Source organism: Anarhichas minor, unplaced genomic scaffold, assembly GCF_050575085.1.
Source record: "Anarhichas minor isolate MPS153535 unplaced genomic scaffold, ASM5057508v1 ptg000086l, whole genome shotgun sequence".
Taxonomy (NCBI): domain Eukaryota; kingdom Metazoa; phylum Chordata; class Actinopteri; order Perciformes; family Anarhichadidae; genus Anarhichas; species Anarhichas minor.
Window position 1 is genome coordinate 1,532,215 of NW_027466532.1, and position 72,089 is coordinate 1,604,303.

A 72,089-nucleotide genomic window follows, 5' to 3' on the forward strand; every position below is an offset into this window, starting at 1 on the left:
TTTCATAGATTTGTTTGTGTGACTATGCAACACTAAAACATGAAACCATTTGACATTATGAGCTCCTTAAAACCTCTTGCACACGACGCCGCCAAATGTGGGGGCTCTCGGGCTTAGGGGGGCTCTCAAATATCGTCCAGAAATTGCTCATTTTGATAGCCAGAATTGTACATGTGTACATTTTATATACCGGATTAAACAGCAACATATGGGCAACACTATCATATAAGTCACTTTTTACACACTCCAAACACAACTATAGACTACTAATATAAGCAACGAGAAAATGTGGCATAAAAGCATGAATTCCTGGGCAAAAATCGCCATTATATTTACTGCACATCGATATTGCACCACGAAGCTAACGGCTATACGGCTAATCGGCACATCGCTTAGCATTAGCATTCGACACAGAACGCATAAATACCTTCGGTTTTTCTCTCCAGTAGAAAGCTGTGAGTGACCAACGGTACCATGACAGTGCCCTTCACCGAAAAAAATCGTTGGTTTTTGGTCACCTTTCATGAAGAATGATGACAATAACATCGAAAATTATCCGGTTCAAAGCTACAATCATTGTTGGCAACTGCATCCTGTCTGCTTCCGATCTGTTTCCTGTAGAAGGGGAGTCAATCCATCATGGGTGGGTGGTCAGACTTTGGACGAATGGAATTTTACGCTCGGGGATACGCGGCACTTCTTGCAACTTTCCTCGCTGAAACTTCTGTCAATGAACACCCGCTTCGACGCCCGCCTTCCTGAGACTCTGACGCGTCGAAGGCGGGCTCATTGTCTGAAATCGACTGATGATAGGCTGAGCTAGAGCCCCATACACACACATCAACTGAGAAAATCCTATGGATGAGAGCCAGAGACAGGCTCTGAGAGCACCCTAGCTCTCAAAATGATTCCAAACAGCTGTATTTGGATATATTGAATAATATGAGTGATAAAAAAAGTGAAATATATAGTTATATAGTATATAAAAGTACAATGTAAGAGCTGCAACAGCTGGTTCCAAAATGACGACCTCGCGTGACCTCTCTGTACTAAAGCCTCTTATTCTTCACTTTATCCCAGCCAAACGTTATTCTATGACTAGTGATCGGTTGTGCTATGATTTGGGAGAGTTTTTAGGCTCTCAGCTGCATTATTTCAAAAACCTTGTAGTTACAGAATTGTGGTCTCTTTAGTATGGGTATGCCATTTTCGAGCAGAGGCCTACAAATAGGGCTAGAGTTTAAAAGGTCCAGCTTTATTACCTGACCTTGTTGTCCTGAAGAAGAACCCAGCTGTATCAAAAAAGACATTATTACTTCTAAACATGGCACAAAAAGTAAGGACATTTGTGTTTGGTAGATTATTTCTTTGTTGTAACAATGCTTCTTGGCAATAAATCTTATACCGTTGGAAAGCCTGTTTATTTCCCTTTTAAATGGTGCCACATTTGTAAGGAACATGCATTGTATAAGCAGCAGAGCTGAGTATGTGGGTTGCGCCCATGAAAAATTTGCCAATCATGATTACAATCACCTGTTTCAAATCACATCATTTTTCAATTATTTTACCTCATTACTAGCCCTAAATCTCCCGTCCCAACTTCTTTTGGAATTTGTTCCAGGCCTGAATGAATGGATGTGTATTTACAAATGAAATGAAGTTGACCAGATAAAACATGAAATTATTTGTGTCTTACTGTCTGCAATACAAGTCAAAGTGAATTTAGAAATCACTGCTCTCTTCTTTCATTTGAGCTTTCCTTTTCGTCCCGTTGGGTTTGTATGTCGTTAAGTGAGTTAACTGGAGCCTCACAACCTCTCGTGTGTTGCTGACCTTCCTCGTGTGACGAATTCAACCCCAAAGTAGCAGCACTCTGCTCCCGCTGCCAACCGTCCCCAGAAGAGGAAGCGGACCTCCGTGGCTCGTCCTCCCAAACCTTCTGCTGAGACTCCAGAGGTGGTAGATTGTGTCACTCCTTAGCCCTCCATTCCAGCTGCTGACATGCCGTTGTTCTTTAATTTGTTCCCAAGGCCTCTGTCCACCATCCCACCTGCTGAGCTGCCAGTGGTCTCCAACGTGGCCCCCGGCCCCCAGCCCTCCTCTGCTCCACTGCACCACGACGGCCCTCTGATGATCCTCAACCACTCTGTGTGGAAGTGACCTACCATCAAGTGGTAGATGATATGCTGAGGTATGTTTGACTTTTTCATTCAGAATATTATTATATTATTCAATAATTTCTATTTAATATCTATCACTGATTTCTTTTTTTTAGATTTAAGCTTTTTAAGTTGGTGAATCGATTTCTGTTTCTCTCTCCTCTCAGGTACAAGAGTGGCCGGGTTCGTCCGTACAGTTTAGAGCTGGGACGTCGTATAAAGCAGAAACTGTGGGAGAGACTGGATCGTCCCTCGTTCAAGTCATCATCAAATTAAGACGGACGTGTCCACGTGGACGTCTCCTACGGGGTTGGAGTCCATCCTCCGCTTTATCATGTCGACACTTTGGGAGAACCAAAGCCGAAGATACCACCTTCAAAAAGAGCTAAGAAATAGAGTTCAAATGAAAAACATCTTATTAGTTCAATAAGAACATCCACCTTAAGTGTACAGCCTCCACCTATGGCCTTTTTCAGTAAGCCACTCACTAATCCAACCTCTCCCTCCAGCCTCCAGTAGCCATCTGCTGCCTCCACCCTCTGCCAGCAACTTTTACCATCCAACTGCTGCCCAAACTCCAACTGCAGACTCTAGAAGACAGCTACACAAACATCTCCACCTAGAGCCTCTAGTGACCGTGCCATCCTCCACCAATAGTCTGTTCTAGACACCTCCAAAACTAAACTTTGCCTTCAAACTACATCAGCCATCTGCTGTCCTAACCTCAACCTGCAGGTTTTGGCAGACAGCTGTTACCTAAATTTAGACCTACAGCCTCCTCCAGCAACCTAAAGCCATCGTCTCCAACTACGGTTCAGGTTGCAACCTTCTGCCAGAATCTGTAGCCCCGCCTCCACCTTCACATTCTGGTAGAAAGCTGCAACCAATACCTCCACCTACAGCCTCTGCCAGCAACCTGCAGTTTCCGCCTCCACCTGCAGGTTGAATTAGTACAAATTATCTCTTTAACTTTTACAGAGAATAAAGTTGTTTTAATCGTGAATGGACTTGAGAAGATGATCTGATATCACCAAGGTGGAACTGTCCTATTGCCATGAGAAGACCTAAGTGGAGGAGCAGAGGGACACACTGAGTCTGGTAAAGAGAAGCTTCTAGAGAACAAACAGATCAGTGTGTAATAACAGTCTGCTGGGCTGATGGATTAAAGCTGCTTTTATGTTGAAATGTTCTCCATCTTCTTGTTCTCACAGGTTTCATGTTGCATGAAGGAAGAGCACACAGCCATCAACATGAACCTCCATCATCTGGAAAACAGGACTTCATCTACCAGAAAGAGCTCTTCTTTCTCCCACAATGCTTTGCAGTTAATACTTGTTAGAGATGATCAAGTCTGTTGAAGTCATGAAGTGAAAACAGGATTTTTTTCTATCTTTGTGATAGAACATCTTAGAATAATATCTGAGGTGTGAACTGTTTGAAGCTCTGATTTTCTTCTGAATTCAAATATTTTAATGGAGGTTTTGTGCTGTATGATATATTCATACCAGACATTTTCTCTTTGGATTTCTCCAGGACCTGGTGGACTCCACAGAGTTCAAGATCCACCAGGAGCAGATCTAGAACCAACAGATAAATTCCTTCTACAAGATCTGAGCATCAGAGATGTGCTTCTTCCTCCTCCTCCTCCTCCTCCTCCACGTTCACCACCAACTCCTGCTCTTCTCAGTTAAGACTTAAGTTAAATAAGTCAATCAATCTCTGCCATCATCAGATCAGATTATTTGAGTCCACAACAATTAGCATCAAACAGATGCTCCATAGTGATGCTCCCACTAACTTGTAAAGTTATGTTAGGAAGTTAAGGACAATGCTGGCAAGGGGGGGTGGTCATGGGATTGGTTAGACCAAATTTTGGGGAAATGGGGGTCTGTGTTGGTAAAAACAGGCATTAGCGCATTAATAGTTTTAATTGTGGCTTTTCTATTGGCATGTTGCATCGTACCCATCCTGAGGAGACAGTGCCAGAGGAGCATGGACAAAAAGATGGGTGTCATGGCAAATCTCCAACTGGCTCAGATGATGAACATGATGACGATTGAGCGAGGGACAAAGGCCCAGTTCGCTCAAATGGTGGTTGTACGACCGGACCTGTTTCCAGACCTGTTTCCTATTCCGGACTATCTGGAGGACTCAGATGACATGGAGGAAACAGGACTAGGAGGCATCTCAGCATAAAGACGAGAGCCTGAACTTTGTTGAAAGTACATACACATCCAAGATACACCACGTCACATGTTCTATTATCTGTCCAAACTGTTTCACTATAAATAGAATGTATTATAATCAGATATTTCTACATTCACATATATTCAAAGTCATGATTCATATAGTCTGTGTACAAGTATTATAGCGTAAATACATAGTTTGATCTTAGATGTTGCATCTAATGAATACCGATATATTGTTCAATGTTTTGCAGAAACTAAAATGTGTGATGTATCAGTTAATATATGTTTGTAATCAAGAACAGGTTCACTTCATGCCAGAAAGGTGGTCGCTCGGGGGGAAGGACCGTAAGGGAGTTTTTCCTGTAATGCAACCTGCGGGTTTTTTCGCCCTTATGTGAAAGTGAACCTTAGTATTGAGTGATATTATTTGTATTATCTTACTAGCTCAAATGTTCTGTATTGGTATGTAATCAATCACTTGTGTTGTTGCAATGCTGTGAGGGATCAAAACTTTAGGTTACAGTTCCACCTATTTCACAAAAGTTATATGAAGTTATGTTGGGGGTCAAGTGACCCCCAAAGGGGGGATATGTTGAAGAAAATCATCATATAACTTAGGATTGAACTGAACACATTTGGATTCACAAGTAAACAGTTTATATAATTTGTTATGTTGAACACACTGAGTTTCATAAGAACATTCTTAGGAAGAGATTAAAGCACCAGACACATTGTAATCGATCACCCCTATTTGTATCCAAACATTTCCCGTAAAAGGTTGTGTTCTGCCAAAAGGTTATCCTGACTCAAACGAAGTCAGGAGAGCATGACATAGTGAAGAAATCAGATGTGCTCTGTTTGTGGTTCAACCCACTTGTTTGATTGGTGGAAAGTGATGTAAGGGGGGTAAAGTTTGACTATAACAGTAATCTGTGAAAAGTAATACGGGGGATTTTATTGGAATTGTATGAGGATTTGTTGAACTTGTTGATGTTGGCTTGTTCGAATTAAAAGACTCCCTGCTGGTTGCAACGTCAATTCAGGCCGTCTCTTCTCGTCATTTTGCCACAACATAGAATACATACAAAGTCTATGCACAGACGCGATGAGACTGGAGTGACGCGAATTCAATTCGCGTCACTCCAGAAGGTGTTCGATTCAAAATCAAGCCGAAGTATACTGATGATGGAAAGCCAATTAGTCTGCAGTGTGAGGGGGTTAGGCACACGCCAAACGGTGTAGACAGCTGGTACTGTCAGAGTTTGACACAGCTCTACAGGGAGAGCTGGATTCTGCTTGGAGAGACGCTTTCTATCAAATGGAGGAGGCAGAACTTGTTGGAAAAGTATCTACAGCCCGGGTGGCAGGAAAACAGAAAGTGCATATACCTGCTTCAGCCATTGCCACAGTTTATGCAAGGGGACTCAGGAGATCGTCGGGTGGTGACACCAGCATGCTGCTCGAGCCAGGGCCTATGCCACTGCCTGGCGGGTTGATTGTTTTCCCAATGGTGGTGTCAGCCAACAGTCAGGTGTTCCCAGTCCAAGTTGTCAACCTCTCACCGGAGGATGTGTGGTTGTCCCCAAAGACTAGGTTAGGTATCCTCAGCCAGAGTCAGTGTGTTGAGGGTGACCCCTACGAGGTGAAGTTTCAGTGTATCATCGCTGACCATGAGGAAGTGACGATTAACCAGAAGGATGATCATGGATGTGATGTACAGAGCCTACTAGAGCAACTACATCTAGGAGGTAACAGCAGGTGGAACTAGGAGAGCTTCTGATGAAGTACGCAGATGTGTTTGCAGTTCATGATGAGGATCTGGGATACACTGATAAGGTGAAACATGAAATCCCTGTGGTGGACGAGATACCACTTTCCCAACCTTACTGGCGCATCCCACCTAATCAGTACAAGGAGGTCAGGGAACATATTTCTGAACTGCTGAGAAAAGGAGTGATTCAAGAGAGTTCACACCATTCAAACTTTATGAGTCCCCAAGGATGCCCTTTGGGCTCTGTAACGCACCCGCAACCTTTCAACGTCTGATGCAGGCTACAATGAGTGATCTAGTTTTGCAGATGGTATTGATCTATTTGGACAACTTGATAGTGTTTTCATCAACATTCCAAGACCACTTAGTGAGGTTAGAGACAGTCTTCAAGAGGTTGAGAGCGACAGGGCTAAAAGTCAAAATGAAGAAGTGCCATTTTCTTCAACCCGAGGTCAGATTTCTTGGCCATCAAGTTTCAGCTCAAGGTATTGGCACAGACCCTGACAAGATAAGTACAGTGAAGAAGTGGCCCATCCCCAGTACTGTGAAAGAGCTAAGGTAATTTTTGGGCTTTTGCAGTTACTATAGAAGGTTCATTGAGGGTTTCTCCCAAATTGCAGGGCCCCTCCACGATGTTGTAAATGCTTGTATCAAAGAGCAGCAAGGTCAGGAGTAATGAGTTGTTCAGGTCAGCCTGGAAGCCACAGTGTCTATAGGCTTTTGAACTCCTAAAGGAGAAGCTGACCAGCGCCCCCACACTTGGCTACGCAGACTTTAACCACCCTTTTATTCTTGAGACAGATACTAGCAGTCAAGATCTAGGTACAGTCCTATGCCAGGAACAGGGGGGGAAGCAAAAAGTCATTGCTTATGCAAGTAGGAGGCTATGAGGAGCTGAGAAAAATGACCAAAATTATAGCAGTATGAAGTTGGAGGTCCTCGCTCTAAAGTCGGCAGTCACTGAAAAGTTTAGGAGTTATCTTCTCGGGTCCAAATTCACCATCATTACGGATAATAACCCCCTATGTCATCTTTCTACTGCCAACTTAGGGGCTATTCAACAGCGGTGGGTCGCTCAGCTGGCCGTATTTGATTTTGATGTGAAGTATCGCCCTGGTAGGTGCAATTCTGCAGCTGATGCACTCTCCTGGCAACCAGCAGCTGATGAACCAGAACCTGAAAGTGAGGATGCAGAGTATGATGGGTATGTGGCCATATGCAACTCACTAAGGACAGGTACAGCTACAGGTACAGCTCTGGGCCTGGATTTAGTTGCAGTAGGGATTGAGTGTGGTAGGGTCAGGCAGCTATGTGCATCTGAGGCGAGTGAGACAGCAACGAGTGAGGTAGCTCAGGATAACACACCAACCTTGCCAGGATATTCTAAAACAGAACTTCAGAAATTTCAAGCATCAGATCCGACACTTTAGTGTAGTGAGAGAGTTTTGGAGCAGACAGAGGAAACCTACCTTCCAAGAGAGAAAAGGTTTATCTAAGGCAGTTTGCTCCTGGCTGAAACAGTGGCCACGGATCAGAGAAAAGGATGGACTCCTGTACCGTGTGATTGAGGATGTTCATACTGGAAAGTGTGAACAGCTGTTGTTGCCTACCTCCCTCAAAGAGCAAGTCCTTAAAAGTGTGCATGACCAGATGGGGCATCAAGGCATTGAGCGGACATTGGGTCTGCTGAGGCAGAGATGTTTTTGGGTGGGTATGCATGGCGATGTAGAGCAGTGGGTGAAGAGATGTCAGAGGTGTGTGTTGACAAAAATGCCACAGCCCAAGATCCAAGCACCCCAAACTCCATTCTTGGCTACTCGCCCTCTCGAGGTTGTTGCTGTGGACTACACCACGCTTGAATGCGCCACAGATGGTCGTGAGAATGTACTTGTGATGACTGATGTATTCACCAAGTTCAGCCAGGCTTTTGCTACACGAGACCAGAAAGCAGATACCACTGTTAAGGTCAATCTGAAAGAATGGTTCATGAAGTATGGTGTGCCAGAGCGTCTACACTCCCCGATCAGGGAAGGAATTTTGAAAGTGCAGTGATTGCTGAACTGTGCAAGTTGTACGGGGTGAAGAAAACACAAACAACGCCCCACCACCCACTAGGCAATCCACAGTGTGAGAGGTTTAATAGGACCCTGCACGACCTCCTGCGCACACTCCCCCCTGAAAAGACGTGGCGTTGACCTGAACACCTGTCCAAGCTTGTGTATGCATATAATGTCACGCCACACTCGACCACAGGGTATCCACCCTACTTTTTGCTGTTTGTCCGCACCTTCCAATCGATGCACTGTTAGGCCAGGAACAAGTGAAACATGACAAAACTGACTGGTTAGCTGTACACCAGGAGCGTCTCCAAGATGCACATGCAAGAGCGAGGGAGTGTGCTGAGCGAAAGGCTGCAGAGAGGGTAGCCCACCAACAGGAGAAGGTGTACTGCCTGCCGGTTGAGGCGGGACAACTTGTGTATCTCCGTCACTGACCACCGGAAGGAATAAGATCCAGGATGCCTGGGGGGCTACTGTGTACAAAGTTGTGGATATCCAAGGGGCCACATATGCGGTGGAGACACTGGAGGGAGGACCGGTGAAGAGGGTGCATAGGTCCAATTTGCGACCATGTGTGGGGCCCATACCAGCACCGAGACAACGTCACCAGGCAGTTGCTCCTGTGGATGAACTTACTTTGAGTCCAGAGTCTGAAACTGAGTCCCCTGATCCAGAGTTTGTATTGGTGGAGGAAGTGTATTATCTAGCAACTAAAGGTGTCGCAACTCAGGAATGTGAGAATCTGGACCTGACTGAGGGATTGGAGAGCTACCTGGATAATGTGGCTGATGGTGGGGATCTACTTGGGCTGGAGGGATGTGACCCACCTGATGATGACCTGGAGGAGAAATCAGTACCCTCTCCTCAGCCCATGTCAGAGAGACCCAGCTCACATGCTGAGGATTTGGAGGTGAGGCCTGTGCCTACTCCAAGGAAGAGAAAGGAGGGAAATGTTGACACACCCATTCCCCCTCTATGCAGGAGTCAGAGAAAAACAGCAGGGATACACCAAAACCCATTTAACTTGCCTAGCTCCTCTTGCAATGTGGTGTCTTTTAGTCCTGATATACTCTCCCAGCTGTTAGCTGGCATGGTTCTCTATACTTCAAAGCTTCAGGGAAACATAGACAGGCAGGAAGTCACCGAGGACGTTGGCTGGTAGCAGGGGAGAATGTAGCCAGGCGAAGTGGGGGTAGAAATGTTTTTGTACTGTCTCTGATAGATATGACTTACATGCAGGGTTAGTGACAGTGATAGATGCTGCTTTTATTTTAGGCGTACTGTCACTTTAAGAACAGTGAAGCGTGAGGTATGCGAGAGCACGGAGTTCACGTGAGATGTTGAAATACAGAGCGGGAATCAGAGGCTGCTGAGGACCGAGCATTAGCATTTAGCATCTAGACTGAACTAAAGGGAAAGACCTGAACGACGGGTCAGCGTAAGTAGCGGGAGAAGTTACTAATAAATGCTGAGAAGTTACTAATAAATGCTGAATCACCTTGTAATTGGGCTTGTTAACTGTTTAGAGACATGGTGTTAAGTTATATGCATCTGCCTCATTTAGAGGGGAGACAGAAGCTGCCCTGAGTTCCACGTGTGTGGGTCCGAGCACACAGGCCGAGTACTGGTATGGGAGTGAGTTCATTATTTTATTTGAAAATAATTGTGTTCCTGTTAAAATAAATGCTATTTACATATCTCAGAGAGTTGAACAGCATGAGACAGATGCAGAGGTTCTTTGTTTCTGCTTAACAGGAGGAAGCCACTACTGTTGTTTTCTATGTAGCTTTCGAATATAGTGTTTCCAATTGTCAGTCCTGTTATATTGTAATCCTAAATTGAGTAAAAAGCAATTGTTTAATTTTGCTGTCAATTGTTCTGTACCTTTAAAATTTGACTAATTAACGCTGTACTCCAAGAGTGCAGTCGGGGGAAATAAAAGACCCACATAAAATATAAATATATCTTAGTGTCTGGTCTCATCCTTTTAATTAGGCCACATATGTGCATGCAGTGGGTGTGTGTGTAGGGGAAAGGCGGGACAACAGCTCAGACAACGTGTGACGTAATCTGAAACGTGGCGACGTCTCTCGCGAGACCACAAGATGCGCGAGACTCAAAATGGCGGTAGACAATAAAAGTCTCATTGTCTCCACGTGCCTGTAGCCGTTAGCTCAACGCCAGAGCTAACATTAGCTTAAAGCTATATGTGTGTGTGGGTTAGTAAAAGAAGAGAGAAAGCAAACAAAACAAAATAAATCCTCCAAAAAGATTAAGATCCTCCTCGCCACGCTGGAGTTTGGAAGATTGCTCTCTCTGCCAGAGGAGAAGAGCCGGCGACTCTTTGTCACAGCCGCGGTTCTGACCTCTGAACCAATGAGAAACAACCTCCGAACTCACTAGCGGCGACTATCTCAACACGAATTGCGGCATGAAATACACAGTAACTTCTACACAACACCAGCGATCTTAGCGATCGTTAGTGTCGGCGATTATTGAGCATACACCACGTTATAAAAATGACAGTAACTTAAGCAACACAAAATAAGATAATAAAACACAATCACCCTAACATCTAAATCTGCCCAGAATCTGTTCTCTCACGGTGAGTTGCAATCGTGGTGATTGAGGCGGTCCTTCTGAGTTGTCGGTGGAACTCAGGCAGCGCGGCTCCGTGCGGCGCGATGGATTTGGGTGGAGAGGAGAAATGCGCTTCTCTCTCTGAAGAAGCAAAGCTTCTTCACTTCTGCAGGAAAAATGGTTCGCTTCCTCCAGGACGTGAACCAAAACAAAATAAACAAACAGTCCGGTAGATTCGTCCAGCGAATATAAAACTGTTAGACCTCGGATTTATTTTAAGAAGGGGAGCAAACGTTGCGTGTGTGCTTTCATGTACCGACCGATGTGGTCGAGGAAGAGCGATGTGTTCAGATACCCTCAGGGTTTTATAGTTTTGGGGGTATCCGGTTGTAAAACCGGAAGTCCTGCCTCGGCATCCCTGGTCTCGTCCAATGAGAGCAGTGGTGCGTTTGAGGGGAAGAAATTAACACTGTAATGTGAAATTCTTCAGAGTGGGGGTTTGGTCTTTCTCAAACTCGAATCAGGATGAACTCTGTGCTCGGCAAAAGGGAAGGCCTGATTCTCTTTGTTTCAGAGCCCATGTCGAAGCCACATGGTCAGATCCCAACAGTTATAATGGAGGGTTGTGACATTGTAAACAGTTGAGCTAAAATCTTCGTCCACTGATCCAGATGTGGATGTGACTGTACAGGAGAAGTCCAGTCTAGTGACTGTGTAGTGTACATATCAAAAAAATACAATACAAATCAAAGTGGCACAAATGTTTTGGAGAGAGTTTTTTGTCCTTTCAACATATTGTAACGGACTGAAGACATATAATGTTAACCTGTTATGTTAGGTGTTATGGTGTTTACAGAAAGTGTTCTAAGATGTTATATAAGATTGGTTCTTGCATTTACGGAGGTCAGTGAAGGCCTCATGCCTGGTGGGATGTTGTGTTTTGTGTACCTGGACGACAAGAGTTAGTCTATGACCGGGAGCAGATGATTAAAGATGTTACAGAACGTTAACAGTGTTGACTGTTTGTTGGCGTAGGCTACGGCCCACAGTAGCCTGTGTACTGTCCGCAAATAAAGGACCACAAGAAAATAACGTCTCGTAGCTTTCCTGAGTAAGGGTCGCTACATTTGGTGTCAGAAGTAAAACTTTCGGCATTCATCGACATCGCCACGCCGGCTAGCAGCAGAGAAGCTAAGTGGCTAACGTTCATCAGCGGTGAGAAACATGTGGTCGGGGAGCCGTCTCGAGATTAAGCGGGAAGAAGACAGTGACAGACAAGGACGGGACGGCACAGCCGAGGCCTGGCGGATAACGGAGCACAGAGAGCGGGTCAAGGAAATGACCGCGAGGATGGCTGCCGAGGCTGGCTCGGGCCGCGCGGACCGCGCCGGTGGTGAATGTAGCGGCCGTAAAGGAATGACTACGGCCGTAGGAATGGACATGGCCAAGCACCCTGAGCCACACGGAGAAGCTGTTCCGGCCACAATAAAGACCCCCAGATATGACGGTAAATCTAACTGGGAAGCTTTTCAAGCACAATTTGAACTGTTAGCTCAGGCCAGTAAATGGTCCACTTCAGTAAAAGCTCTCCAGCTGGCGATGTGCCTCACGGGTGATGCTTTATCAAGCCTGCTGCTGCTAAGTCATGATGATAGGAGGGATTATGATGCACTAATTGGGGCTCTAAAGCGACGATTTGGACAATGCTCTGCCACTAGCCTGCTCCGCTCTGAACTGTGCAGCAGACAACGACGGCCAGAGGAGCCGCTGAGGGAGCTCGCTAATGACATTGAGGGGCTTGTTCACCGCACCTATGCCCACATGCCCCCTCCCATCCAGAGCGAGCTAGCAAGGGACCATTTCCTCCAGGCCCTGCTTCCAGCTGACCTGCGCATCCAGACACTACTGGCTCACCCTGGGTCGCTCCAGGAGGCTTTGGAGTCAGCTACAGAGAGAGAGATGCTGTGTGCTGGCGCCTGGAGTAAAGTGGTTGAAAAATCATCAAAGATGAGAGCTGCTGGTGAGACTGAGATGGACTTGGCGCAACCTGCCTGGGTGGGGGAGCTAACCCAGCTGGTGAGGGCTGCCACTCTGAGAGATGAGAGGCAGGACAAGCCACGACCAAGAGTCTGCTGGGGATGTGGGCAGCCTGGCCACCTGGTCCGACACTGCCCCCGTACCACCACGAACAAGGGAAACGAGCCGGGGACCGCATAATCGGGACGATGCGGACCCCTGGCACTCTGTCCCGACCCCCTTTAAATAACGAAGCTACGCAACTCTCTGACCAAGTAGGAGCACCCCGACCACCGGAGGATTTTGATGGTCAGCTGGAGCGACTAGTGGTGCTGGGTCGAACCTGGATAGGAGACTGTTGGTATGCACCGCTGACTATTGGAGGGACATGCTGCTCTGCACTGGTAGACACGGGTTCGTCAGCAACCCTGGTGAGGCCCGATGTGGTGAAAAATAGAACTGTTATTTTCCCCACAATAGTGAAACTGCAGTCAGTCACTGGAGAGCGAGCCCCCATGGTTGGGGAAGCAATAGTGACTCTGGGGCTGGGAAGGAAATCTGTCCGCTGCCCGGTGTGGGTTGCTAACCTGGAGGATTGTATACTGGGACTGGATATTCTCGGGGCTTTGGACTGTGTCATAAACACAAAGAGAGGAACTCTCACTTTTCCCGACGGCCATGTCATCCAGATGTGGCGACAGCCACCCCGGCCTGGCTGTGTCACAACCCACACCATTATCACACTAACAGCTGAGACAACAAACTCTGCTGCTACCAGCAGCATGCCTTCAAACGAGCCACCTACGCCGCCCTCTACCCTGCCAACTGTCGAGCTGCACCCACCTCCAACCACTGTCTGGCCAGCTGCAGGTTCACACACACAGGTGACAAACACCTCCCCACCTGACGACAGCGAAAGGGTCTTTGCAGTGAAGGAGGTCTGGCAGAAAAACTGTGATGGTCTGACTCCGAGTGAACAAAGTCTGCTGTGGCAACTTCTACTTGAGTTCAAGGACTGCTTTTCACTGTCGGAGGACGATGTGGGCGGCACAGATCTCATCCAGCATAACATCGAAACGGGAGATGCACAGCCAATCAGGATGAGACCTCGACGCCTCCCACTGGCCAGGCAGGCTGCGGCAGACAAAGCCCTGCAAGAGATGCGGCGAGCTGGGATCATTGAGCCTTCCACCAGCCCCTGGGCCGCCCCGGTCGTCATGGTCCCCAAAAAGCAGAAGGAGAAGTGGCGTTTCTGTGTGGACTTCAGACCCCTCAACAAAGTGACCAAAAAGGACTCCTACCCCCTGCCACGCATCGACGAGGCCCTTGAAACAGTGGCAGGGTCATCCTGGTACTCCTCTTTGGACCTGCGGAGCGGGTATTGGCAGGTCCCCCTAGGCCCTGAAGCTCGGGCCAAAACTGCCTTCATCACTAATGGGGGTTTGTGGCAGTTTAAAGTCCTTCCGTTTGGCCTCTGCAATGCCCCTGCCACGTTTGAGAGACTAATGGACAGGGTACTCGCTGGTATCCCTCGGCAGGAGTGTGTTGTGTACCTGGACGACATACTGGTGCATGGTGAATCATTCCAGGCGTCTCTCAAGGCCCTGAGGCGGGTGCTGGAGAGGGTGGCAGCAGCAGGTCTAAAACTGCACCCACAGAAATGCTCCTTCATGCAACGAGAGGTCACATTTCTGGGGCACAAGCTTGGGGGCGGTGGTGTCAGCACCATGGATGAGAAAGTGCAGACTGTGAAGGATTGGCCTACCCCCAGCACTGTGCAGGACCTGAAAAGCTTCCTGGGCCTGGCCTCCTACTACAGGAAGTTTGTGAGAGGGTTTTCCTGCACAGCTGCACCTCTGTTCCGCCTGCTACAAAAAGGGGTGGTGTTTGATTGGACAGAGGAGTGCCATGCAGCTTTCACTTCACTGCAGAAAGCCCTTGTGGAAGCCCCAATCCTCTCACCGCCTGACCCCACCCTGCCTTTTATCCTCGACACAGACGCCAGTAATGCAGGCGCAGGGGCTGTGCTGGCCCAAGTGACTCCCGAAGGAGAGAGAGTGGTGGCTTATCACAGCAGACAGTTCAACAAGGCTGAACGTCGCTACTGTGTCACAAGGCGGGAGCTGCTTGCTGTGGTCAGTGCCATTCGACATTTCAAATATTACCTTTGGGGCCTCCATTTCACAGTCAGGACCGACCACTCTGCCTTAGTGTGGCTCATGTCTTTCAGAGAGCCAGAAGGCCAGCTGGCACGCTGGATTGAGGAGCTGCAGGCGTATGATTTCACTGTGGTCCACAGACCAGGGGCACGCCACGGAAACGCAGACGCACTTTCACACCGTCCCTGCAGCACTGATGGCTGCAGCTACTGTGAGAAAAGAGAGGCGCAGGAAGAAGAGAGGCTGCAACCTGATGTGAAATGTGCTGCAGTGGGACCGGAGGGCACGCCAGCAGGCCACGGACTGACAGCTGTGGACGCAACAGAGTGGGGGTGCAGACAGGAAGAGGATGTCGACATAAGGCCAGTGCTCACTTGGGTGGGAGCCCGGCAGCGACCAGCTTGGGGAGAGGTTGCCTTGTGTTCTCGAGCCACAAAAGGACTCTGGTCAATTTTTCAAGCCCTGCGCCTGCAGGATGGTGTGTTGCAGAGGGGGTGGAAAGTGCCAGCGACGGGAGAGACACAGTGGCAGGTGGTGGTGCCCAGGGCTCTGAGAGAGACAGTGCTCCAGGCGATGCATGGAGCTCCAGGATCTGGTCATTTCGGGGTTACTAAGACCCTCCGCCGCCTCCGCCAGGGGTTTTACTGGGGCCAACATAGGCGGGATGTGGAGGACTACTGCCGCTGCTGTGACAGCTGCACTGCACGGAAAGGCCCTGCGGACAGATCTCATGCCCAGCTCCAACAGTTTCCAGCTGGGTGTCCCATGGAGAGGGTGGGGATTGATGTTCTCGGACCTTTTCCCCACTCAGAGAGAGGTAACCGTTACATCCTCACTGCCATGGACTATTTTACTAAGTGGCCTGAAGCTTACTGCCTGCCAAACCAGGAGGCGGAGACTATAGTTGATGCTCTGGTGGGGGGGATGTTCAGCAGATTCGGGGCCCCTGAAGTCATCCACACAGACCAGGGCAGAAACTTTGAGTCCCGTGTCTTTGCTGCCATGTGTGACAAACTGGGCTCCCACAAGACCCGCACCACACCCCTTCATCCACAAAGCGATGGACTGGTCGAGAGATTTAACCGCACTCTGGCGCAGCAGCTGGCCATAGTGACAGCTAAACACCAACGTGACTGGGACGACCATGTACCTCTGGTGCTGATGGCTTACAGGTCTGCTGTACAGGACTCCACTTCCTGCTCTCCTGCCCTTCTCATGCTAGGCAGAGAAATTCGGACACCAGCTGAGATGATGGTGGGGAAACCCCCTGACGCACCTGCAGGTCCCCCGGGGCTCGACTATGCTAGGAAACTCCAGGACCGCTTGGAGTCTGCCCACGAGTTTGCGAGGAACCAGCTGCGCAGTGCAGGTGCAAGGCAAAAGAGGAACTACGACGTGCACATCAGAGGACGACATTTCGAAGTCGAGGAGCTGGTCTGGGTGTATAGCCCACAAAGGAAGAAGGGCAGGTGCCCAAAGCTAGATAGTGAGTGGGTGGGACCCTGCCGAGTCCTGGAGAGACTTGGTGAGGTAGTGTACAGGGTCCAGCTGCCACCACGAGGAAGGAAAGTCGCCCTGCACAGAGACAGGCTGGCCCCCTACCGGGGCACAGCCATCCCACCAGGACAAGAGCTTGGGACACGGGGAACCCTGGACTCTGCCCGGACTACCCCCCAAACCCTTTCCAATAACCCCAGTGTCTCCCCCGGCCCTTCACAGACTGGACTTGGTGTCCTTGGCCCAGCCCTTTCTTCCCTGTCCCCTGCCCATGGGCCCAGCGTCCCCTCGACCCCTTCCCCTTCTCCCCAAGGCCAACGGCGGCCTCAGAGGAACCGAAGGCCCCCTGGCCACCTGAGAGACTTTGTTTGCCCCCTCGGGGGCGAGGGACTTTGTGGGGGGAGGGTAGTGTAACGGACTGAAGACATATAATGTTAACCTGTTATGTTAGGTGTTATGGTGTTTACAGAAAGTGTTCTAAGATGTTATATAAGATTGGTTCTTGCATTTACGGAGGTCAGTGAAGGCCTCATGCCTGGTGGGATGTTGTGTTTTGTGTACCTGGACGACGAGAGTTAGTCTATGACCGGGAGCAGATGATTAAAGATGTTACAGAACGTTAACAGTGTTGACTGTTTGTTGGCGTAGGCTACGGCCCACAGTAGCCTGTGTACTGTCCGCAAATAAAGGACCACAAGAAAATAACGTCTCGTAGCTTTCCTGAGTAAGGGTCGCTACAATATGATGATGGACAATGTTCCCCGATGTCTTAAACCCTATGGCAAAGGAATACAAGCCTGTTTTAGGAACATTTACACAACAAACGTCTTGACAAAATGGTCATTACCACCCGATAAACCACTATCAATAGATATGCAAACAAACGAAACTGAGCAATGGTGAAGAACTGCCTCAAAACTTCAAAGCAGCCCCAATGAGCAACAACAGGAAAACATTATATTGGTAACTTCACTCAACACATGTTTGACCAGTTGGCAGAGGCGAAGCTCACAGTAAATGCATGCCCAAGTCTTGGCAGTTTAGCAGTTTCCACGGCCTGCCACTAAAAAAGAGCTCATGAGATTCCTTGGATTGGTAGGGTATTGACGTTATTTCTGTAAGATTTTTTCTTCTGTTGTGGCGCCTCTTACTGACTTGCTGAAGGCCAGGGCTCAATTTGTGTGGTCAACCGAGTGCTTGGAAGCTTTTGGTAATGTTAAGTCTCTTTTGTGTTCAGCACTAGTGCTGGCTGCTCCCCGTTTTGACCATCCTTTTATGTTGCAGGAGGATGCTAGCCATGTAGGTGTTGATTCAGGAAGATGAGCAGGGAGATGACAGAGCAGTCAGTTTCTTTTCTAAGAAATTCAACTGGCATCAATTAAATGACTCTGTTGTTGAGAAGGAAGCCCTTGTCTTGATCTGGGCCCTGCAGCATTTCGCAATCTATGTGGGGTCTGGGTGGCCCTGCGATGCCCTAACCAGAGGTTGTTTAGATGGTCTCTGTTCCTGCAATCTCACGATCTGGACATTCAACACATTAAAGGCTGTGACAATGTGGTTGCAGATGCACTCACGCAAGCTCCACTTTGAGTAGTTGAAACATATCCTGTTATTTCCTCTCTCAATGCATTCCTTTAAAAATTGCTCTAGGCTGAGTGGCTGCTGTGGGAATGGCAGGTTGTGAGGGTGGTAAGTTTTGATATAACATTTATTTTGCTGGTTAGTTTTTTTAGTTTTGTTGTGGTGATGGAGATCCTGTGGGAGCTACGTCTTTTGGGGCGGTTGTATGTTGTTGTATGATGATGCAATGTTGTGTCACCATACAATAATGCATACACACTTTCCACTCGTGCACTCACCTACACTGCTGAAATGACTGACTCCACACACCATTGTTAGTAGCTTTCCTCTTATGTTGCCTTTAAGTTAATACATCATTTGTTAATAATCTCCCTCTTTTGTCATGGCTGTGGGCCTGGTTTGTGACAACTATAAATAGGTAATTCTCTGTAATGTAACACCCATAATGCAGACATACAGTGGGGAAAAAAGTATTTAGTCAGCCACCAATTGTGCAAGTTCTCCCACTTAAAAAGACGAGAGATGCCTGTAATTTTCATCATAGGTACACTTCAACTATGAGAGACAGAATGGGGGGAAAGAATCCAGGAAATCACATTGTAGGAGTTTTAATGAATTAATTGGTAAATTCCTCATTAAAATAAGTATTTGGTCACCTACAAACAAGCAAGATTTCTGGCTCTCACAGACCTGTAACTTCTTCTTTAAGAGGCTCCTCTGTCCTCCACTCGTTACCTGTATTAATGGCACCTGTTTGAACTCGTTATCAGTATAAAAGACACCTGTCCACAACCTCAAACAGTCACACTCCAAACTCCACTATGGCCAAGACCAAAGAGCTGTCAAAGGACACCAGAAACAAAATTGTAGACCTGCACCAGGCTGGGAAGACTGAATCTGCAATAGGTAAGCAGCTTGGTGTGAAGAAATCAACTGTGGGAGCAATTATTAGAAAATGGAAGACATACAAGACCACTTATAGTCTCCCTCGATCTGGGGCTCCATGCAAGATCTCACCCCGTGGGGTCAAAATGATCACAAGAACGGTGAACAAAAATCCCAGAACCACACGGGGGGACCTAGTGAATGACCTGCAGAGACCTGGGACCAAAGTAACAAAGGCTACCATCAGTAACACACTACGCCGCCAGGGACTCAAATCCTGCAGTGCCAGACGTGTCCCCCTGCTTAAGCCAGTACATGTCCAGGCCCGTCTGAAGTTTGCTAGAGAGCATTTGGATGATCCAGAAGAGGATTGGGAGAATGTCATATGGTCAGATGAAACCAAAATAGAACTTTTTGGTAAAAACTCAACTCGTCGTGTTTGGAGGAGAAAGAATGCAGAGTTGCATCCAAAGAACACCATACCTACTGTGAAGCATGGGGGTGGAAACATCATGCTTTGGGGCTGTTTTTCTGCAAGGGGACCAGGACGACTGATCCGTGTAAAGGAAAGAATGAATGGGGCCATGTATCGTGAGATTTTGAGTGGAAACCTCCTTCCATCAGCAAGGGCATTGAAGATGAAACGTGGCTGGGTCTTTCAGCATGACAATGATCCCAAACACACCGCCCGGGCAACGAAGGAGTGGCTTCGTAAGAAGCATGTCAAGGTACTGGAGTGGCCTAGCCAGTCTCCAGATCTCAACCCCATAGAAAATCTGTGGAGGGAGTTGAAAGTCCGTGTTGCCCAGCGACAGCCCCAAAACATCACTGCTCTAGAGGAGATCTGCATGGAGGAATGGGCCAAAATACCAGCAACAGTGTGTGAAAAGCTTGTGAAGACTTACAGAAAACGTTTGACCTCTGTCATTGCCAACAAAGGGTATATAACAAAGTATTGAGATGAACTTTTGTTATTGACCAAATACTTATTTTCCACCATAATTTGCAAATAAATTCTTTAAAAATCAGACAATGTGATTTTCTGGATTTTTTTTTTCTCATTTTGTCTCTCATAGTTGAGGTAAACCTATGATGAAAATTACAGGCCTCTCTCATCTTTTTAAGTGGGAGAACTTGCACAATTGGTGGCTGACTAAATACTTTTTTTCCCCACTGTATGTATGTATCAGTGATATTCTTCAGTGTTCCTGAGGTTTGAAGATTTCCCAGTTGTAAAATATAATGCAATTTGCCTCATGAATGCAAATGTTGGGCTTATGAGTGATCAGTGGGAGACCATATCACATCCACAACACTGGAATTTTTCCAATGATACACTACAACCTGACTATATTTTGTCTAATTAGATTTGTGTGAGGTTTATTATTCCTGTTATCACCTATCATTTATTGGTGTTTTTCCATTATAAAAGATTCACACCTGTGCTACCTGTACTTCCTGACCCACAACCCGTGCAGACTGGAATCCAATGCAGTACTTCCCAGTACATTGGCTACAACGTCTTCAAAGAGTTGGCAGCATTCACAAATCAAAGAGCTGCAAACTAAAATGACAATTCTTTTCACACTAAAATGGCCGTGTGATCCACTACAGTGGACATGCTGTTTTAACCTAAAATATTTCCAGCTGATAGATCTCTATAAGTTTATCACCACCAAAACTTTTTTATTTAATTTGAATCAATGTTTCGTATTTTAATTTCATATTTTTTTGTTTACAGTAGTTTATTTTATATTTCACCTCTGCAGAATGTTAATATAATATCAATAATATCTTTATGATATATATATCATAAATGACGTAATAATAAAGTTGCTTTTACTGGCTACATCTGGTAGCAGTTGTTAAGAAAGAGACAGAGGACATGTGACAAGTTGAAAAAAACACCACTGCCATGAAAAGTGACATTATGAAATAAACTTGACATGAAATAAAGATGTCATTGTTGACTAAAATCAGATAGTTTTAAATGTAATTTGAAAAAGAAATGCCTATAATGATACCAATACAGTTAAAATATGAATATGAATATGAAAAGCTCCACATGAGGGTGCTCTGTGATAAAGAAAAGTGTTCAAGTGCTGCTGCTCAGCAAAAAGCTAAAATAAAAAGGCAATAATAATCACAGAACTTTTCGTCTCATGAAGTACGGCTTTGATCAATATGTATTTTATAGAACTTATTCTGCAATATGGTTGACAATTGTACATTTATTTCTACCAATCTTTTTCAGGTTCAGACTTACTCCAGAGAGTGACCGTGACAGCCGTACAGCTAGAGAATGAATCATGCTGGGGAACCACTGTGATAGATCTCTGCAGTGTAATTTTCACATTGTCTGAAGCGGTAACGTAACTCTCATCGATATGGAGCCCAGTGAGTGGTCTGGTCACTATGTTCCACAGGAGAGAAAACCTGCACTTGCCCTCATCACCGGGATCCAACTGTTATCAGCAGCGCCTCAACCCTCTGTTCTGTCCTGCACGTTTCCAAAGACATTAAAAAGAACAAAAACTCAGGTCAGTTTAGGTTGCTTTACTTCAACACCTGTGCGGTTGGTTGCTGCCATCAGGTGAAATGCTTCACTGGTATATTACCGGAGTCTAATTGATCTCTATTATCTCCATAATGTAACTGGACAGAACAGTGTGTCAATAACTTTGTCATAACCCACAGTGACGTCTCCTTCTTGCTGCCTGACAAATGCATTTAGACAACAATAGTTAATGGGTGAATCACAGCCATATTTCCTGCATGAATCACTTCCCTCCTCTCTCAACAATATATGTGTATTTGACAGCAAGTTAGAAGCATTACATGAAATTAGCTTCCGTCTGTCCATTCATTTTCTATTCGTGATTATTCAGCAATGCTTTTGGTGAGAGATGTGGTTTAAATGATGAACATTGTAAAGATTCAAGAATACACGTGTTGAGCATTGAGGCTTCATTATCAGCCTTCTCTTCTTTACTTTTTTATATGTACTAACTTGACTTAATTTAGAAACACTAGCAATGTGACCACAAAGTCCGTCCACCACTTTGTTCCAGAATGAAATATCTCAACAAATGTTGGATGGATTGTCATGAATTTTTCTACATACATTTATGGTTCCCAGAGAATGTATCCTAATGACTTTGGTGATCCCATGACCTTTCATCCAGAGCCCCCATGAGGTGTTACGTAAATTGCCATTGTAACAACAAAAGATCAAATGGAGTTCCCGTCATACAGAGAAGAATTCCGAATACACAAAGACAATATCAAAGGCAAACAAAGCTGAAGCGATATAGTATTACATTTTCTTCTACTAGTTGGAAGCCAATCACCATCAGTTGAAATACAAATTTGTGACAATGACTTGCCCCTTAACTTGACAATTCTGGATTTACAATGGCACAATACCCAATGGTGCAGGCATGCAAAAAAAACTGAATTCTACATCTGAAAAAAAGAGTTTATTTATTTATTTATTTGTTAGCACTTTAGTAACTCATCTTTTAGGGCTTAAATGTTACACGGTGTATAATGGACTCTATAGAATTCTTTACACAGTTGACAAGCAGCCCATTTGTGACTTCAAACAGAGAAATACATACACACACAGCTGAACTGTGACTAATGCAAAATCATACATATGCAATCTATTTGGTTGTGTTCCCAGCTGGAGATCAAACTATAATCCAACCTGTGTCCCAGGAAACTGTCCGACTACCCTGAAGGGAAAACGACACAAAAAAGGAACAGGATTTGTTATAAACAAACTGGTCATGTAGTGTGTGCATATTTATTTCATGTTAGTAGCCTCTGGAGGCTGCAGTGTTCATTACATCCCACAATAAAAACAACATACTGATGAATTTATAATCTCAATCTCATGCCTGTGTGTTAATTACAGGGTTGGAGTCAAGGCATGATTAGCCTAGCTTAGCATAAAGACGCAGGGGGAAACAACAAGCCTGGTTCTGTCCAGAGTTCAAAAATAGACGTACCAACCCCTCACTGATTAACATGTTGTTTCTGTTTTTAACATGTATATAAAAATAAATTAGATTAAAAAAGATTAAATTAGTTTTAGGGAGAGTTACATGATGTGAACAACTTCTTGATGAAAAACAGGAGAGAATTTCAACGGAATTGTAAGGAAAGGTCAGGACAATATCAGAATGTCAGATAACCAAAAATCCTCTGGGGACCAATAATAACCAGAGTTCTATAACTGCATGTAGAGTCAATCATACAAAGATTTCTTATTTTTGGTATGGTATCTTGTGAAAAGTTATTCATCTCTTATCTTTGATGAAAAATATTTAGCCAATACATGTTTTATAGTAAATAATCCATTGACATTTGCAAATCTGACTTCCAAAATATGACCACCTACCCAGCACAAGCCATTGACCCCTATGCTTCAGTATCCTTCATCTAAATCATAATTGGATTGTCATGCTGCAGTCTTACCTCTTCCATTGTTGCATCCCAGACCGCTAGCATTTCCTATTCGATCCATCCTGGCTCCAAAGCAGCCAGAGGCCCGTTTCCTGGCGGTCAGCAGCAGGTCCTGCAGACGGCTCCTCTGACTCTGGGTTCTGCTGTGACCCTCGGCTGGTAATTGGGATTTATCTGATATCAAGGGTTCTTGGTCCACCTCCTGGTCCAAGTTCCATCCCCTGCTGGCCTGGCTGTTCACAGGCTGCTGTTTTGTCCCATCGTAATCAGCTTCATCCTCCTCCTCCTGTGCTGCATCAGCCAGAGTCTCCTCAAAGCGCTCCAGTAAAGACTGGTGTGGAGAGTTGAAAATGGGTTTACACTCAAAACTCAAACTGGTTACATTCATACTGGTTATGTTATAGTTGACAAAGGAAACACATGCTGATAGGAAACAGTAAGCCTTCTAGTGAACCTGTGGCTAAGGATTGGCCAGAACTTGGTCTCGGGTGATGTTTGTGGTGGTAATGTTAAAGGTGTTGCTAAAGGCTGCTAGAAAAGGAATGGTTTGGAAAAAAAAGTAGAAGTTAATAGTTTAAAGGTTTAAACTAGGCTTGCAAGCAAGTACAATGCGGTCCAAGCACCCTGACGCGATTCAGACCTTGAGGTTGACCGACTCGAGGAGATAAGAGTATCGCTGAGTAGGGCTTTAACAGCTACTTTAATACACATTGTCGGCTCGGGCAGGTTCAAAAGTGCCTGGAACTGATCCCGTCTTGGACCACATGGATTGTTGAGTTTGTGCCTGCACCAAACATATTCTCAATAAATCATTTTGTACCACATTTATAACTGAAAAGAAACAATGATTCATACACATCTAAGCCTAACTTCACTTATAACTTCACATAACACATTTGAATGCTTTAATCCACTTGAACTATACGTAGCTATTGTAGTGCAGCATACATACGTATGTAATGTATTGTCACACAGGTATGTGCTAAACACCACCTGTGTGTATAACATTGCTCATATGGAATGAACCACATATGCATACTGTTGAGTAAGGTTATGTTCCATACCCAAATTTTTGAATTGAGACGTCCATATTCCTGGAACATAAAGAAAAACCTGTATGTCCCAGTTGCTCTATATAATATGGTATATGGTGATGATGGAGTAACATATCTACTGGTTTTATGTGCATTTTCAATTTTTGCACGATAAAAAAACTGAGTTGAAACAGCATAAATTTGAGCAAAAGTCCAAATATTGCAAAAACATTTTTCATTTGGCTCAGGTGGAATTGTTGGTGTATTGAAAAAAATGTGACTAACAGCAATGGAAACAGACTTAACAGATAATTTGTGACGTACATGAAGTGTCCTCGTTACTTAAGAGACAAAAAAATGCTGCAGATAAAACATCAGCCCTTCCTCATATTAATAGCCTACATAAAACAAACACTCTTTCTCGTTGTGTCAGAGGACTCTTCTTCTGCAATGGTTTAATGGCACTGATTAGAGAACTAGTGCCACCTGCAGTTTATCTCTGTGTGGCCAACTCCTGATTTTCAAATAACAGTAAGGGATGGAAACAGCGAAACATTTTAGGAAATATTCTTGTTATCCAGGGTTAGGGAATTTATTCTAATAATTACAAAAGAAAACATGAGTGCTGCCAGCCCTCTTCCTGACTATATGATTAGTATTATTACTACTTGTTGTTGTTATTAATGTTATCATTAACATAGGTACTGCTAGTGGTGGTGGTAGTAGCTCTAGTTATGTTAACATTAGTGCATTTCGGGTTTTTTTCTTTTCCCATGCCTTTCCTAAGTTTGCTGCCCCCCCCCCCCCCCTCTTCTATACACAGATACACCAACATCCAATCAACACAACACCAAACAACTGACACCACCTTGTTATCTTCTCTGACTAAGCTTCCCTCGTGTTGTTTCTGACTTTTGTCTTGTAATAAAATTACAAAAAAATTACAAGACAAATTTGTCATGACGTCAGTGTCCTCAGTAGGAGCTACGGCCCTGCAGTCTGAGGCAGAAATCTCAAAACCTGGACAGGTAAAACCCAAACTATCTGCGTCATCATAAACCACTAAAGTTAAGTAAGAAAATGTTGTTGTTTTTTATAAGATGTAAAAGTGTGGAGTTTTTGGACACATTGTGGATAAACACAACAGTCCCGACCACTCCTGTAGAACATTCTCACCTTTGACAGTCTCTGTCTGCAGTCTTCACACAAACAGGTATGATGACTAAAGGTGTGCGGTGGTTTCTTACCTTGATCTGAGCCAGCTCACTGGTAGAAGAGGACCTTCCCAGTATGTGGCTGCTAACCAGTGTGTGCTGACACAGCAGGGCCAGAAGGCCCCACAGGACCGCAGTCCTCATGTTATCCTTCTGCTGCTACTACTGCTACAACAGTTTGCACTGCACGATTTTATATACATGCCAATACACTCACCACGCAACAGATCGTCAGTGTCAGTGGCTCATCGTTTTGTAGATCGCCTCAAGTGCATTCTGACACCTCAGCATGATAAGGCAGCTGGTCAGATGTCCCTTTAAGTGGTGCTTGGTGGTAGGTGTTGTGTGTGTGTGTGTGTGTGTGTGTGTGTGTGTGTGTGTGTGTGTGTGTGTGTGTGTGTGTGTGTGTGTGTGTGTGTGTGTGTGTGTGTGTGTGTGTGTGTGTGTGTGTACAGTATATGTGTCTGTGTATCATCACGCTTACCAGCCAGCAGTGGCATGACCTCAGGAGCAATCTTGGAGCTCTGAGCTCAGACATGGTGTGTATTGACAGGAATGCAGCATTCACCATGCAAATACTTAACACTGTCTACACTCCTCAGTCTGAAAAATACCATAGTAGGTTAAAACTGCTGCTCCTGCTAGGCTACGTGGAGGCAACATGGTTTAGATTAGGAGAGGAAGGAACCAATGTCATCATCAATTTAAGACATTTACGGTACATAATATTGTTGATCTTCTAGCTAATGAAATGTCTGTTTGGTTTGGAGTTATGGTTCAGTCTGTGAGGAAGGATAAGAAGGTTTAGCTGAATGTAAAATTGCATATCAGTTATTCTTAATTGAATGCTGGCAGTACATCAGAACATTACTGTGCTGTTTCTACACAACCCAGAAAAGAAGAATTAGGAGTAGACAATGTCAAATATTGAAACAATTGTTTGACATTTCGTAAAATAAGCTACTTCTCTTTCTTAATAAGACTGAGATGAAAAGGTGAATACAGGGTCACCATATGTTCCCAAGGTCCTCTTTATAAGAGATTGGTAAATGCTATCATAGCTGTACAAATTGAGAAAAGAATTGAGGAAGACAGAGTTGGTTGATGATTTTTTTTTTTTATCCATTTAGCCACTGCTCAGACATTGATGTCTAAAGTCAAGAAAACTGTCTTGCCTGCAGATTTGAGGGCGTACATTAGATTCCAAGGAGTAAAACATCAATAGGCAATAAGCTGTGGGTGGGTGATTTCAACGTAACTGCCCCTGAGAAACATACACTGTAGGGCTGTAACAATACACGTATTCGTATTGAACCGTTTGGTATGAGGCTTACGGTTCGGTACGCATTACGAACCGAACAATACGTTTGAATAATACTATTGCGTTTGGAAAATGCAGAAGCTTAAATTATGCGCTCAATATGGCAAACCACTCGACGTAACAGACAACGTGCTGTCTGACACTCTACCACGTAACACACAACATACTGTCTGACACTCCCACCACGTAACAGACAACATACTGTCTGACACTCTACCATGTAACAGACAACACACTGTCTGACACTCTACCACGTAACAAACAACATACTGTCTGACACTCTACCACGTAACAAACAACATACTGTCTGACACTCTACCACGTAACAGACAACGTGCTGTCTGACACTACCATGTAAAATACAACATACTGTCTGACACTCTACCATGTAACAGAAAACATACTGTCTGACACTCCCACCACGTAACAGACAACATACTGTCTGACACTCTACCACGTAACAAACAACATGCTGTCTGACATTCTACCACGTAACAGACAACGTGCTGTCTGACACTCTAACACGTAACAGACAACATACTGTCTGACACTCTAACACGTAACAGACAACATACTATCTGACACTCCCACCACGTAACAGACAACATACTATCTGACACTCCCACCACGTAACAGACAACATACTGTCTGACACTCTACCATGTAACAGACAACGTGCTGTCTGACACTCTACCACGTAACAGACAACATACTGTCTGACACTCCCACCACGTAACAAACAACGTGCTGTCTGACATTCTACCACGTAACAGACAACGTGCTGTCTGACACTCTACCATGTAACAGACAACATACTGTCTGATACTCTAACACGTAACAGACAACATACTATTTGACACTCCCACCACGTAACAGACAACGTGCTGTCTGACACTACCATGTAAAATACAACATACTGTCTGACACTCTACCACGTAACAGAAAACATACTGTCTGATACTCTAACACGTAACAGACAACATACTATCTGACACTCCCACCACGTAACAGACAACATACTGTCTGACACTCTACCACGTAACAAACAACGTGCTGTCTGACACTCTACCACGTAACAGACAACATACTGTCTGACACTCCCACCACGTAACATACAACGTGCTGTCTGACACTCCCACCACGTAACAGACAACATGCTGTCTGACACTCTACCACGTAACAAACAACGTGCTGTCTGACATTCTACCACGTAACAGACAACGTGCTGTCTGACACTCTACCACGTAACTGACAACGTGCTGTCTGACACTCTACCACGTAACAGACAACACACTGTCTGACACTCTACCACGTAACAGACAACATACTGTCTGACACTCTACCACGTAACATACAACGTGCTGTCTGACACTCTACCACGTAACAGACAACGTGATGTCTGACACTCTACCACAGAAGAAAAACATTCTACTCTGGTGAGGCACATGTGTCCTGGGAGGCGCGCTACGCTAAACTAGCTTAGCAGGAAAACCAAAAGCAGTACACACTCTCTCCGCAGCGTTTAGGTAGCTGTTCCCTACTGATTCAAACAGGGCCAACGCAATCGCCACGGCGATTGTTAAATTCATAGCAGTGGATATGAGACCCTACTCTGGAGTGGAAGACCAGGCTGTACGAACATGCTTAATGCTATTGAGCCCCGTGACACTACTCATTCACGAGCCCATTTCTCCAGACCATAATTCTTGCTTTGTTAAAGAAAACAAAAGCCCAAACAGAGAATCAAATGTCCGAAGCTCCCGCTGTTCCTCTGACAACAGACAGCCGGATGTCACGGACTACACAAATCTACCTGACTGTAACGACACATTACCTCACTACTGAATGGAGATGAAGAGCCATGTTCTTCAGACGTGCCTCCTTGAGAGTGTCACCAGCGAGGATTTGGCATTTCTGCTTTTTTGCCGTATTGAAAACATACCGAACCGTGGCACTACTGTATCGTATTGAACCGAACCGAGAATTTTCTGAACCGTTACACCTTTAATACACTGAACATTGGACCCATGGAAAAAACATTGCTGGGAACATAAAACAGTTTGAAAGGTCTCCTAATGTGTCATATTGGGAGGGTATGGAGCTGGGGAACATAGGACCCTGTAGATATTGATACACTCCCATTGATACCACTCTCATGATATATTAAGTATGGAGCTAGAGCCACCAAGCAATTAGCTTAACAGCATAAAGACTTGCAGCGGCTAGTTTAGTTCCCTCAAATATTGAAATACACCTGCCAACACCTCTGAAGCTTACTGATTAACACGTGGTATTTAATTTGTCAAACATAAATGTAAAAACAATTTGTGGTTATAGTTACAAGCTGGATATTTTTCTTAGCGAACAGTGTCTGGAGAGCAAGGCTGAGCTAATCAATTTATGGCTGTAGTTTCATACTTAACACACAGACATGAGAGTGACAGAAATGTTCTCATCTTGCTCTCTGCAAGAAAAGTAATCCATGTTATTTCCCAAAAGGCTGAACTATATTTTACATTTTACAGCTCTCATAATAACAAGACAGTAAGTGGAGAAATGGATGAACTGACAATATCAACTCTCAGGCCACGTTTTTAGAGTTGTGGAAAGTTTGAACATCTGTAGTTCCAGGACCGCTGAGCAAACTCCATCTGCCGATAAAGATAATGTGATAAGGTTAAAAGCCCTGGAACAAACAAGTAAGTAGACCTTGAGTGGATATTGTTTTGTCAGCTGTCATTTTTACTTATATATATACATTCACAGTGTCTTAGTCAGGGGAAACAGTTTAATATATATGTTCTCATTGATTCAGATATCTTGCAATAAACTGCTATTTCTCTGTCCCCTGTGGAGTTAGCCGATGCTAGCCTGCATTAAGACAACAACACTGGTAGCTGCAGTTCTTAACTCAAGGTCCACTTACTAGATTTCTCCTTGAGTATTCAGGCGCATGTCTCAGTCTTCATGAGATCAAGGGAAAACTTTTTTATCTGTTACTGATGGGGTCATGGCTGTCTGAGTGTCTTACTGGGAATCCACATCACAAGTAAGACACGAAGGTGCGCAAATGTTACTGAAGCGTGCAGTCCGTTCAGTCCACCCAAAATCCAACCTACATGTTGAGCGCTCAGCTCCACTTTATTCCCCAGGCGTAATGACAGGACTATACACGGATGAAAACATCTCATGTAATGAATGGACACTAAACCACAGCTTTCCCAGCTTATTTAACAAGCCACACCTTACTGAAGGCTGACGGTTGCTGATGCCAAAAATTAAACGCAGCTTGGAGTTGCTTTCAGTTCATTTACATTAAAAAAGATAGAAACCAAACCAGATGGAGGGTTATCATTCGTTGTCAGTCATAGTCTCAACAACAGAGTCACACCATTATGTGCAGGACGAATGAACCCTCTCCCACAGGGGTTATTACCCAGGATGCAACTCTGGAGACTATTCTAAGGATATGTGGCATGTGCCAGTGTCTCCTATTGTTGTCAGATGCAACTATGTTGAATGTAAGAAGTGTCCATTTGATTATGGAGCGGGTCGTCCTTCAATCAGAGGATCGGCGGTTCGATCCCCGGCTCTGATAGTCAATGTCGATGTGTCCTTGGGCAAGACACTTAACCCCAAATTGCTCACATAAATCAATAAAATAAACTTCCAAATTGCTCCTGTGCCTACTGTGTGTGAATGTTAGTTAGTTGTGAAGGGCAGGTGGCATGGATGGGTGAATGATGACATAGTGTTAAAGAGCCTCGAGTAGTCGGAAGACTAGACAAGTACAGACAATTACCATGTATCATTGGAGGCCATTTCCGTTGCATGACAATTGTTGTATTTATTCACAATCTGTGCGTGAGTGTGTGTGTGTGTGTGTGTGTGTGTGTTGATGTTTCAGCAACATTTGGTTCAATGATGTGCAGTTGTAAACATTTATTAATACATTCAACAGTACATAAAGAACAGTCTTACATCCATTATAAATAAATAATACTTGTAAGCCACCATCAATATTCAATAAATATCAGTAAATAAATAGCGTTCAAATAAAAATGGTAGAGACGTTGCAGTTCCAGAATTTAGATGGTAAGACTTCATCTTTACTTTGGATCTGCAAGAGAACAAGATAGCAACGACTCTGTTATTAAGACAGTTCATATTTCTGGATTCGTTTCATTAATAATACAAATGTGTATGAGGTAAATTCATGACAATATAATTATAAATATGAGAATAAACACAGGGCTATGTGTGACTGTTTCTTGTGGATGTGTTACTCACTATATCTGCCGACAGTGTTGCACCCCAGTGAGCTCATGGAGCCTATTCTGTCCATCCGTCGCCCGAAGCAGCCGGAGGACTTCCTCGACGAGTCGTTGCGGACGCTCTTCAGGTTCTTTGCTGAGAGAAACTCCCTGATCGCTGCCTCATCCAGTCCGGTTTGGGGCTGCTGTCCATCTGCTGCCTCCTCTATGTCCAGGCTGTCCAGACTGTCCCTCTCTGCAGAGACTCTCTGGTCCACATCAGGAACTGACTCCTCTAGTCTGTGAAGGAGCACCTGCAACGTCCACATAAGTTAGGTTAACTCTTGCATATTGAATATAAACATTTAAACATTTTGCATTGTGGATTTACATTTACAGGGCGGGCCTTCAAACATTTCTGGTTGCACTTTCAAGTATGGTGATGCATCGGAAGCAGATGTTAAGACCATGAGAAGCATGTGAGATCTTGTCCTGCAGTGTAGACTCCAAATAAACATTGTTAATGTTGTAACTATACAAATGCAGCATTAATTATTTGTTACATACTCATTACACTTATTGTTATTGGCTCACCAATTTAACTTCATGAAACACATATGAGATCAAAGAGTCATATTAAATCATATATGGTCCCAGAGGTCTATACAGGATGTTGCTGTTGAGTGATGATCTTTATTCAATCTATGAGTGGGATTACTGAAATTAGATGCTGTAAAATAAATAAAAGTGCTTGCTTATCTTGCTGCATGTCCCCTAGAACTCCTACTTTCCAAACGCAAGTTTCAGAATCACTCATCTGAAGACTCACCTTTAAGATGTCTATGTCAGTGTCAGTCAAGCCGGTGCTGATGGGATATGTGCTGGACAGCTGCAGCTTTAAGATGAGGAGGAGGCCACAAAGAGGAATGGAAGACAGATACATGTTTCTCTGTGAGTTCCTGTTGGTCGTATCAATGGATGGATGGATGGATGCTCCTTGGCTTCTTTGCCTGGTAGCTGTTTGGATGTTGGAGTCCACAGCAGAAGCCTCTTCTCTTTTATACATTAGCTGGACACATGTGGGTATGCCAGGAATTGGACTGGCATTCCTGACACCTGATTCTGATAACAGGAGCTGTCGGAAACTGCTCCTTTTAAAGCGTTGTCTCTTAGATAAGGGGCATTCGTGTGACATAGCTGCTACCATTTGCTACTTTGTTTGAGAAACATACTTCAACCCCCCTGTACACGGGACATTGTTGTCACTGAGCTACGGGAAGTAGTAAAGTAACAGACATCGTGACCGTGTTTCTAAATTGAGGCGTGTACGTGATTGTGGTGGTGTAGAGGTCAGCCTTCAGTGGGAGGAACACCACTCAGACCAACACTCCACTAAAGGGTCCTTGAGAAGGATGCAAGTGCTACCAGCTCTCAGGGTGCTGCTCTGTGGCAGATTGTGACCTCTGACCTCTCTGTTGCGGGAAGCAAGAATACTGTGAAGCCTCTCATTATGAATATTAGAGTCTGTCTGTGGTGAAGCACACACATTATCCCCCACACTGAACCTCCCTCAGCTCCACAGAGTGTTTTAGCCTCTTTCAGCTCATTGTTTTGGTTTTACAGTGTTGGTTCAGTCTCAGAGCTCTCATCAACCTGGTTTCCGTGAAAAAGCTCTGATGAGCACAGCACAAACAGCAGACAGACACATTTAGAGACTAGCTGGTGAACATATTGGACCCTTATATTAAAATCAGGGTCATTTTTCTTCCTTCTTGGTTTATAGGAACAACTTCCTGTTTGATGCTGACCAAAAATTTAAAACCTGTCAAAGTGTAATCCGGCCTGATTTTTTCAGGTATTTGCTCTTCTTTATTTGTGACATTAATGTAAACAGTGAAGACCAAGCTGCCATAAGGACAGTGGTGGAAGAAGTACTCAGCTCTTTTATTTAAGTAAAAGTACTAATACCACTATGTAAAACATACTTTACTTACATGTCAAAGTCCTGCATTCAAAATTTTACTGAAGTACAATATTATCATCTAAATGTACTTAAAGAATCAATAATAAATTAGGCTGATATTAAATGATTCTTTCATGAGTACTAATGCATTGACATGGCAGCAGCATTTCACTAGTTTGAACTACTTTATACACAGTTGGGTGGTCCAGCAAAAGGGCTTCAAAACAAATCTGCTCTCATCTTTTGTTATTATTCAAATTAAACCATGTGACAAGTTCAGAGGAGAAATGTGTCTTTGGTGGATCTGCTAACAGTTCACAGAATCTCAATCATGACAAGGAGCCTGAACCAGATCTAAAAGGTCACAAGCCAAAGAGTTTGGGAGCCACTGATTTGATTTATTTTACAAGCTTATCGAGTTTTTTTGTATGTGACATCTAACCAGTAACTGTCAGATACATGGAGTCCAAACATTTCCCTCTGACATGTAGAGGGTGGGAATATAAAGTAGCAAGTACAATTCCTTAAAATTGTACTTAATCACATGTAGCCTCCTTTGTAACTTTTACTTTGTACTTAAGTACAGCAGTGGTGGGCCGTCAGGGCCTGCAAAGCCTTCTCTGCTGGCCTAAACAGAATCTCAAAGTTATAGCTATTTTATAATTTAATAATTTTTCTTAAATACACTACATGTATTATAATTTTTAAAAATATTTTTCCCATTATCTTATTTTCTCATTGCACAGCTACTGTCTTCCTCAGTTGCTCTGCTTCCAGTGCAGCTTGTTTTAAGTAGAGCTTTTATCCAATCAGATTTCACCTCTGTGTCTCTAGGTAAGAAGAGAGGCCCGAGGCCTGCAGACTCACAAGTGAATCCAGTGCAGTTTAAGTGAATGGGGACGATATTGTTGATTGTCATAGTGTTCGACCAATCAGATCTTTAGTTTGACATGTTGGGCGTATTCTTTGACGTGCCAGAGCCTGCTAGCTGGCCTCCAGCTGAGTCAGCTATAGGCCAGCTAGCATTAATGCAGCTGGCTCAACATTAACGTGCGCCGTGATTGGTCAGTGGGCTAGCGTGACTGTTTTGAAGCTGAAGCAGCTAGCAGAAGTTAGTAGTAGTAGTAACAGTTCAAGTTGAAAGATATGTAAGAAGTTATGACATTGACATTACATTTTCAGCGTTTTGCTTCGTGTATATTCTTTTTTTTTACCAAGCTTTGTTTTTTTAATACTCAATGGCTGAAGGAGGAGAAAAGGATTTCTGGAGAAGGACATTTCAGGGAAAGCTGGACAGGGTCGGTCAACCCCACAGCTAGCGGTCCTGAACCAGCATGGAAAAGGATTTGTACGAACGGTATTTCAGCATCAGAGAAGCGTTGCACATTTTATTGCTGGGAATGCGTTTTATTTGCAACTGAGCGTCTTGGTGTTTGGAGCTACGCTACGCTAACCAAGGCAGCAAAACGACACCATAGACAGGACAGGACACTTACAAGCTACGTGCTTTTGAAAACTTTTGCTGAGACCCGAGTGGATCTACAACTCAACGAACACGTTCACAGGAGGATCTCTGGCTGGAACTGAACTGAACCGATGTTCTGTACAACCTTTTGAACTCTTTGTAATCAAAGAAAGGAGGATGGACTTTGTCTTTAAGTGAACAGCAGCTTTGGTAAGTGAAGTGCTTTTGTGTTTTTACCTCTGCAGTAGCGTTACTACTGTGTTCATTTGTCTATGGTGTCGTTTTTATGATACGGTTGATGTTGTTCCCTCTAATGTGAATAATATTTGAATGGTGCTCTTTAGTGTGCGGTGGAATACTGTTTTAGCGCTGCAGGTCTGCTGTCATACTTTGTTGTGATATGAATATATGTGACTGGTTCTTGTGAGTTTGTTCTTGTCGTGTTAATTACATTGATTCTGACTATGCATCATTGTCCGTTAATTACGAAGCATCCCATCATCGCGGGGTTAGGGTCGGACATTTTATTCTCTGTTTGGGCTTTTGATTTCTTTAACAAAGCAAGAATGATGGTCTGGAGAAATGGGGATTGTGTGGCGATTGCTTTAGCCCTGATTGAATCAGTAGGGAACAGCTAAACGCTGTGGGGAGAGTGTAGCGTGTGTGCTGCTGTTGTTTTCCGCTAAGCTAGTTTAGCGTCGCGTGTAGAATGTTTTTCTTCGGGGGTCGGAGTGTCAGACAGCTGTCTGTTACGTCATGTGGGTTGCCAGTTTGAGCAAAGTCCACCGAAAACATTATATTTCCCACAATTTAAGTTTCTGCGTTTTCCAAATGCACTAGTATTATTCAAACGTATTGTTCGGTTTAATACGAATACGTGTATTGTTACACCCCTAGAAACAAATAATAACCGTATAGCTGTGGCGCCATAATGAGATTATTAAGAGATGGAACTGTAGTAGGACAGCACTGAAGGCCCAGGTATAAAATGCACGGCCCGCCACTGAAGTACAGTAATCACATGTAGCCTCCTTTGTAACTTTTACTTTGTACTTAAGTACAGTAATCACATGTAGCCTCCTTTGTAACTTTTACTTTGTCCACTGCATCCCTTTTAAGAGGGAAGAATTAAGCTGTTTTCTGGAAACTTTATCAACCTTGTGAAATAATTAGATTTTCATTCATTATTTGTGACGTGACGTTTGTGAACGTACCTAAAACACGCTTCACGTGTTTTGATCCAGCGTACAGACTACACGGCTTTTTCCCAGTTAATGCCATGCAGTCACTGAATCATGCAGTTGATCACATGTTGAGGGATCCCGTCGTCACTGTGGAACCAGATCCTTCACACCATATCTCAGCCATCTGAGGTACAGGTCGATCGTTCTGATGCAGACTCCATCGAGCCCTTATTATTTTGGGACCGACTTCTGCATGTTCCACCAGATGAAGGCGTTTATCTGCCAGAGACTGAAACGTCCATCACCTATTAGCCTTTTCCCCCCGTGCATTTCTGGATTATTTACGGTTCGTTAGCAAGACAATCTGGTGCGTCTATGAGAGCAGCATGCCTCTCATAATTCCAGCAACGTCACTCATGTTATTCAATTCAATTCAATTCAATTTATTTTTGTATAGCCCAAAATCACAAATTACAAATTAGCCTCAGAGGGCTTTACAATATGTACACATTTGACATCGTCTTGTCCCGGGACCCTCACATCGGAACAGGAAAAACTCCCCCAAAAACCCCTTTAACGGGGAGAAAAGAGGGAGAAACCTTAGGGAGAGCAACAGAGGAGCGATCCCTCTCCCAGGATGGACAGAAGTGCAATAGATGTCATGTGTAGAACAGGATAAGTGAATTACAACACATTCAATGTAATTACAGCACATTCAATGTATGACAGAACCACGGCAGGAGGCAAGACCTGGTCCAGGTATAACCCGGATACACAGGAACTTGTGAGGTGAGAAAGCACAGAGACTCTGGTGAAGAAGCAGGTCAATAATGTGCATTAATGGTATCGGTAATATGAAATAGTAATGTGAGTAATAATAAAAGTGATATTAGCAGTTGGAGTCAGCAGGGCCATGGTAGGAGGAAGGACCAGGGTCCAGATGAAACCATGCTCCATGGAAACGTGTGAGGAGAGAAAGCACCAGGACTCCGGGGAAGAGACAAAGTCAGTACTGTGCATTAATGGTATCGGTAATAGGATTAATAATGTTAATAATGAAGATCGTAGTAGGTGTCAGCAGGGCCATGGCTGGTTGAAGGACCAGTGTCCAGATAAAACTGCGGTCATGGGAACCTGTGAGGCGAGAAAGCACAAATACTCCGGGGAAGAAGTAAAGTTAGTAATGAGCATTAATGGGACATCAATGCATACAGACAGAGATGAAGAAGAGGAGAGAGGTGCTCAGTGTATCCTAAGGAAGTCCCCCTGTAGTTTTTGCCTATACCAGTTTGTCTAAGGGCCGGTCCAAGGCAAACCTGAGCCAGCCCTAACTATAAGCACGATCAAAAAGGAAAGTCCACTCTTAAAATGTGGTGAGTGTGTCTGCCCCCCGGACTGAAACGGGAAGCTGGTTCCACAAAAGAGGTGCTTGATAACTGAAGGCTCTGGCTCCCATCCTACTTTTTAAGACTCTAGGAACCACAAGTAACCCTGAATTAATCGCAGCTCTCTAGTAGGGCAGTATGGTATGATAAGCTCTTTAAGATATGATGGTGCCTGACCAATTTGGGCTGTGTAGGTAAGTAAAAGGATTTTAAATTCTATTCTAGATTTTACGGGGAGCCAGTGCAGAGAAGCTAATACAGGAGTAATATGATCTCTTTTCTTAGTTCTTGTTAGTACACGAGCTGCAGCATTCTGAATCAGCTGGAGAGATTTAAGAGAATGGTAGCACTTTATAATAACTACACACTATGAAGCATTAGTTAAGTATGAGTAAACACTTAATTCATCATTTATAAAGCATTGTTCCTACATTAATAATTAATTAGTATGCAGTTCATAACAACAGTTGTAAATGTTTTATTCTTGATTAATAAGCTTGTCTATTATGTGTTTCATTATTGTGTTTTCATACTTTATAAATGATGGATTCCCCATTTGTAAATGAAGTGTTATATATTTTACAAACCAATTACTAAGGAGTTGTAGATGATTAATAAGATAATTTATAAAGTGTTAGTAAATGATTAATAACTTATTTAGATGTACATTATTCATGCATTTATATATATAATGGTTAGGGACTATGTTAATATATGCTTTATAAACGCATATTAATACTGCAATTCATGATTTATTAAGGTAGTTACTACTCGTTAGTAAAGTGTTTTATGTGACCTCATCTAAAGTGAGGACTATCTATGCCTTACAAAGCATTTATAAATGACATTTAAAGGCCAGCAGTGCCTCAAAACACAGTTTTTTTAACAGAACAGGCAAATAGACACAATACAACGTGATCAAGAACATATCAATATTTATTGCAAGATGCAAACAATATACTGTTAAATACAAACCTCTCATCCATTAATTCATGTAAGAAACAAACAAACAAAGACATTCTCCTTCAGGAGAACATGGCTGTATATAAAACGTTTGTAAATATACAACTGGACCTAACCAGGAGCTTTGCATATTAGTTTACATTTACTTATTTAATTATTCATTTTAACCAAGCATATCGATCTCCACTGTTCGTACTTTTCTTCAGTTGCATGTCCCGATGGCAGCCGGCCGAATCTGGTCATTGTTTGCAATAAACGAAATCCCGCTTTCATATGCCGTCATTAATGTGAGACGGACAAAGGAAAGGACCGCTTCATACGTTATCAACGTAGGACAAACGTTACGCTCAGGAACTGGTACAGAAGTGCACTTACGCGATGGAAAACTCCAACCTAAGTTGAAAGGGCGCGCGGAACCGGGCCAGAAAGAATGACTGCTGACGGGCCTCCAATGCCCATCTGTTTGTTTCTTAGTTTGCTGGCACGTAACGTTACACATTATGGAGGATGAGTATCTAGCTAGCCTTCCAGCTAGCACTAGAGGTCCTGAGACAGGCGCACGCTAATGCGTCACCTCCGTTGTAAATAGAGTAATCCAGGTGACAGATGGCTAACTAGCTGTTATATGTGGAGTGGATGTGAATGAGATCGATATGCTTGGTATGAAATGAATAATTAAATAAGTAAATGTAAACTAATATGCAAAGCTCCTGGTTAATGGATGAGAGGTTTGTATTTAACAGTATATTGTTTGCATCTTGCAATAAATATTAATATGTTTTTGATCACTTTGTGTTGTGTCTATTTGCCTGTTCTCTTCAAAAACTGTGTTTTGAGGCACTGCTGGCCTTTAAATGTCATTTATAAATGCTTTGTAAGACATAGATAGTCCTCACTTTAGATGAGGTCACATAAAACACTTTACTAAGGAGTAGTAACTACCTTAATAAATCATGAATTAATCATGAATTGCAGTACTAATATGCATTTATAAAGCATATATTAACATAGTCCCTAACCATTATATATATAAATGCATTAATTATGTACATCTAAATAAGTTATTAATCATTTACTAACACTTTATAAATTATCTTATTAATCATCTACAATTCCTTAATAATTGGTTTGTAAAATATATAACTCTTCATTTACAAATGGGGAATCCATCATTTATAAAGCATGAAAACACAATAATGAAACACATAATAGACGAGCTTATTCATCAAGAATAAAACATTTATAACTGTTGTTATGAACTGCATACTAATGAATTATTAATGAAGGAACAATGCTTTATAAATGATGAATTAAGTGTTTACTCATACTTAACTAATGCTTCATAGTGTGTAGTTATTATAAAGTGCTACCAAGAGAGGTATTAGAGCAGCCTGAAAATAAGGAATTGCAGTAATCTAGTCTAGAGGTAACAAATGCATGAACTAATTTCTCTGCATCGCTTTGAGACAGGATGTGCCTGATTTTTGAAATATTACGTAGGTGAAAAAAGGCAGTCCTAGAAATTAGTTTTATCTGAGAGTTAAAAGACAAATCCTGATCAAAGGTAACTCCAAGATTCTTTACGGTGCTGTTGGATGCCAGCGCAATGCCATCTAGAGAAACTATATCATTAGATAACTGATTTCGGAGGTGTTCTGGGCCTAGTAGAATAACTTCAGTTTTGTCTGAGTTTAACATCAGGAAGTTGCAGGTCATCCAGGTTTTTATGCCCTTAAGACATGCTTGCAGTTTAGCGAGCTGGTTGGTTTCATCTGGTTTGATCGATATATATAATTGAGTATCATCTGCATAACATCCATCCATCCATCCATCCATTTTCCTCCGCTTATCCAGGGTCGGGTCGCGGTGGCAACAGGCCAAGCAGGCTGACCCAGACTTCCCTCTCACCGGCAACATGTTCCAGCTCATTCTGGGGGATCCCAAGGCGTTCCCAGGCCAGCTGGGAGATGTAATCCCTCCAGCGTGTTCTGGGTCTTCCCCGGGGTCTCTTCCCAGTTGGACGTGCCTGGAAAACCTCCAGTGGGAGGCGTCCAGGAGGCATCATAATTAGATGCCCGAACCACCTCAGCTGACTCCTTTCGACGCGAAGGAGTAGCGGCTCGACTCCAAGCTCCCTCCTGATGACCGAGCTCCTTACCCTATCTCTAAGGCTGAGCCCGGCCACCCTACGGAGGAAGCTCATTTCGGCCGCTTGTAGCCGCGACCTTGTCCTTTCGGTCACGACCCAGAGTTCGTGACCATAGGTGAGGGTAGGAACGTAGACCGAGTGGTAAATTGAGAGCTTTGCCTTCCGGCTCAGCTCCCCCTTCATCAAGACGGTCCGGTGCAGCGCCTGCTTTACTGCTGCAGCCGCACCGATCCGTCTGTCGATCTCCCGCTCCATCTTACCCTCACTCGTGAACAAGACCCCGAGATACTTGAACTCCTTCGCTTGAGGTAGGCACTCCGTCCCCACCTGGAGGGAGCAATCCACCGGTTTCCGGCAGAGCACCATGGCCTCAGATTTGGAGGTGCTAACTCTCATCCCCGCTGCTTCACACTCGGCTGCAAACCGCCCCAGTGAATGCTGGAGGTCACGATCCGAGGAGGCTAACAGGACCACATCATCTGCAAACAGCAGAGAGGCAATCCCGAGACCCCCGAACCTGACATTCTCCACCCCCCGACTGCGCCTAGATATCCTGTCCATGAAAGTCACGAACAGGACCGGAGACAAGGGGCAGCCCTGGCGGAGGCCAACACCCACCGGGAACGTGTCTGACTTATTGCCGAGAATGCGGACACAGCTCCTACTGCAGTCGTACAGAGACCGGATCGCCCGTTGTAATGGGTCCGGCACCCCATACTCCCGCAGCACCCCCCACAAGAACCCCCGAGGGACCCGGTCGAAAGCCTTCTCCAAGTCCACAAAGCACATCTAGACTGGTTGGGCAAACTCCCAGAACCCCTCCAGTAGTCTTGCGAGGGTAAAGAGCTGGTCCACTGTTCCACAGCCGGGACGGAATCCGCATTGCTCCAGGTTCTCGGGTTGCCGCCACGACAGGCACCGATGACCTTCCGGCAACAGCTCCTAGCGGCCGCGTCCACAATAGAGGCTTTGAACATGGTCCATTCGGATTCCATGTCCCCAACCTCCCTCAGGATGTGTGAGAAGTTCTTCCGGAGGTGGGAGTTAAAGACCTCCCGGACAGGGTCCTCCGCCGGACGTTCCCAGTTCACCCTCACTACACGTTTGGGCTTGCCGGGTCTTTCCAAGCGGTTCCCCTGCCATCTGATCCAACTCACCACCAGGTGGTGATCAGTTGACAGCTCTGCTCCTCTCTTCACCCGAGTGTCCAAGACATACGGCCGCAAATCAAATGACACGATTACAAAGTCGATCATTGATCTCCGGCCTAAGGTGTTCTGGTACCAGGTACACTTATGAGCCACCTTATGTTCGAACATGGTGTTCGTTATGGCCAAACCATGGCACGCACAGAAGTCCAATAACAAAACACCATTCGGGTTCAGATCGGGCAAGCCGTTCCTCCCAATCACCCCCCGCCAGGTTTCTCCGTCATTGCCCACGTGAGCGTTGAAGTCCCCCAGGAGAACTATGGAGTCGGTAGGCGGCGCCCTTTCCAGGACCCCTCCCACCGACTCCAAGAAGGCCGGATACTCTGAACTGCTGTTTGGTGCATAAGCACAAACCACAGTCAGGGCCTTGCTCTCCGCAACCCGTAGGCGCATGGAGGCGACCCTCTCTTTCTCCGGGGAGAACTCCAACACAGCGGCGCTCAGCCGGGGGCTCGTGAGTATCCCCACTCCCGCCCGGCGCCTCTCACCCTGGGCAACTCCGGAAAAGGACAAAGTCCAACCCCTCTCCAGGAGCTTGGTTCCAGAGCCAGCGCTGTGTGTGGAGGTGAGTCCAACTATATCTAGCTGGTACCGATCCACCTCCTGCACCAGCTCTGGCTCTTTCCCCGCTAGCGAGGTGACGTTCCACGTCCCTAGAGCTAGTCTATGCTGCCGGCGATCGGCTCGCCCAGGCCTCCCACCTGACCCACCGCCCGGTCTGCATTGCACCCGACCCCGATGCTTATCTCTGCGGGTGGTGGGTCCACAGGGTGGCTGCTCCATGCTGTTTATTCGGGCTGAGCCCGACCGGGCCCCATGGGCGAAGGCCCGGCCACCAGACGCTCGCCGACGAGCTCCCCTCATGGGTCTGGCTCCGGGAGGGTGCCCCGGTTTCCCTGGTCCGGGCGAGGTGACTGAGTCCGTGGGCTGCTTTTCATTGGGGTCGTTATCTGCATAACAATGAAAGTTTATAGAGTGTTTTCTGATAATATTGCCTAAAGGAAGCATATATAAGGTGAACAAGATTGGTCCAAGCACAGAACCTTGTGGAACTCCATAATTGACGTTGGTCTTCATCGAGGCTTCATCGTTTACATAAACAAACTGAGATCGATCCGATAAATAGGATCCAAACCAGTTCATTGCGGTTCCTTTGATGCCAATATAATGTTCTAGTCTCTGCAACAGGATGTAGTGGTCTATAGTGTCGAACGCAGCACTAAGGTCTAACAGGACAAGAACAGAGACTAGTCCTTTGTCTGATGCGATTAGAAGGTCATTAGTTATTTTTACCAGAGCTTTCTCTGTGCTATGATGCTTTCTAAATCCTGACTGAAAATCCTCAAATAAACTATTGTTACGTAGAAAGTCACACAACTGATTTGCAACTGCTTTCTCAAGGATCTTGGAGAGGAAGGGAAGGTTAGAGATCGGTCTATCGTTAGCCAACACCTCTGGATCGAGAGTGGGCTTCTTAAGAAGAGGTTTAATTACAGCTATTTTGAAGGACTGTGGTACATGGCCTGTTAATAAAGACAGGTTGATCATATCTAGTAAAGACGTGCTAACTAACGGTAGCACTTCTTTAAGCAGCCTAGTCAGTATAGGGTCTGAGAGACAGGCAGAAGGTTTAGACGTAGAAATTGTTGAAGTCAGTTTGTCAAGGTCGATGGGAGTAAAGCCATCTAAACATATATCAGGGTTTACAGCTGTTTCTAAGGTTACTCTATTTGTGGAAAGATCGATATTAGTCGAGGGCAGTACATTGTTTATGTTCTCTCTAATAGTTATAATCTTATCATTAAATAAGTTCATGAAGTCATTACTACTGAGGTCTATAGGGATACTCGGCACAACAGAGCTGTGACTCTCTGTCAGCCTGGCTACAGTGCTGAAGAGGAACCTGGGGTTGTTCTTATTTTTCTCTATTAACGATGAGTAATAAGCTGCTCTGGCATTACGGAGGGCCTTCTTATACGTTTTAAGACTGTCTCGCCAGACTAACCGAGATTCTTCCAAGTTATTGGAACGCCATGTTCTTTCAAGTTTTCGCGATGTTTGCTTTAATTTGCGGGTTTCAGGGTTATACCATGGAGCGAACCTCCTTTGTTTTACTAACTTCTTTTTTAGAGGAGCAATAGAGTCTAGTGTCCTTCTCAGTGAGCTTGTAGCACTATCGACAAGATGATCAATCTGGGTCGGACTAAAGTTAGCACAGGAGTCCTCTGTTATATTGAAGCATGGTATTGAGTTAAATATAGATGGAATCGCTTCTTTAAATTGAGCTACGGCACCATCAGATAGACATCTAGTGTAGTAACTCTTGCTTACCGGTGTACACTCCGTTAGTAGGAATTCAAAGGTTATTAGATAATGGTCCGATAAAAGAGGGTTCTGTGGAAAGACTATTAAATCTTCTATGTTAATGCCATATGTCAGAACCAGGTCGAGAGTGTGGTTAAAACAGTGAGTGGGTTTCTGTACATTCTGACAGAAACCAATCGAATCTAATAATAAGATAAATGCAGTACTGAGGCTATTGTTCTCGACATCCACATGAATATTAAAGTCACCTACAATAATTACTTTATCTGTTTTAAGGACTAGACTTGATAAAAACTGAGAAAATTCCGATAGAAATTCAGAATACGGACCTGGGGCCCGGTACACTATAACACATATAACTGGCTGTATTGTTTTCCACGTTGGGTGTGAAAGACTAAGAACCAGGCTTTCAAATGAGTTATAATCTAGTTTAGGTTTAGGGTTTAATAATAGGCTTGAGTCAAAGATGGCTGCTACTTCACCTCCTCGGCCGTTGCTTTGAGGAATGTGAGTATTAATATGACTTGGAGGAGTTGATTCATTTAGGCTGACATAGTCTTCATTACACAGCCAGGTTTCAGTAAGACAAAATAAATCAATATGATTATCTGATATTAGCTCATTTACTAGTACAGCTTTAGATGACAAAGATCTGATATTTAAGAGTCCACATTTAATTATCCTATTTTGTTGCACTGTTGCTGTAGTTTTATTTGGATTAGGTTATTTTGTTTAACTCCTCGATCGTTTATTTTTGATTTAATTAATTTAAGTGGCCGTGGGGCAGACAAAGTCTCTATATGGTTTTGGGTGAGTAACTGCTCTAATGGAAGCTCAGAGAAGTGTGTAAGACTGCAACTCTGCTTCCTGGTCTGAACCCTGGGTTGTCATGGACCAGGTCCATACAGAAACTGGGTCAGATTTGCAGAAATGAGATCTGCTCCATCCAAAGTGGGATGAATGCCCACTTTTATTCAACGATGACTAATTCTGCCAAAACACAAACTGTTCCCGGATCGATTGCGTGAAACTGTTCACGTGAAAAAAACGTTAACTAAAAGAAACGCGTTCATGTTCAAACTGTGGCGTCTCTTCCCACCGAAACAGTTCAGATTGAACACGTTACTGCTGACGATAATTTATTTAAAAATAACAAATCAATATGAATGAAATGCTTCCCCATCTAACACACCGTGACAGGTTTATTACAACATGACAGTGTATCAGCTGCATATAGAGCCCAAAGGAGAAACAAATTGAATCACACAATCGGCTATTATGCAAAATAATTATTTTACTACAATACAAGGCAACTGTACTTTATCCAACATGAAAATAATAAATACATTTCCAATAATTTATCATTTAATAGCTCACATATGAATAGATAAATGACGGTTGTGACTGAGAAGCGTGGACCGGAGAGACTGGAGGAGGCGCCCTTTAAAGTGTCTGCTGATGGGAGAAGCCCGAGTCATCCACGCCTGTTGACAGAACAAAAGACACATCACCACACCGGGTTAACAAGCACTTTGTTACATCTCCCTGTGTGCATTGGCCAAAACTGCAGCTGCTGAGCAAAGAGCCACAAAACCTCCAAGTGATGCTCAGTGATGAATGAGCTCTCGGTTTCTCTCTTCTTAAATATTGAAGGTTTTGATGCATTTTCATTTCAGTGCAATCATGAACTGCTCCTCAAATATACACAAACTATAAATAGGGGATATTTATAGATGTTTAAACAATGTGCTTAATCTGTATATTTCTGTTCATGTTTAATCCCTTAGCATTCTGCGTTGGGTCTGTCGACGCTGAAGTTTAAAAGATCTGCATTATACGTTGATGTATAAGATCAGGACACTTAAACGTGTCTGTTTATAATGTGCAATAACTGTATCAGAATCGTTATAAAATCGTGTCTATCTGCACTCACCCCTATATTCTGCCTCATATTCTAACTGCATGTTTCTGTTATTCTACAAATACGTTTTTATATCTTCCTGCATTTCAGGACACCTGTGAGTGTAAAAATAAATTGTCATCCATATAATATTTTCTCATATTGGTCCACACCTTCAGGACTAAACTTCTGTTTCATTTAAAATGAATATTACGCAGCTGATTTAAATAACACCCACCTTCAGCATCCCAGCCCACTGAAGGAGCCGATCCTCTCTAGCCGGACACCGAAGCAGCTCCTCAGCCCGCCCTTCTTGTTTCGGCTCCACGAGCGCTTGGAGGTCCTCATGAGGTCTTTGAAGATACGCGCAAGGAGGCTTTCTTTAGCCTCCAGTACCGAGTTGCTGGGGTCGGAGGAGTCCCACGGCTGCTCCTCTGGAGCTTCGAACAACGACTTGTCTGTGTTTCCATCCTTCTCCTCCTCGGAGGAGTAATACGGCGCGGTGTTGATCTCCTCTTCTAAAAGCTGCTTCAAACTCTACGGAGAAAAAGAAAACCGAGAGAGCTATAACATTGTGAGAGTAGAAACACACAGAAATGCAGGCCACAGTAAGCTCTACATGGATGTCCATCCAACACACATCTATTTATTCAAATTAAAATATGAACTGACTTTATTTTTATTTTACATGATTGCATTGGCTTTAAAATGTGCCATCTTCATATCCCATTTGTTGAGCAGCTGAAAGGTGAACTCACCTGTAGATCAGAAACGGGTTTGGCTCCCACGAAGTTTAGCAGTAACAGCAGAGATAAACAGCAAACTAAGATATGTGCGTTCATTTTTCGATTTTCTTTTCTGTGAGGACTAGTTGGCTCGCGACTTAGTCCGTCCCTGCTCCTCTGTCTCGTGCTGTCTAGCGGGTGGCCAGGTGCCTCCTTTATAGATGACCTGATTCCGTCACGAGGCCTGGGAAAATTAATGAGGTGTGACTAATGCTCCTTCGCGTGGGAGTACAGGCTAACTTGACTGTTGGAAATGGGAACTGAACGTGTTCACAGGTTCAAACTCCTCTGAAGATGTCAGGAGACACTTCAGACCCAGGTCTGTGAGGTCTTGGGTCCAGCAGCGTAAATGTAGACAGTAGCCTACAGGCTCTGCAAGGGCCGGTGGGGTAGGTGGGCCGTAAGACAACTATAGGGGGCTGAGACGAAAATAAAGAATAAATAAAGAGAAAATATTTTATTGTCACTTCATTTGCCAATTTATTTCAATTAGAGAGAGCAACAGAGGAGGGATCCCTCTATCAGGATGGACAGAAATGTGATAGATGTCATGTGTACAGAATGAACAACGCAACAGATTCAATGCCATATGACAAAAAGTATTCATATTATGTGTGTAGTAAGCAGAATAATGATGGAACAATTACTCTAAAATGTGGTGAGGGTGTCTGAAAGTGGATACTCCTTCTAAAAAGCATTTGTTGTGGTTTTCTTTTTTCATTTTTGTAAAAGCAATAAGCAGTAAACTAGCAATGGATAACAAAATGCTTATTCTAGATTACATTACATTACATTACAGTAATTTAGCAGACGCTTTTATCCAAAGCAACTTACAATAAGTGTATTCAACATCGGTTTTCAAGAGAACTGCTAGTCATCAGAAGTCATAAGTGCATCTCCTTTTTCAAACAAGCATCTAAGAGCATAAACCAGAGCAGAAGTACAGTGCAGAAACTGTAGAGGTGAGTTTTCAGCCTGATGAAAGATGGGCAGCGACTCTGCCGCCCTGACGTCAGTGGGGAGTTCATTCCACCACTGTGGGGCCAGGACAGGAAACAGCCGCGACCGGGTCGATCGGCAGCAGGGACCTCTGAGCGACGGGGCAACCGATCGCCCCGAGGCAGCAGAGCGAAGTGGTCGGGTGGGGGTGTAGGGCTTGACCATGGCCTGGAGATAGGAAGGAGCTGTTCCTTTCACTGCCCTGTAGGCTAGCACCAGAGTCTTAAACTGGATGTGAGCTCTTACAGGGAGCCAGTGTAGAGAACCGAGAAGGGAAGTTGTGTGGGAGAACTTGGGGCGGTTGAACACCAGACGAGCTGCAGCTTTCTGGACAAGCTCCAGAGGTCTGATGGCCGACGCCGGGGCTCCGGCAAGTAGAGAGTTGCAGTAGTCCAGGCGGGAGATGACAAGAGCCTGGATGAGCAACTGCACCGTCTCATCAGTGAGGAAGGGGCGAATCCTCCTGATGTTGTAGAACAGGAATCTGCAGGAGCGTGTAACCGATGCAATGTTTGCTGAGATTAACTATAAAAAGTATGTATGAATAAACTATAAAATAATATAAAATCATATGAATAATATCATAGTTGCTATTTTGTATATGCTTGTTTTTGGTATATTTGTCATATATCAGATCTGCAACGCTGATTGCTGGATAATATGTATGTTGAGGAAGTCTCTATTTGATCAGGTGACAAGATGATAACATATGCAGTGGTTAGATTAGGTGCCAAATCTGTCATGACTGACATGCTGAGCTCATCTGCAAACCAAGAGAGCAGTCATGTCTTTCAAGCAGCAGTAACAGCGCCCGTCCTGTGGCTCATCACAACTACCTCACATCACTGTCTGGGTTGCTTAGAATCACAACCTCACATTTAAGTTACACCAAACATTGCAATGTAAAACAGAAACTAAACATCTTCTTGATTTTTTTTCTGGTTGTGTCAGAATTTGTTTTCCAATACGCTCTGCTCCTTTGACAGATTTACATAGCTTTCCCCTCACAGTCTGTGGTAATACTGAGACTTATATATCACCTGAGTAAGTTCCTCTTTTTTCTTTGTACTCTTAGTGACTTTAACTGGAGCAGTTAATCCCAACTGTGACTTTTCGAAGGCGTATTGGATAAACTTTGTTCTTAATTTCGCTGTGTGTTTGGCCCACTTATCGGCAGGTTGACATCCTTTATTAGTGGAGAGGATTGTAATCATACCAGCACACAGAATGTTAATATTGGTGTATTCTTCAAATTCCCAGATTGTGTTCAGTGGGAGTGTTTTTAGAATAATTTATTTCAACAATATCAGTGCATGTATCTACAGAATTATCAAGACAAACAACATGGTTAGGTAAGTAAAGAGCAAACATAATTTGTTGGTATATAATCTACAAGTGAGCTTTCTGCTTGTTCCATTAAGTCTGAATCAACTGTTGCTGTCACTTTTCTCTGTCTTGTACCACACAAATACTCTGGAGGGGCAGATGTGCACCTGCAAAGTCCAGAGGTGGGACTCAGAGGAGACTCAGATGTTTGTGTATGAGTGTGTATGTGCTTGTCCTGACTACCCTGCCACCATCCAGACAGGTACCAGGGGGTCGATGATGAGCGATTAGCCCTGGGCCCGCTGAAACAGAGCACACTGTGTGGAGGTGGATGGTGGCTAATTGACATTTCACCAGCGCATCAACTGGAGGGCTATCATTGGAAATTGACTCAGGCCTCAGGGCAGATGTGAAAGCTCCACATGGAAAGAATCTGAGCTCCCCTAATTTAATCTGTTGGTCCCGTCACACAGACAGATGTGATACTGTTAGACTGATCTAGTCAGAAATAGCATGAGAACATAAAGTTAGGTTGTTCTTTTTGTTTTTGAAGTCTAATGGGCAGTGCAGTGGTATGTATTCAGATCCTTTATTTAAATAAATATCTGCTAAGTCACTATCGATCACGGAATGAGGTAACACAATGGTGACTGATAAAAGCCAATGAATTTGCAGTATTATTAACAGGGTGTCTGTAGCAACATTCCCAGGAAAAAACAAAAAAAGAAACTGGAAAGTGAGATTGAAAAATACACCTGCAATTATTTCCAAAGAGACCAAGACTAAGATTGGAAATGTAAGTAAAAGCATCAGTACAGCGTGAAAATACATATTTACAAGTGAAAAGCCCTGTAAGTTAATACTAGAGTAAAAGCCCAAATGTTGTATCACCTAAATGCACTTAAGTATCAAAAGTACAGTTCTATAGAGTAGAATGAAATGGAAATACTCAAGGAAAGTACAAGCACCTCAAAATTGTACTAACATACAGAATTTGAGGAAATGTACTTTGTTATATTCCACCACTCCAAATGTGTGTGAATTAATTTAAACCAAAATATATATTTGTTTTCTTTACGTAGGCCTTTCAAGTCCGATATGATGTGGATAGATCGTTTTGTATGAGTGTGTTAAGGGTGATTTGTGTGAGAATTGGCAAAAATTCAATTATCAACAGATTGTGAGGAGCTTACAGTGTTGACGTTATGTCAAAGACATAGAGGTATCGAGTGAAGAGAGCATGCTAACCAGCTAGCCCAGCCCGTCCTGTCTTGTAATACCACTTGTATCTGGAGAGGCGATAGTGAGTCACTGTAGCGTTCAGTCCTCAGTCCAACATGAGAGGACGAAAGAGTAGACCTGGCCCGAGGGCTTGTTGCTCTGTTAGTGGCACAGTAAACACAAGATGGATGACACTATTGGCATTGACCTTCATCACCATGCCAACAACCCGTTCCCAGCTGGAATACGCATTCAGGGGCAAAGAAAAGAAGTGATATAAAATGCAGCATTGGCGTGGCTCTCCATCACTGTAGAAAGCTCTTGGCTCGCAAAGAGATGGTTTGATGCTGAACTCGCAACGTTTTATCAAATGAGGTCGATATACGGTGTGAACGTGGCTGCTTTATTGCTACAATGGTCTTGATAAAACAGAGCTAAGCAAGCTGTAATGTAAACAGTAGGCCGGGGCTACACGTGGAGATTAAAAGATAGCCATGTTATTTGAACCATCTCTCAGACTTTCAGCAGTTTTGTTGGATCTTGCGTGTTTTTGCCCTGCTGTTAGTGCTTTCCTTTTCTTTTTTCATTGATGACTGTAAGATGAAATTGTGTGGACCCAGTAGAGGTGAAATGCTGCCCCCTATTTGTTTGCAGAATGTGGTTCAGGTCTTAGACATTAAATTACAAAATAATTTAACATTGTTCTGAATAACATTGATCTGCTTGAACATCTCAGTTCTATACTAATGCTCTGTTTTAGAGGACAGGTGGTCCCAGTATTAATCAGTTGCCAATGGGCACATTTCCCTGTAGATCTCTACAGCTTCAGAAGGACTGATCTATGCAGTTTGCTGGTTTAGACCGGCTGACATTTAAACGTGTTAACTGTCACTCAGATGAAGAATGTATGAACCCTCCTCACACCGGTTCCCCTCCATTAAAGGCCTTAATTAGAACACAAGCGCCTCATCATGTAAACGATGGAGCTTGCTAATCTGAGGCGAGGAACTCTAAAATGAGAGGCATACAAATACTGCCGTCAGCCCCTTAAATCAAACAATACAGCAGTGTTGCAGAGAGGAACTCCCCACTGAAATAAATAAACTATGACTCTGTTTGATAGAAATTATTGACTTTACAGATGATACCAATCACAAATTGTACTTTTTTCTCTCACCACTGCACGTTAACATGGTTCATTTTTGGACATTGAAGTCGCACAGGCTGCATCGCTCAAAGGATGGCAATGTCCATCACTGAAATGTCAATCCTGACTGAAATATCTGAACAAATACTGCATGGTTTGCCATGTACAGACATTCATGGTCTCCAGAGGATACATTATAATCACTAGAGATCTTCTGACTTTTCCAATACTTTGATTTATGACCAAATACAGTACATGGAATACTAAAGGATGAAAAAATACTTTTCCTTCTGGAAGAAAGCGCAGAGACACATATGAACCACAGAACAAAGGCCAGGTTGTGTGTGATGTTGCTGACCCCTTATATGAACACAAAATGCTGTAACATAACACACCTATCATTTCAGCTTAATAAATCAGTGGAAAATCAAAGTGTATTCAGTGTGTGGATTGAACTTTTGGAAATTACAATGTTGGTTTAAAATGAAATTGATGTATGCCTTTGATTCAGCATTTCCCACTGAATTACTGGGTAAAGTTTGATGTAGTGACATACATAATATTTTGTATCTTCAAGAGCACCATTGGCAGAGTTAAGAGTTAAGAGTTTGATAGCTGCGCATCACTGTGGGTTCAGACATCTGTATTGCAAAAGGCTTTAGGGTGCAAGGTCAAAGCAAACAGGAGTCACCTTTTTTTCCTGAATGAGAATGAGAGTTAAAGATTTATGAAAATATAAACAACACTAACTTAACATGACGTGAATAGAGCAGGTAAATATGGTCTTTGATCTGTGAAAGAAAGCAGCTGTCAGGCCAAAAGACATGTCATTCACAATGCTTTCATTTGGGCTTCAGTTCATCACAACTCAGGACTTGGGAGGCATTCAGCTAACAGAAGTCATGTAAATCAAAGGAAATCACTATTAAACTGATGTGTGCACACATTTGGAATATAGATATGCACAAATAAGGGTCTTATATTGGCTCAACCTGGTTTAAAGCAGCATCAGGCAGTTATTTTCAGTGAAAAAGCTCTAACCCACTGCACACTACCTGGCCAGCAACAAACGTTAGACGAACACAGTTAGAGCAGATAAAGAGAGATGCCTCAGGAGTTGGTGGAGACCAAAGATAGAGCTAAAAAAGAAAGAAAATTAGACTTACATTCATCCTGTTGCCAGAAACATGACTTTTAATGATGATAATATTTCTCCATAACTGCTGAACAAGTCCATTGTGTCAAGGGTCTGTGAGTGGTCCTGTCAACAAGTGGGCAAAACATGATGAAGGCTTCTTTAAATGTACAAATCAAGGTGTTTACCATATTCAATATATAATTATACACTTTTTTTAGGCAATGACCACAATTGTTCCCTAATCTTAACCAAATACTTTTAGTGACCAGAATTCATCCAAACCTTGCAATCAGTCAGGAGGATTATGTAGTCCAAAACCTTTTATAATACAGCTAAATCTCCTTGTTATTAAGTCTTTTTTATGTAAAAAAAAGTTTACTTTGCCACTACTTTAATCTTTTATTATATCAGTCAATAATGAGAGCTCAGTTATGTCAATGTGTTTTGCATGGGTTAGTATGAGAAAAGGGCAAGACACGCTTATGGTAATGTTTCACCAACAGCATCTTCGGAGGCAGACACACAGTGACACACTGTTAACATGCTAATGACAACACCAAGGATGGCAAGAACTCCATCATGATTATGAGTCGGACACGTTTTCTGACACTATTTGAACCCGGCATCCAGCGCTGGGTGCTGGATGCAGGGAATGTGACACCTGATAAATGATGGGACAGAGAGACAGTCGGTCAGTCGTGGCTGCTCATCTGAGCCATCCTGTCAACAATGTTCCACCACTTCCTCCTCTCAGCTGATTAGCTTATCACCAACACACTACCTCAGCTGCCCTAAAGCGGCTGCTCCAACACAACGCCATTCTACTTTACAATGAAACATTCAGAGTTTCACTGAAAAGTTTACCTTTAACCCATTGAGAGTGTGATAGGTGTAACTCATTGGCTTGAGGTGAATTCAATTCCTCTGCCTTTGCCATTTTTAAATTGAAATTAGTTTTTGAATGTAAGAATTTTGTAATGATCGTATCACGAAAGAATTATAACATCTATATAAATATAAATATATACATTAAACATGTTGGTATTAACAAATAGTCTTTCTTTTTTCTACCTGACCTTCCTCCCGCCCACCGTTTACTCATTTCCAGCCAACGGTAATTATTGACAACTTAGCTAATTATAGCAGTCAAAACTTCCCTCTGTAAACAATCTGGCAGATTTGATTTATTTGTTAACTTGTCGGTAGAGATGAACATTAAACTGGTGGTTATTTTTGAATTGGTACCTATTGAGGGTTTTCCATGTTGGCCTTAGTGTTTCCTGGGTTGGCTGTACAATGAGAAGATGTGAGGAGCTCATACTGAAGGGTCATGGCATGATGCAGCACAGGCCATATGTCAGTGCAGAATCATCATTTCTGCACTGACATATGGCCTGTGCTGCATCATGCCTTCCTCTATCCCTCTTTATGTCTTTCCACTTCTGTTTGATATCAGTGGATCTATTCACTTGTCCCACTGAGGGTCAGAGGTCTGAACCCAGCATTTAGTCTATCAATTCAATTCAGTTCAATTCAGTTCAATGCAGTTCAATTCAGTTCAATTTAATTTATTTTGTATCTCCCAAAATCACAAATCAGAAATTTGCCTCTGAGGGCTTTACAATCTGTACACATGCAACATCCTCTGTCCCGGGACCCTCATCAGTAAACTCATATCACAGTCCTAACACACAAATACAAACATGATTCACACCTAGGCAATCAAGAGTGTTCATTTCACCCACATATACACACAGGGTGAACATGAAGAGTAATTAGTTCCCCTCCCGCCATCCCCTCTTGTTGTGAAGGGATGTTGCTAGCCGCCGCGCCACATAAAATAGTCACACAACTAAACACAGAGGCACAACTTAATACAAAAATATGCTGCATGTCACACACAACACAACACAAATTAGTTACAAAACAACAAGTTTCCTAGAGAGTAACAAACATACCCTGACACACCCATTGTATTCATGGTTTGTGGCTCATGAAGTTATTGGGGTTGATTTTCCATCTGCTGTGTTGGAAAATGAGCATTAAACTATTTAATTTAGTTTTGGTATAAACATTCTGATTTCATGATTCAGATATTATTGCAGTCTTTGCTGTTAGCCTATAATTCGCCTTTAGCTGATTAATAGCTTATCAACACCAATCTGCATCATGCAATTAGAATGTTGAAACTATAACACAACTTACATCATTAACTCATTTCTATCGTGTTCACTGTGACTTTATCTATCTGCTTATGCTACATCATCATTCATCGCAAAAGTAAAACAAGAAGTGAACACACTGCACATCACCAAGACTTCAAGAGACATGTTGGTTGGCTGTGTTCAAAATGACACCGTTTTTCACTCCTTCACTATTCCTTTAATAATTCTGTAGTTTAGTCAATCAAATGGTTTGGACACAGCCGTTGGTTCCTTCTGCGGCCCTGGTCTACATCAGGTAACCTAATGATGACGTCCGTAAAGAAAATTACTCTGGTGACTGAAATCACCAAAATTCAATATGCGATTGTCTGGTAATTATCATTTGTGGCAACAGTAACTGCTATCTAGCAAAAGTTACATATCGTTACATAGTGGCTTCACATTACACCAGAACAGGTCCACAGCTCCGATCCACCTTGCTCATGGCTGAAGCTGCAGCAAAACACCGTCCATCAGCCCTGATGTCTATTCCTGTCCTAGACTGATCCCAGACTCCCACGCCATTACATCATGCCTTCCCCTTCCCGCCGGCTGTGGAAAGACTAGCATGCATATGTTATAAATGTGACCCCTCTAGTGCCACCTGTACACAGATAAGGCTATTTTTGCACAGCAATGATGGTGTTGCATATATATGTGGCATTTGCTCATGCTAATTTTAACACTGATCACCTAAAAAATAGTTTTTTTCAGTCACTTTTGCTTTGTTACTGGTCACTGGAACAGGTGTTTTTTTACAATAAGAAATAGTGTTATACCGTAATGAAACATATTTAATCCAGACATTTCCATTTCACAGACTTGTCAGCGTGGATACAGATTAGTGATAGTAGATATTATCAAGCTATTAAAATGAGTCATACAGTATGGCGCTGTCAATTAGAATCTTTATTATGGCCTCTAATTAACTCTGCTTCTGTTAAGTAATGGGTTTGATACATGTTAGAGATTAGCTGTTCCTCTAGTCCACTACATTCATTTTACCTTTGTGACTTGTTATTAGTTTCTTATCTTCTTCATCTTTCTGACTCAATGTTGTCATTTACTTTACAAAAAAGACAACGCTATTTATCTGTAAATATTTGGTAAATGTTGAAAGGATAACATATTGAATCAATACGTATATTTAGGATCACAGCACCAATATCAGCCCTTGGATAATAATTCATCAGTTGATTTCTGTATTTTAGAGGTATGGAAATAAAGCTAGATAGTATATGTGACAGTATTAATGGAGACCCTGAAGTGTTCAAGATGAATTCAATATTCATATGAATAAAACAGGTTAGTTATCATAACCATGGAAATGTAAAATACTTTTTTTTAAATGACATTCCAGCTGTATCGCTGCAAAACACCATTTGTTGGGGTCGCCAGTTCAAGTGCAGCCATTTGACATTTCTCCACAGAAACCTTTTGACTCCATGACATCTCCCGCAGTCCACCTGTGAATAATGATCTGCTCATTTGAGTAATTATTATAAGCACATGGGATTTCTTATCACTCATTAGGCCAAAGACCTGTGGATAAATACAGTGCCATGGTTACATGGCCTCTATAATGGATCTGGCTCTTAGTGTTGCTGGATTACTGACCAGGCAAAATCAATGACTGCCCCCAGGGGCCCCAAAAGCTCCATGCTCATTGTGTGTCAGCTCGTTTGTACTATTATGGATCGCTGGGTCTATGGTGACCCACTATCGCCTCTTAAGGTACAAGTATTACAGGACAGGACGGGACAGGTTTAGCTGTTTAGCATGCTCATTTCAGTAGATATCTCCAATACATAGACGTCTTTGACTAAACAGCAGCACTGTAACCTTTTCACAGTCTGTTGATAACGATATATCCTTTTTTAATGCTTTAAACCAAAATTCAGGTCAGCTCTTACACAACGCACCTTTAAGACCTTTATCGGTTGTTATATAACTTCCACTATGTTGGATTTCATGGGGAGGGATGTTACAACCTCCGCTGGTAGTATTGGTGGTACTGGTGTATATTTAGGGCCCGAGCAATGTCGGGCCAGCGAAGGCCCTATTGAAATTGTAAGGTTTAGGTAAACGTATGCATTTTTGGAGGACTTACCATGCATGAAAACTCACCAAATTTTGGGGACTTGTCAGGCCTGGTCAAAATAGCCATCTGAAAACAATGCATCATTCTGTGTAAAAACATGGCTCTCTAGCGCCCCCTACAAGTCGGACCGGCGACGCCCCTCGGCCAGTATGTCCGATTTACTTGAAATTCAACACACATGTCCAAATCCGCTAGATCTAAAAAAAAGCCTCTCAGACCCCTAAGCTCCGCCTACTTAGATTTTCCGCTATCTTGAATTTAGTGAAAAACACATTTTTGCAAACTTCTCCTACACACTGGGTCCGATTTCTATATAATTTGCTGTGGATCATTAATAGACCTATATCATCTAAATTTTCAAAAGCTTTTTTATATATCTTAGCGTTTACAAGATACGGACCAATGAACTTCTTAGGGGCATGGCATAAAATCAATACACATAACTTCTCAACCATTTGTCCTAAATTCCCAAAATTTTCAGCATATGTGCACATCGCATCCCGTAACAAACCCTGAGAATTTATTTGCATTCGACCACTACGGGGCGCTACAGTAAACCCGCGAAGTTGTGTTTTTTGTCACTTTTTGCATTTTTCAGCCTTCGTACTTTAACGAACTCCTCCTACAGCATTTATGCAATCTTCTTGAAATTTGTTCAGGATGCTTTTTGATTAAAAGTAATCAAAATCGAGAGTTTTCGTCGAAGAACCTTGATGTGGCGTGGCGGCCATTTTACATCATTCGGCATGAAAAAGGGAAGTTGTGATAACTCCAAGGTACATTATCTAATCTGCACAAAACTTCTTATGCATGATGCTACTTCAAGCCTGAACATACTTCAATTGAAAATTTTTTTGCCTACTGGCTAAAGGAAATGTCTGATGTAACTCAGCTGGACTTGTTCCAAACGGTCCCAAACTTCACATGCTTGATAACACTCATGGCCTGAGGATGTCTACTAGCAAATCCCTAATACTAATAATTTCCCTAATACTCACAGCGCCACCTGCTGGCGAAAGGAAATCCGATTTACATGACTTTTACACAATGTGATTTACACTTGATATAGAGCTACTTGATGCATGTGTTGTGTAGCGCCAGGCAGCGGATACAGGAAGCATCGGACTATTTGCAAAGCATCATTTCCAGCATCAGGCGTTCACGCAGGATTAAAAACAACTGACTCTCGGACGCGCTGTCCGACGGTCGCGGACGTTCTCGGACGCGCAGGCTGGAGTCCCGCCGGCACCCCCGACGTGCTGGAGGATGCGAGGGTCCGTTCATCGCTGTTCGCAGCTTTAATTCATATTGTATTTACTCCTGTGAGTTCAGTTCTCCCATGCAAATATTGCTGTGGTCCTCATCTACATGATTGGTCACTAAAGCAGAATGGGGATCCCCCTTCATCAATTGGATGACTATATGCAGACTGCCTCCGATCAATTCACACATACCTCCTCTGATCACCTGCCCACTCCACATATGATCTATGGATGTCTTTCAATCCCTATCTTCTGAACAATACATGGCTTTATTTTGCCCAATTAGGTCAGTGTTATGTTGCATCCCTTTCCCTCAGTATTTCCCGATTGTAACTTGTATTTACCTCGGTTAAATGTTTTGTCAAAATGACCACACCACAAAGACCAGGTAGTATTCTATCAAAGAAATTGTAAACCGTACACACTGCACACGTGGTAGGTTTTTAGAAGCCCATTTTTAACCCGGGGGCCTCTAACAGGTTAATGTGGCCCTGACAGTGTCAGGCGATCCCTCCTACAAATGTTTGGCCTGCAGAGGGCTGAACTCTAGTGGACCGACTGCACCTCCTCCCAAAATGACACAATCCTGCCCCACATCACAGAGAAGTTCAAGTTAATGGTGCCTTCAGGTGCTCCTCATCAACTCAAGTCAGACATGCCTGATTTATTTTGGAAGTTCAGGAAAAGTTACATTCAAATTCAAACAATAAACTCAGACAATCTCCACAATAATAAAGATTGTGTTTCATTTCAACTGTTATCCTCATCCAACCGATTTATGGTGAATATCTTCCCCGTTTCAATGTCACTGTATGATCCCAACAAAACTTGTGTAGTGATGTTTGTGTAGTTCATCACTTGCTTCCACTATTTACATTTCATGTGTTTACCAGTGACCTACAATGGAAACACCAGGATATGCTGAGTGCAAAGTTTCTTAGTCCTTTCAATGGTATTCATGATCAGCATTTATTAATCATTAACATTTCCTTTACAGATACTAAAAAAGGCTTTACACAACTCTTTTACTTATTCATTAACTCAAGTTAATAAGTAGTACAACAGTTAGTTCCAGGATATCAGGGAGAAAAAGCAACCAAACAAATATCACCAAAGAAACAGAGGAAAAAAACAAGGTAAATCAAATATTACTTATAATAAAAAATATATTTTCATCAGAAGAAATCACATTAAAAACTTGAAGTAAATGATACAAGTGCCCTCTGGTGGTCCAATATGCAAGAAAACATGAATAAGTGCCCTTCCAGTGGAGAAAACATGATAAAGTGGACTCTAGAGTAGGTCGATGCTACGCACGTATAGCTCAAGTGAAACATGAGACATTTTGTATATTAATTCAAATAGAATCCGTTCTAAGTCACAAAGGCTCCGCCCTCGACTGGACTCTATGGTTAATACTCTCCTGCAATCACGAGCAAGCATTCGCCCACTGAAAATTTGCATAAGCATAGCCAGCCAATCAGGTCGTGCCAACCCGAATACATGCAGACTACACAGGCAGCACACACCGCTAGCCATTTCATTTTGAATGTAATTGCCACTTCAAGAACCTTGTCAGTAACCATCATGTCCCGGCCTCATTGCTGGTGCCTGCTCCGGCCTCGCAGTCCACTTCCACAGTCAGCCGGCTGGTCAGAGAGCAGGAAGCTTCTACCCCTGCTGCTTCATGACGGGGTAACACTAGAACATTTTTACTAAATATTTCAACTGAGTCAACATGTGGTGCAGCTGGTACCAACTTGTGTGTTAGGTGTTTTGCTGGCAACTACCCAGCCTGTTGACCCCGGCCCGCTGTCTCAGACTGACATTCTGGACCGCAACATTGGCCAAATCAATTATCTGATTCAGGGAGTAGTGACAGCCATTGGCCCGTGTGATGTCTCTAGCCACGTTGGGCTCTCCCTATGTGTGGCTGGGACCCACAGCACTGCCAAAGAAGAACCATGATGATCTCCTGGGAGGCCCCTTCATCACAGATGAGCTCTTTGGATTGATTTCATCTATCACTCAGTGCTTTAAACGTCTAGAAGAGGAGAAATCCCAGCTCAGCCGTCACCTTTCGCTTGCTCAACCTCAGTGCTGAGGCATAGCTGAGGCAAAGCGTAACAACACAACGTTGCCTCCACTTCTTCGGCCGCCTCCGTCGAGACTCCCCAACATCACCCCTGCGCTGCCAAGATGAACGGATTCAGCTGAGCACATATAGGGCTCCGTGTCAGCAGAAGGGTCCTGCTTGGAGCAGACCAACAGCGCAGAAATGTCCCCTCTCCACCTCGCCGGCTTAGCATGGCGTCTCGTTGAATTCGGCCCAAACAGAATGACAATTTACAGCTGCCCAGTGACAACCCTCTCCATCCTGTCCGCCCGTTACTTGGTTTGTGTGGCTGCTCTCCTTGCAGGTATTGAAAGTGCGTGTGGTAGAGGGTCATCAGTAAAGTGGCAACACCTGGGCTCATCAGCAACAATTGCAACACATGGGGCCTGTGTGCCAGTGCTCGCTCTTAAAAAACCTCTTTAAGCTCAGTTGCTGGTTCTCTCTCCTCCCTGAAACACCTATTTGAGTTTTGGTAAGACGTTTAGTTTTTGTTTCAACATTTCGTATACACTGTTCCACTCATGCACTCACTTAAACTGCTGAAAACTTTACATGCCAATGTTAGTTTAAGCTTTCCTCTTGTGTTGACTTTAAATTAACGAACAATATATTAATTGGCTTGGTTGTGTGCATCTCCCTAATTTGTCATGGCCATTCGGCCCGCTTTGTAACAAGGGGGGGCTCTTGCATTCAAATTTGATTAGTTTGAGGCCATGGTAGTGGTTACGTCCAGCACACCCTGTGTTTCAGGTATGCATTTTGGATAGGAAAGTTGATGTCATTTATGGTGTTGTTGCTGCTTTAGTCTGGAGAGTTTGGTCCTGCAGCCAGCCAGTGTGTGTGTAGACACGAGTGAGTAGGTGTGAGCTATCCGAAGCGAATGCATGGTCCTCTAGTGCGTTAAAGTTTTTTTTGTTTGTTGATTTTCCCTGGTGGTTATAGCAATGTGGTCTGTTAAGGCTCATTGGTTTGTGTTTCTTAGCACACATCCACATTTGTCAGGTGAGTAGCCAGCTTGCTGGGGGCCTAACCGGGCTACCAGTTTAAAGCTAGGGTTGGTCATTTTGAAAAACGAGCAAGACTACACTAGATTCTAAAAATTATCCAACCGAAAAACCCAGCTCAGTGTTTCCAACTCTTTTCTAATGAAAGTAGCCAGTAATACTAGCTCCAAAAGTTGCTAAATCAAGCACAAATGTTGCAAAGTTTGTAACACTGACAGCCCGACCCTCCCAGCCTCTCTCAAAAGCCACTCCCCCAAATTAGAATTATGGTAAATGGACTGTACTTGTACAGTGCTTTTCTAGTCTTCCGACTACTCAAAGCTCTTTAACACTACATGTCATCATTCACCCATTCACACCCATTCACACACTAATGACAGGGGCCAACATGCAAAGTGCCAGCTGCCCATCAGAAATAACATTCATACCCATTCATACACCATAGGCACAGCGAAATCAAGAAACTACCGAGACAATGGCGGATGTAATCTCGTACGTGACCACGCAAGACTACAAAATGGCGCGAGACTATGATAGAGACCGCGTTTACACGCACGTGTGTTTAAGATAGGTAGCTAAATCAGTATGTCTGTGTGCGTGGGTTAGTAAAAGAAGAGAGGAAAAAAAAGGAAAACACTCAAAACAAGGCAGATCCTCACCTCCGCAGTAAAATACGGAAACTGAGCTGCCTCCAGGGGGTGCGCGAGAGGAAAAATGTAATGGTGGTCTAATGGTGCAGTCCTGTCTCCTAAAAATTACGTTCCCCCAAAACTAAAATGCATTCTCAATTACGTTTGACCATAAACGTATTTTCTCCCTGATTACGTTTGTGTTTGACGTATTACAAATACGTTTCTCATCAACATATCTTTGCCATACTCTAGTCTTTATTATTTTTCTGTGATCTGCCTCGCCTCTACCCCCACCACCCACAAGTTGTTGCCCCGCGGCCTGTTCCGAGGGCTGACAGACCTGACGATGGGGTGCCTCTCGGCGGGGGCGGCTGGAGACCTCGCGTCCGGCGCCAACGGGTGAGCGCCCGCCACTCGGAACCATAAAACCAAGTCCCAGATTTCACCCGGGGGATATTCTGGAGGTATTGTGGCCGGGTGATGTGCCTCGTTGCTGGGGAGGTATGAGCCGAGAGTGGCGGGGTGTTATGGAGGTATATTTTATTTATTTGTATCCATCTAACCCTAACCATAACTTCCACTAGGAAGCCACGTCCCCACCCAAACCTAACCCTTAAGAGAGTCACGATTACTCCCGGATTTTAAACGCGGGCCTTTGTGGAGGTATTGTAGCCGCATAATGTTCCTCGTTGCTCGGCCTGGATGAGCTCGTTTCTGCTGGAGACAGGCAGCGTGTTGTGGTGGTATTCTGACCGCGTAATAGGGAGAAGGAGAGGTGGTGGTGGTGGAGAGGGAAAAAAATGTTAAAGTGTTAAACTACATTAGTCGGTCGCGTGAAGAAGAGTGAGTTTTACTCTCTGCAAGTAGACGAGTCTACAGATGTGGCTAATCTGGCCAATCTTCTGGTGTACGTCCGTTACCTTTTCGAAGGCACGGGGCAGGAAGTTTTCGTGTCTTTTTTTGTGTTTTTTATCTTGTAAACAAACGTCACGCGCGAGCAAACTGTTCTCTCATTGGTCCGATTTTTATGCGGCTATAAATAGGCTCTGTTGCTTTTTTTTTTAAGGTGGGGGGGGGGGGGGGGTTGGGGGTGCGTGAACCCGGTCGGGATGTAGAAGGGGGTGCGTGGCCTAAAAGGTTTGGGAACCGCTGATCTAACACAACACTATTACAGCAGTATGGAACACAACAGTCTGCTGTCTGGATGGACAGCAGGACAGAGAGCAGGACTCCGGTGGGACAAGAGGAGGTGGACTCTGTGTTTACATCATGATGCTTGGTTCTCAAACAGTCAAAGTTGATGGACAATTTTTTTCTTTATGTTGGCCATATATATGTTTTTGTTGCTGTTGTTTTCATTCCTTATGAGGCAAATTCAAAAAATGCACCACAGGAATGTACTACTGTTTTTGTTTTGTTTAGTTTGTCATGCGTTTGTGTTGCAAATGGACTACAACTGAATTTCATTGTGCATCCCTGTGTTGCATAATGACAATAAATGACCCTTGAATCCTTGGATCCTTGAATGCGGGTAGGCACATCCTTATTTGCTACGCTATTTTCAGTTGCCGAATACGTGCTTGTGATTGGAGGAGAGCATTACACATAGAGTCCAGTGGAAGGCTTGTTGGGTTTGAGAGGCTAGAGGAATGTTTTTTTTATATTGCAGACTTGAGACTTGACTTGGAAGACTTGACTTGCAAGACTTGTGAGCATTTCTGGCATGTAGTAAAACGCTTTGAGTGGTTGGAAGACTAGAAAGGCTCCAAATAAATGCAAGTTAATTTACCATTTATCTTAATTAGGCTAGGATAGGTTGACATATTCCAAGTCTGTCTTTCAACAATACTCGTGTCATTTTCTGGTCACTATAATTGGTAACACTTTATAATAACTACACGCTACGAAGCATTAGTTAAGTATGAGTAAACACTTAATTCATAATTTGTAAAGCATTGTTTTAACATTAACACTCATTAGTATGCGATTCATAACAGTTTTAAATGTTTTATTGTTGATTAACAATCTCGTCTATTATGTGTTTCGTGATTGTGTTTTCTTATTAATCAAGAATAAAACATTTATAACTATTATGAATTGCATAATGAGTGTTAATGTAGGAACAATGCCTTACAAATAATGAATTAAGTGTTTACTCATACTTAATTAATGCTTCATAGCATGTAGTTATTATAATGTGTTGCCCTATAATTGTTCCCTTTGTCCACATGGCAATTAAGAGGTCCCTATATAAAGACACTTTAATGTAACCAAATACACGTTCTACTTTTAAAGTCCTAATAATAAAATGTAAAATGTAAGTTATCTTGTTAAACAAGTTGGTATCTTCTTTTTTAGTATAAAATTATTCATTTGAGTTTCTCTGCAGAGAAGGAATAGTAACACAAAAGGGTCAAATTCATACTAAAAAGGCAGTACCTTTGGAAGATGCCCGCTTGATTTGGCTAAATCAATACACTGATGCATCATGGTAGCTTTGCCTAAATCTTTTTTACACAGAGGACTGTGTATTTTCTCCACCATCATCTACATTGGAAGCCCATATAGGAAATGATCTCTTCCTTGTCAGTGGGCATATAGTTAGGAGTAGCTGTGAAAAATATTAACCTGTTCTTTAATTGATGCTGATCAGAGGACCTAACGGTCCCAATGGTGTCGCAGGAAGAGCGACGGTCATAAATATACTAAGGTGAGCTTCCCAAACCAGCAGTGGATTTCTATGGTAGGCCTGCATTCAACAGCCAGTGAGCAACACTGGAAGACTGATTGTAATACTGACTATTATGAATTAGCAAAACCAGGCTAGATGGCTGCCATCACAACAGCCTATTTTCCTAGAATATAGAAATGATGAATTGACCCGTTCTCTGAATGTGTCTGCCTTTAGGCCTCACATTTGTTGACAAATTAACCAAGTTACAGCTACTGTAATATAGTTCAGAAAGCCAGACATCCAAACATGGTTTAACATTAACATTACATTATCATTTTCTTATTTAGCATCATCAGAATTATTATATAGCCAAAAAAACAAAGAACTGAGGAGGAATTAAAGCATTTGAGAAGGGCAGAGAGCGATTCAGACAGAAAGCATGTTCTCCCTCAGCAAGTCATCACGCTGTCCCCCCTTGTGACAGTTTTATTATCAGAGCTGGTATGCAACACAAGAGTAATTTCCCCTAATGATCTCAGCTGCCTTCCACACCTCAGGACAAGTGAGTGTGGCTGACATGAGTGGGGAGGAAGGGGGGGGGACAAGGGAGAAAGATAATAAATATAGGAAGGAAAGAAGGAAGAAGCAGTTGGGTATCAGGCTGAACAGAAACAACTCTGTTAATCGGGCATATAAAACATCATGAGATTATAGTAAAATGAACTATAGTGATTAGGTAAACCAGGGTGTGTAAAATATTTAACTCAAGAATCATTATTAGATGATTTTTGTTCACACATATGATGCTGCTGAGAAGTGAGAACATCAGTGTCCGTTGGTTCACTGAGTGCAGTTCTCAGTGTTTAAACTGTTTGTCCTGAGCATCAATTGTTTGCACCCATCACTGTTCATAAGACGTGCACGTAGTCACCATGAGTTTGTGGCCTGCCATTTTGAAGCCTGGAGTTTGGCATTTTGGCCGTCGCCATTCTGCTTTTTTGCAACCAGAAGTGACATGAGAGGGTGGAGCTAAGTACAACCAAACACTGAATAAGACATTTTTAGTCGACAACAACGTTACAATTAACTTTCATGAAATAAAAACAACCCGTTTAAATGGTTAAAGTTGAAGGACAAAAACACGGACAGTTCCCAGACTGGACATCACAGTGTTAGCGGCCTGTCAAACAAAAGGTAGCCCCGCTCTAAAGCATCCCCTGCTTTATGGTCTGTTTGATTCTAAATGGACCATAATGTACTAAATGAACATCATGCTGTATTGAAGAAGACTTGAAACTAGAGATTGAGACCATAAACTCATGTTTACAATGTTTACTGAGGTAATATGTGAGAACTGACTTTACCAACAGTAGTCTCCTGGACGAAGTCCTGTGCTTGCTTGAGCCATCCATGCCTCCCCCGCTCCCTCTCATCCACTCTGTTTGGACTATCTCACTCATTAAACTGCGTCAGTCGCTCTGACCATGTATTAATGGCGTGGTTACTTTTACATTGCAATAGACTGGGTTAGCTCTTGCTAACACTTCAGCATTCATAATGCTGAGTGATTGTACGCTCCTTACATTTATAAAAGTAAGGAAGAACTTTTATTTCCAAAAAAGTCAATCAAAACAATTGTCCAGCACCTACACTTTAGTTAGAAATAAATAATTGAATACATTGTTATGTGATCGTTTTACCCATCAATCACAGAACTACCTTACTGTTATGGCCATATATCATTACGATTACTCACCATTTAGCTGTTAAGCTGCTACAAGCTCTCAGTTTCTCACCATGGATTCATGTCAGAGATCTACAATCATTTAATATATGCTATAATCTTTAGCTTGGATCTAACTAACCCTAAATTTCAAAGCCAATCTATCAGGTAACTGTGAACAATCAAGCATTAATCTATGAACTGTATTCTTAACTGCATATTAAAACAAAAGGAGACACTAAAAGTGGAGCAGGTCATCAGCATTATGTGACTGATGAGATGTTTTGTATGGAATGCCATTTTATATATTTATTCATATGGCCATATGAATAAATATATATAAATCCTGAAATAAATAAATGAGGTAACAAATACATAAATAAATATAATTGTATAAATGAGTCAGTAAATAAATTCGTTTTTATCTCTAAAGGATGTTTTCAAATGACTACTTTTATTTGAGGGGACACATTTATTTAAATGGTCTTTTATTTCCTAATGCCACATCTGTCTTTTTCAAATATAACATATAACTTATAACTGTTCGGAATGACATACTAACAGACAGCATATTACATACAGCATACTCCAGCAGTATGTACTGTACACTGCTGGTAGAATCATACTTAATGCTTCATTTAGCAGGCAGACTGTTCATACTGACAGAAGGTAAAGCAGGGCTGGTTTGCAAGACATCTGGTCTCAATGCACCCAGACACGATGCATTGTGGGGCAGTTGAGTATGTGAACTAAGCTCACATCTCATACTCAGAAATTTTGCTAATGCAGTATACATGTGGGCATTTTTCGCGAACACAAAATCTAATGTGAAACCGCAATACACACAATTATGAATCGTGTGTTTGAATGCAATTTTGAACACAGCCTATGTTAGCAGCAATGCAATGCAATCTGGTTGCAGTGGTTGAATTTCAAGAGGCACGGTGCCACATTGGCCACTCCTCATTTGGAGGACTTTGAAGAAGCCGGTGTTAGGGTTTGCGATAATACGGAGCCCTGAATTGAATGAAGTTACTGTTCATCAGACCCCAAATGAAAGAAGAATGACCTAGCTAGCGCACCACGCAGTCCTCACTCCCTGTTGCTGGGAGACTACTTCATCAGGAGGAGAGCAAAGACAGCTCTGGAGACTAACGTCCTATTCTTGTGCTGTTGCCTTGGTCTGACTCTGTGAGATAACCACGCCCCTTTCATTACAATATGGAACAGATGGAAATAAAAAGAACAAGGGAATAAATGTGGCATTATGAAATAAAAGTCCCCTGAAATGGATAAAAGTAGTCCTTTGAAAAATGACATTTTATAAATAAAAAAACGATTTATCTATTTATTGAAATGTAGACTCACTTCAGGCATTTCCTAATTTTGAGCACTGCTGTTCTACTTTTGAATTGGACATTCTGAAGGACACAGGACTGAAGGAGCTGAAGATGAGATGCAGGTTTGAGAGACTCAGGAGGGTTAGTTACGCTGCAGTGAAATGAAACGGAAAGGAGATGATGAAGCAAATAGGTGAGATTCTGTGAGGTGCCGTACCAATCTGAACTCCTGCACTTCAGTCCATCAGACCTGACGTAAGGACCACCAGCCAGTAGCTCTCTATGTGTAATCACATGGAAATAATATTACTGGCTTCAGATGTTGTACAGCAGCTTGCTTACAGTTATTTGTCATCACCGCTAACAGCTTGTCTATAATTACACACAAATGTTTCTACTCTTATCTTGGTAATCCAGTATAATGGTACAGAGACCAGCTTTTCACCTCTGCACACATCTACTCAGCCATGATGCAGAACAGGCCATGGTTCAATTAGCCCACAGGTTAAAGGTGGAGCTTTGTTACTGGCTGGATTAAATAGAGGTAAATGACAGCAAGGCATTCAATCAGCCCGGTGACATGATGAGAGCCTCTTGTAAATATCATCATCTCTCATCGTGATGTTTCAGTGTTTAGTGTCAGTTACAGCAGTGACATAAATGTGTTTCTGATATGCTCACTGCTGCTGAGGAGATGAATCCTTTGGTTAAAAACAAGTTCAATTTATAGTGACAGACGTACATTTTGACATCAGGAATGCACTTTCTTGCCATCCTGTATGAAGACACAAACATCTGCTGCCTTTGTGAGATATATTACACATAATCAATAACAAATGTCACATTTAGCTGTTCTTTTCATGCACAGGGAATTGGAATAGGGTAAATAAGCAATTGTGTTTGTGCCCCAAGAGCATAATCTCCACACTGGAATTCTCAACATCCTGTGTCTTTCTGCCAGCATGTATCACTGTCCCACACTGCCAGCAGTCTAGAGGCTGAGGGTCCACATCCATGTTAGTGCTGTAATGTTCACTGTAAAGAAAACCAAGTTAACACATTTACCAACTGTACAGTTAGCTTCTTCCCTGTTACTGAGACATTCAGGCCTCATTATTTTTCTTTACACCTCTGCATTAGTTGTGTCGGAACTGGTTAATGCTGAGCTGCACCTGAGCTGTTAGGGGCATCTGTTGGTCTCAATGGCCACTTAGGCACCTGTCCCTGCTATAACGAGATTCACAGGGCTGTCATACATCATTGTCTGGGTCCACAGAGCTCAGTCAATATTTTAAATATCAAACTTTGAGGAAAAATACAGTTCATTAAAGCTAGGGTTGGTCATTTTGAAAAATGAGCAAGACTACACTAGATTCTAAACATTTTCCAACCGAAAGACCCAGCTCAGTGTTGCCAACTCTTTTCTAATGAAAGTAGTTAGCAGCACTAGCTCCAAAAGTTGCTAAATCTAGCAGGAATGTCACTAAGTGGGCAACACTGACAGCATACTTACATACTTAAAGTATACAATATGTGACACGTTGCATGTCAATGAAACTACACTAAATGTCTTTACGACTACTTATTTCTGACTTACAAAGATTTCTATTTTCAACCGTTTCGTTCATTTGCATTGTGGGAGAATAATGTCAATCAACAGCACACGATGTAATGTACTTTAGTTTGTCCCTTTTCCAGTGTGATAGTGTGAACTCTGCTAGTTGCAGAGAACGCTGCAACTAGCTATATTTGTCATTATTGATTCATCTGCTGATTATTTTCTTGATTTATCAGTTAATTCACTGACAAAAAAGTTGATTATTGTTCTGTCGATCAACAATTCACATAGTCATGTAATCCTTTCAGCTCTAGTGGACACACTGCATTATCAAACCCTACGTGGCTTTAGTATGTGCAGCCTTATCCAGAACTTGTTTGAATAAAAAAACATGAAGACACACTTTTTAAATTTGACAAAACAGAAGGAGCTTTATTTGAGGCACAAGACAGAGGTGTCTCTGCTTTTTGTTCCATGGCTGCAGCTTTGTTTTTGCCATGTGCCAGTTCTACATCTGAAACAAGCACAGGGCGCCGTCTAATATCTCCACAGAAGTCATATGAAACAAAGTATTTGGCAAACAGTCCCTCGGGTCTGGCTTCACAGTAGGACGTGTACCGTCCACTGTTTCTCCTAATCTCATGTTCTGCTCACCACCTGCCATGCCATATGTAGTATGCACAACATAAAGAGACTCATTTTAAAATAACAAGTCAGCAATGCCTCGACTATAAACAATATTATCCAGGACAGCATTGATCTATTTACAAATGCAATTACATGACACAATCATTCACAGCACGGGCAGCAAATCATAAACATTAAATTGTACAAAAAAATAATCTCTTAAATAAAACAAAGCAGACAAGAAACAAATAAGGAATGTTTGATGTACATACATGTGCCATTGTGGTCGCTAATAAACAAGTGGTAATAAATAAGTGCACAATTCCACTTCTTCTTACTTGCCTTTGCTCCCAGTCACATTTGAGGGTAATGAACCGATGACCCAGGACAATGGACCAGAACTAACGTGTCATATATTCGACACAATGGTTTTATTAGAATGGGGAATGTGTTACATCACAAAACCAAGACTGTCTGCTGAGGTCACTGAACTGACTCAATGACAGTGAAAATATTACTACTGTCAGAGTGCAAAACAATGCTAATGTATTTACGGTGGTTAGAGTGGCTACACGTGATACTGAGCAAACTCTTCCCAGAGGTCTAGTTCAGTCACAGGCCGTGAGGGGACCTGCTTTAGTGCACCTATTCCACTTTCTTACACAGTGAATACAAATGTACAGACAACAGTCAAACGTAAAAGTGCTACAGTGATAACGACAATAAAGCATGATCAAAAGGTCAAAAGAAAGATTGTGTCATGAGGGTAGCGAGGAATCCTTTGTAAGTGATGTTTCCTTCAAACGGTGAGTAACACGATCAACAAGCTGCTGGAGCCTTCAGTCAATGTCTCTCAAGTTCAATGGAATTCAACCTAACATGTAGTCAGAAGGCTAGCTAGCTATGTTGGGCTATGACTTCTTTATTACAAGCTCCGCCTGCAAAGATCATTTGTCTTTTGTGTCTCCAACCAGCAGAAACAGTTGTCAATGAGCTCAACACTTCACGTAATACATCTTTCCAGTTCTGTGTGGATGAGAAGCTCCTGTAGAGACGATCAACAAACTACAATGTGCTGCTGCCAGCAGGGCTACCCAGCTCACCTGGTCTTTAAAAAGAAGGGAAAATAAATCTTTTATAATAATTAACAATTGATAAAAACTAAATGAGTTGTGTGGGTAGAGGGTTCATGAACTTTTTTTGGCTTCTGAAGGGGGAGCATGACAGTAAAAAGAGCTTGAGTACCACTGAGTGACGATAACACTAGTCACCAAAAGAACAGCTGAGGTGGCTAATGTTTCAATGCTATCAGATCATCTGGTGTTGTGTCAGCTCATGAATTATCATATGCATCGTTGGGGATATCTGTGACGTGTAAAACCTTTTCTATACAGTCAAAACCAATCTGGTTCTATTAACGTGTCCCTAGTGTATGAATCCAGTCCTGCCACTGAAGCCAGGTTCCTCAACACTATGTAAGACTTGAGTCAAATATAACTTACAGGATAAATGTGTTCCTTATTGTACCACAGAGAATGTGTGCATGCTATTACAAATGGACAGAGACAAAGACTCAGGACCAGGACCAGGACCAGGCTGAACAGTCTGGGTTGGAGGGACGGCAGACTGTCCAGAGTCGGGTCAAATAGTGATGCTGTGCTGCCGCAGTTTGGCCACAAGGAACTCGTGGGTTAAATTATGTCTCGTGATTATTCCAACAATCTGAAAGAGATGGCAGACAATAAAGAAGCAGACGCACCATTAGCCACTGTATGCTGTACTGAAACATAACAACGTTGTTAAGAGTTTCTTTCTTTTGTCTCATGATGGAAACACTGAGTTTAAAACACTTAGTATCAGCCTTTAAAATGACGCTGGAGGGACTAGAACCATCATCATTTGGAGATAGGACAACTCTTTGGGATGACTACTTACTTCTCCAACAGCGTTAACCACTGGGAGGTGTCGCAGCCCCATGGTCCTGAACAGGTTGAACACCTGGGAGGTGTGGGTGTTGGGCGACACTGCGTAGGGACATGGGTTCATGTAGGGGGTGACATCCTGGGAACACAGGACACATCTGTTTTTTATTGACTCATATTTCCATTTTTATTGAAATATCAAAAAAACGTTTTCAATTTGTTTCTATACCACATTAAAAAGAACTCGGTATTCAGACTGGTCATACCACAATCATGCGGGGGTTGAGCAGGGCCAGGTCCAGGTCATGGATGTCAGGGTAACGTGGGTAATCTTCAGTCATCTCTGCATAGGACAACCTGGGCTGAGTGGCGCTCTGAATGTATAGAGACAATCTGTCACGAAAAAGACTCATGCGTGTATGTGTGTGTGTGTGTGTGTGTGTGTGTGTGTGTGTGTGTGTATGTGAGAGCGAGAGAGACAGACCGACTGGTTTTCAGCGTAGCAGACCCCTCTGATGAGCAGGTTGACCAACTGGGAGCGTAGGATGAGGCCGTGGAAGGTGAGTGGTCTGAAGC

The 72,089-nt window shown here is 43.2% G+C and overlaps 4 protein-coding genes across 6 annotated transcripts in view; all 4 read right to left on the reverse strand.

The window, feature by feature from the left end:
- Positions 1 to 22,629: 22,629 nt before the first annotated feature.
- On the reverse strand, positions 22,630 to 25,759 carry nppa (natriuretic peptide A). Its single transcript, XM_076081693.1, has 3 exons — positions 25,649 to 25,759; positions 23,380 to 23,698; positions 22,630 to 22,634 (listed from the first exon to the last, which is right to left on the reverse strand). The coding sequence occupies exons 1-3, from the start codon at positions 25,757 to 25,759 to the stop codon at positions 22,630 to 22,632; spliced, it is 435 nt and encodes a 144-aa protein (XP_075937808.1).
- A 5,459-nt stretch (positions 25,760 to 31,218) lies between these two features.
- On the reverse strand, positions 31,219 to 32,132 carry nppb (natriuretic peptide B). The gene is made up of 2 exons (XM_076081740.1): positions 32,019 to 32,132; positions 31,219 to 31,503 (listed from the first exon to the last, which is right to left on the reverse strand). Exons 1-2 carry the CDS (start codon positions 32,130 to 32,132, stop codon positions 31,219 to 31,221), a joined length of 399 nt encoding a protein of 132 aa, XP_075937855.1.
- A 13,842-nt stretch (positions 32,133 to 45,974) lies between these two features.
- On the reverse strand, positions 45,975 to 46,576 carry nppal (natriuretic peptide A-like). Its single transcript, XM_076081681.1, has 2 exons — positions 46,493 to 46,576; positions 45,975 to 46,271 (listed from the first exon to the last, which is right to left on the reverse strand). The coding sequence occupies exons 1-2, from the start codon at positions 46,574 to 46,576 to the stop codon at positions 45,975 to 45,977; spliced, it is 381 nt and encodes a 126-aa protein (XP_075937796.1).
- A 22,791-nt stretch (positions 46,577 to 69,367) lies between these two features.
- Positions 69,368 to 72,089, reverse strand: part of clcn6 (chloride channel 6) — a 19,907-nt gene continuing 17,185 nt past the window's right edge. For all 3 annotated transcript variants that reach the window (XM_076081742.1, XM_076081741.1, XM_076081743.1), the window contains 4 exons: positions 71,998 to 72,089; positions 71,780 to 71,887; positions 71,527 to 71,652; positions 69,368 to 71,313 (listed from right to left, as the gene is read on the reverse strand). The exon at positions 71,998 to 72,089 is cut by the window's right edge and continues 65 nt beyond it. In XM_076081742.1, coding sequence (XP_075937857.1) covers positions 71,233 to 71,313; positions 71,527 to 71,652; positions 71,780 to 71,887; positions 71,998 to 72,089 — 407 coding nt within the window. In that variant the 3' untranslated portion in view covers positions 69,368 to 71,232. The remainder of the gene's footprint in view (positions 71,314 to 71,526; positions 71,653 to 71,779; positions 71,888 to 71,997) is intronic.

What these genes read in the sequence shown, in the direction of transcription:
- nppal (XM_076081681.1), bottom strand. Translation starts at nt 46,576, where the DNA reads ATGAACGCACATATCTTAGTTTGCTGTTTATCTCTGCTGTTACTGCTA. An exon ending in AACCCGTTTCTGATCTACAG is followed by an intron (nt 46,272 to 46,492) that starts GTGAGTTCACCT and finishes TTTTCTCCGTAG; the next exon opens with AGTTTGAAGCAGCTTTTAGA.
- nppb (XM_076081740.1), bottom strand. Translation starts at nt 32,132, where the DNA reads ATGTATCTGTCTTCCATTCCTCTTTGTGGCCTCCTCCTCATCTTAAAG. An exon ending in CTGACATAGACATCTTAAAG is followed by an intron (nt 31,504 to 32,018) that starts GTGAGTCTTCAG and finishes TGGACGTTGCAG; the next exon opens with GTGCTCCTTCACAGACTAGA.
- nppa (XM_076081693.1), bottom strand. Translation starts at nt 25,759, where the DNA reads ATGAGGACTGCGGTCCTGTGGGGCCTTCTGGCCCTGCTGTGTCAGCAC. An exon ending in GTGAGCTGGCTCAGATCAAG is followed by an intron (nt 23,699 to 25,648) that starts GTAAGAAACCAC and finishes TCTCCACACCAG; the next exon opens with TCTTTACTGGAGCGCTTTGA.